This window comes from Carassius carassius, chromosome 8, assembly GCF_963082965.1.
Source record: "Carassius carassius chromosome 8, fCarCar2.1, whole genome shotgun sequence".
NCBI classification, from domain to species: domain Eukaryota; kingdom Metazoa; phylum Chordata; class Actinopteri; order Cypriniformes; family Cyprinidae; genus Carassius; species Carassius carassius.
The window spans coordinates 20,516,487-20,573,380 of record NC_081762.1 but is presented as its reverse complement, the minus strand read 5'-3'; the positions used below and the strand labels follow the sequence as shown (position 1 = coordinate 20,573,380).

General features: G+C 37.9%; 3 protein-coding genes across 4 annotated transcripts; 1 reads left to right on the top strand and 2 right to left on the bottom strand.

Moving 5' to 3' along the window:
- Positions 1-14,947: 14,947 nt before the first annotated feature.
- si:dkeyp-120h9.1 (Y+L amino acid transporter 2-like) lies at positions 14,948-33,741 on the bottom strand. Of its 2 annotated transcripts, none has more exons than XM_059556579.1 (10): positions 33,618-33,741; positions 24,727-25,306; positions 21,811-21,936; positions 19,449-19,593; positions 18,531-18,654; positions 17,308-17,411; positions 17,117-17,213; positions 16,850-16,999; positions 16,093-16,276; positions 14,948-15,445 (listed from the first exon to the last, which is right to left on the bottom strand). In XM_059556579.1, exons 2-10 carry the CDS (start codon positions 25,160-25,162, stop codon positions 15,348-15,350), a joined length of 1,464 nt encoding a protein of 487 aa, XP_059412562.1. In that variant the 5' UTR covers positions 25,163-25,306; positions 33,618-33,741; the 3' UTR covers positions 14,948-15,347. The 2 variants fall into 2 exon arrangements, with proteins under 2 accessions (XP_059412562.1, XP_059412563.1); XM_059556580.1 differs by having other exon boundaries at positions 33,538-33,625.
- Positions 33,742-37,673: 3,932 nt separating this feature from the next.
- Positions 37,674-44,838, top strand: stmn2b (stathmin 2b). Its single transcript, XM_059556578.1, has 5 exons — positions 37,674-37,920; positions 42,160-42,255; positions 42,577-42,752; positions 42,900-43,091; positions 43,696-44,838. Exons 1-5 carry the CDS (start codon positions 37,902-37,904, stop codon positions 43,753-43,755), a joined length of 543 nt encoding a protein of 180 aa, XP_059412561.1. The 5' UTR covers positions 37,674-37,901; the 3' UTR covers positions 43,756-44,838.
- Positions 44,839-46,867: 2,029 nt separating this feature from the next.
- Positions 46,868-50,658, bottom strand: hey1 (hes-related family bHLH transcription factor with YRPW motif 1). Its single transcript, XM_059556576.1, has 5 exons — positions 50,499-50,658; positions 50,188-50,263; positions 49,983-50,066; positions 49,325-49,406; positions 46,868-48,821 (listed from the first exon to the last, which is right to left on the bottom strand). Exons 1-5 carry the CDS (start codon positions 50,582-50,584, stop codon positions 48,208-48,210), a joined length of 942 nt encoding a protein of 313 aa, XP_059412559.1. The 5' UTR covers positions 50,585-50,658; the 3' UTR covers positions 46,868-48,207.
- Positions 50,659-56,894: the final 6,236 nt, after the last annotated feature.

Genomic DNA, 56,894 nt, shown 5'->3' with positions numbered 1-56,894 from the left:
TAATATTTGTATACAAATATTAGTGATTCTTTGCTATAAGTGAGATTACAAAAATAGATAATTACATATATTATTTATTACTATAACAATAAAATCACAATAAAACCCCCAAAACACAATTTTAGACAACCACAAAGTATATATTCATTATTTATTTATTGATGTTATCTTATTAAAACGAATTTCAGTTTGAAAAATTTCATTCTCTTTACCCCTGAACATGCTGAGAACTGCTTGGTGCTGTGCTTTTAGTTTTCTATCCTAGTACTGAGTGTGAGATTCCCATGTGGAGTTCCAGAACTCCAGACAAGGAGCTCTTTTCCAGTTTATCTACATGAGAATGTTCTTTCCCAGCATGCCTGGCGAGGCTGTCACCCTCTGCTCATTCAGCCTAGCCAACCCAGGGATCTTGGCATTCCTCAGTGGGCCCACATCCTGCTTCTAAAACAACGATGAGCCATGGTAACATCCCAGAATCCATCAACACCAACCCCAAACCCCCAGGCCTCACAGAGAGCTCTTGAGAACCCCTCATTTAGGATTGCACAATGTTGTTGTCCCGTCTGTTCCAGTAATGTGTACCTGTTGGGAAGCATCTTTTGTAATACAACATAATGTTAAATGAGGCATCATCACCCTGTTGGTGCATGATTTATGGGCTTCAAATGTGTCAGGGTTGTTTTGTAATCATGTGGGCTGTTGCTGGTTTCTTTACGAATTTATAAATTAGAATGACTCATTTGTGATCGTCAGCTTTTTGGAGACAAAATGAAACTGTTAAAGACACAGCATTCTGCCATCTGTTGTCTGGCTAATAAGGTTAACACTGATAAATATTCATCAGACGCATCAAAAAACTGTGCAAAACTATTTTTACATAAAAATCAATCAATCGATAAATCAATTACATTACAGTGTTTTGGATGGTTGAATCTGTGCTGTTACTGTTAACTGTTAACGGTTTAATTTTTTTCAGCTTCTTTTGAAATAAAGCTGAAAAAAATTAAATATAAATATTAGATTAAAAAATATATATATATATATATATATACACATACACACACACACACACACACACACACACACATATTAAAATAAATAAAATAACACTGACTAACATGTTTTAAGTATTACACTAGTATTAGATATTTTACATTTGGCTTGGGTCCCTCCTTCACAGGAAGGCCATAGCATTTTTCTTCTTCTTCATATTTTAACCAAAATCTGATCACAAAAAAATAAGTGCACACTTTTGCCTCAGCAAGCCACACAAATGGTATTATAGACCTTGAGTTACTTAAAGGGAGTTACATGCTTAAATGTAATACTTTGGGTTAATGGTGTGTTTAGATCATTAACCCTTAGTATCCACCCACCTCCCTGTACTTCCTGTTTACAAGAACTCTGCAGCATACTGTATCTGTGGTTTCATTTCACTCAATTCCAGCTGATTCTTTCGAAATTAGCATCTACTGCGCAGAGAAAAACAACTTAAAATTCCCTGAATCATTTGAAAGATGTCCATGAATGAAACTAGAATACTTCATTACACACAAAGGTCAGTCTAACCCTCAGAAAAATTGAACAAGCAAGAGGTCCACAAGGTAAAGGACCCTTTTTTGTCCTGCCGTGTTTCTTAAATGTTGTTGAACCTGCTGCACTCATGCTGCATGCAGGCACATACATTCCTTTCCAGCAGGGACTATTCAGGATTACTGACATTGTGATCAAAGACTGTGAGTTTGTTCAATCCTGAGAGGACCCGCTATGGTTGATGGTGCTGTGACCCTGTTCGAGGGCCCTTACCTGCATCAGCATGCTTCAACGGCCCCTATTGTTTTATAATATCAGGGCCATGTGGTCATTATGTCTTGGGTGAATACCAGTGACATAACTGGATGTCGAAATGCCTCATATAATAGCTTTACTCTGAGAACAACCCAATTAGAGCCATACAGCAGGACGGTGAAAATAAAGAGAAGGAAACGAAACAGCAAGAGCAGTGTAAACGAATCACATCTCTGTAACCTAAACCTCTCTGAGGTGCTTAACCTCCATATTAAGGATCCTGTATTAGCTCCAGAGAGGCGTGTTGCCATGGAGTGGGAGGATGCTGCTCTGCCTCCAAAGCTCATAGTAAAGCAATAAATGTAGAAAAAGAAAAGCAGAAAATAAAGCCAAACCAAACACCTATAGGTCTCAAAACATTATGATATTTAATCTGTTTAATGCTGCTGCTCTCACAAATGAGTCCTCAAGATGAAGCATATTTTCAACTTAATGAAAACTGTATTAAGTTATTATAAGTTTGAGAAGCACGGATTACCATAAACACAGAGCTGCAGATAACACATCATTGCTGATATTCACACCAACAGCACTGATATTGATTTTATACAGTTAAAGGGATAGTTCGCCCCAAAAATGAAAGTTTTGTCATCATTTACTCACCTTCATGTCATTCCAAGCCTGTATGAGTTTCTTTTTCATGTTGAACACTCAAAATAAGATATTTTGAAGAATGCTGGTAATCAGATGGTTGATGCTCCCCATTTACTTCTGTTGTGCCCAACAAAAGAAATAAACTTATTCATGTTTGGAATAACATGAGGGTGAACTATTCCTTTAAACAAGAATATACAGATTAACTTACTGTACATACTGTACTAGACACAATATTGGCATTTATTTTTGAGATGTTGTCCCTGTACATAATTCCTGAATAATTCATTTTAATGAATGATCATATGACTCACCCATAAAGACAGTTGTTGTGTTCAAATTAGCATACTTCTTTTACTATTATCTATATCAATGGACCTGTCCCAACTTGCACTTCACCACTCGTTCACAGTACTTACATGACATATTTCCTGTATTTTGATCATCAGATGGGACACACTTACAACAAAGTGCAAGTTAAGCTTTGTCAAAGTTTTATTTACGCATTTCAAGTTTCTGTTCACTTTAAAATATTCTAAATGTCTGTTCAGTATCTTCTATAACAGAATTTGTCATCTCTACACCAGTAACATGTGCAACACATTTTACTTCCAAATTATGTGTAATATCTCATTCATTTCACTTCTACTGGAAAATTTTCTTCAACACTGTGCAATTTTGGAGCACAAAACTGCAACTGTGGTTACTGAGACAGGTCTATATTGCAGATAAGAGTTAAGTTAGCATGCTGTTCACTTGTTTGGTTCCTGAATGAATCAGTGTTATGTGAATGAATCTGACCTGCTCATAAAATCACTTGTGTTCACCCACTAGCATAATGACAGAAAGCGTCACTGAAAATCACCACAGCTAATTAACATCTTTCAAATTTCTACATTTATAAGAAGCTAAAGCCATCATAGACCGGTAAAATTTTACAGTGGTGAAGCAACAACAAATGTGATTTTTTTGTGTTATCATGTATTCCAATGGCAAATCCAAAATAACATTCTAAAACTCTAAAAATGAAAATATTAAAAACTTGTCTATTTACTCGTCTTCACAGTCTATGAAAGGGGTTCATACACAAAATGACACAGTGACACAAACAGTGTAATGTCATAGTGTTGTTGGGACATTCTCAGCCAATCAAATTCGAGAACCGTAACAAACTGTTGTATAATACTATTTAGCACTTCCTTTTCCATCGCACTCAAAATGACCAAAAATATGCCCTCGTCACAGTGCAAGGAAACAGGAAGCTTTCTTCATTTCCTAGATGAACTCTAAAAGTTTTGTGGTTAAAAAGTGCAATCTTGACATTGCAAAATGTTGTTTTCTCTGAAAGTGACAGGCTTTAGACTGAATCACCCTCTGAAGTGCAATCTTACCTTACAATGTGGAAAACCTGACACTTTGAATATTGATATGACAACAATAACACTTAGCAACACCACAGACTTCATTGCGGCATGTTTAATGTTCAGGCGTCATCTCTCTAGGGGTTCTTGTGCCTCATTGTCAGGCCTCTCAAATGGCAATATTAAGTAACAGTCATTGTTGGCGAGCTAGTGTTAAACAGTCAGCTGCCATGTGGCAGTACACTAGGCTGCTTGAAAGGACCTTCCTGAAGTAAGTGTGGGTGTGTGTGTGTGTGTGTGTGTGTGGTTAAAAGGGATTGGTTGTTTCTCCTTAGGACCCTTTTGAATTATCATCGGACACTATGAATCTCCCATCTGGTCAGAAACAGATAACCAATGCAAACCCTAACTGTACAAAGCATTAACAAAACATAACATGTAATTCTTGTGCAGCTAAGGATTTACTACAAGGATTAGCTATCGAAATATTGTCCACTATCATGCAAGCAGGGCAAGAGCTCCATGCAGTGGGTGGACACACTGCAGTCTCTGGAGTGTTTCTGTGGGAGGAAACACTCTTCAGGCTCTGATCAGAGCACTAATCTGTCTGATTGTAGACATACAGTCATGTCAAATAGGACTCTAAGAATAACGCTCTCTGTTTCAGACTCCTCAGAAGGGAACCGGGTCATCAAAGGAGAAAGAGGGATATTTTTGGCATCGAACTTTCTTCAGTGATTTGTCACAGCCGCTCTGATGAAACAGATGTCACTGCTAAAAGAATCAGAATGAGTTCATTATGATTAAAAACTTAAAAATGGCAAAGAATCAGTTTGTCACTGTAAAACATTGTTTTAGGGTTAAATACTCGTTGACCTCTAGACTTACATTGTAGGTGCATATCATTTTTGTTTGGTTTTGTTGACTGACGTGGCTCAGTCAGCCCCTGCTGGTAGATGCTGTGAATAACTAACATTTTATTAATTTATTTTGTTATATTAGTTCTTTAATTAGTATATTTATTATATTAGTTTTTGAACAACCATTCAAAAATTTCTGGTCAGTAAATTTTCTTTTTTAAATAAATTAATACTTTTATTCAGCAAAAAGCATTAAACTGATAGAAAAAGTTACAGTAAAGATATTTATAATGTCAGAAAAATGTATCAACTGTTTTGACAATAATAAGAAATGTTTCTTGAGCACCAACGATTTATATTAGAATGATTTCTGAAGGATCGTGTGTGACACTGAAGACTGGAGCAATGATACTGAAAAATCATCTTTGCATCACAGGAATAACTATAGAATTTATTTATTTATTTAATAATTATTCCTGTGATGCCTCTTTGTGTGTATAAAGATATAAAAGTTGTTTTGTTTACTTTTAGAGACTTAGAAAAAAAAATACTGACCCCAAACCTTTGAATGGTATGTGATTTAAAAAAACTGTGCATGTAGCAAAGCTAAAAGATTTCAAATAGTTGTATCCCTTTGTTTTGACCAATTGAAAGACAAGCCAAAACCACAGGTGCCACTAACAGAGCTGAACTTGTATTTAACTTGAACTTTAATTTATTGTCCATTTTCTGATATTTGCCTCTGCTAGACTAACATAGGCATATCTATCGACACTAGAGAAAGTCTTCACCAAGCATGTCTGCCTGACTTATCTAAAAGACTGATCAAGACCTTGAAGTCTCAGGGGACTACCAGGGGGAAAATCAATGGTGAGCACATCCGATAAATCACTGTAATCAGGCATCTCTTTGAGGAGACTTGGGGTGTCTTGTCAGATGGCTTTACAGCTCACAAAGGCCTCAAGCGTGGATCAATACAGCGGCTTTATCCGTATCTTCAGCAAGAGCCTTGGAGGAAATTGAAGGCAACCAAACTCAAGCAACAATATATTCCATATAATCAGATGCTCTGCTGGTGTTTCATCCATTATCCTTTTTCCGTCCCTCCTCCGCCGTATTTTTTGTTCTCTTCAAAGTCTCTGCAGCAGACAGCTCTTGCAGCAGAGACACCACAGGCTGTGATACAGTCTAGAGCTCAGGGGTCCTTCCCCACTCCTCAGACACCTTCAAGCCCCTCATGTGGAGAGGACAGAGTCCTCACTCCCCACGCCGCACTGCCTTTTGTCTTGCTGGTACAAACACCTCTGCAACATGTCTATATGTGAATCTAGAAATAATGGTCCAGACTACCCAGATCCACTCTTCACAGAGATGAAAGGAGTCTTTGAAATGAAATAAGCCCCCCCAAAGCGCTTTGTGCATGTGTTTCATCCTTCAAAAAACAGCACATTCCTGTCAATTGGTTTTAATACGGGTGGAGTGGGGTTCAATTCACTCAGATTATCTTTTTATCTACAGTCCAAGGCGAGCCTTCAGCATCAGACACAAAAGAAATACAGATACACTGTGAAATCAGTTTTACTAAGACTCAACCAAAGCAACTGAACAGAGTAGATATGTGAGCTTCCACCCAATTGTCAACAGTTTTTGCCAAGCACTTCAATATGACCAAACATTTTGCTGTATGTAGCATATTCTACTAAAGTATGTGAATGCAAATGCTTCACAAACTTATTTTTGTGTCATGTTTTTCCACAAAAAAGAATCCTAGCCAATCAGAAATGCTTTCTGTCTATGAATCATTTTGCACATTGGGATTGGCAACATCAACTGGGCTGATACATCTGGGATCTGGGTTTTGGAAAAAGTACATGTTGTTGAAGTGAGTAAAAATAGCAGAAGTTATCGAAACTAATGAAATTGCTTACAACTCTGTAATGAAAAGCATATTTTCTCTTTGCTAACTTATCTTTGTTAACTTTTACCAAACGTACTCTCTTTAAAATGTTCAATGGATAAGCACATAATCTTATTCATAAATATTAAGCCAATTAAAAAAAAAACATATTTGATTGACTGATACAACCTTTTCATGGGATACTCTTGTTGGTTCATATTAAGTTTTACATTTTATGTTTATTTTCATGATATGAGGTAAATGATCCAATGTTACTTTCAGTATGACTATAAAGGTCACACAAAATGATATTTAAACTCACATTAAATCCTTTTTTAAAATTAGATTTTTTTGGCATTTTTGCCTTTTTTTATTACAACAGAACAGCATAGAGCTGACAGGAAGTGAAGTGGCAGAGATAGAAGAAGGTAAGCTCGGGAAAGGTCCTCAAGTTGGGATTCAAACTCAGGACTCCTGAAGCACAATATGAACACTATGTCGGTGTGCTGCCCACAAGGCTATCAGCACCAACACATTAGACCCTTTCAACATTAAATAAAGCACATAATTAATACCCGAGATAATCACTGTCATAGTTTTCATAGAAACAGAAAGGTGTCATTAACATAAAATCATTTTCAAACCACATCTGGAAACCTTTTTATGTATTTTGGCAATACAATTAGCCTACATATCAGCAGCGTTTTGGGGGCATGAAAATGCATACTTTAAAAAAAGTTGTAAAAAATGTCAAAAAACTGTACTGTGATTATTTCTGTGTAAACTACAAAAACATGCCTTTGTGAAAGCAAGTGTTTAGGAGACTGTGTAACGTGTGTTCCTAATGTTGCTCTTATGGTAACAAACCTCAGGACTCAAATGTTGAAAAACATCTGGATTGTAGCTGACTTGCTTAGCTAGACTATTTTCAAACTATTGCTCCACCGTGACAAAAATAAACCTTAATAAGATAACTGTCCATAAAAAAAGACATTGTATGGTTAATTTAGCAATAATGCAAGGTGTAGTCATTCACCACAGCCAAAATAACTTGCATATAGCATCTGCATTCACACAGGCTATTTTCATACTGTGTGAAGTATGTTTAGGGCCTAAAATAACACTTCAGAACTCAGATTCAGAATTTCGAATGCACCCTCACTTTTTCTGAGACAACATCTGTGAAAAAGACAGCCAACTCTTACGTAGCACGTCTGGGATAAATAGCATTGTTCAGATCAGACGCTCCCCAAATGAAAAACAGGCGGAAATGAATACCAATCTGGGAGCAACTGAGGCAGAATTCATGGCACATGGTCAACATTCCCAGAGCAGCAGCAGCTGTAGCTGTTATGTTTAGCTTTGTAGAGGAATGATTAGCACCTTAGCTGCAGAGCTAAAAAATGACTGTTGTTAATTAGCTATGCAAAGGGATTCAGAGGACATGGTTTCCCTCTGTTGTCACAGAGCATTCGGCTGATGAGCCTGAACTAAATCTGTTCTGTCACACTTTTCTCTCTCTCCTCTCCTTGGCGGTAATGCAAACACCATTAGCGCTGTACTCATTTTGACATGGGGGTGGTGAGATCCAGACAAAAGCACCAGTGAATCAGCATCATGTGCAATTTAATAAACATCTGATTAATTTTACAGGATTGTGCTCGAGCCAGGACTGTTAGGTTCAATATGTGGCGAACCATGCAGTTAAAACACAGTAACACAGGTCTGGACACACAGTCCAGATGCCATAATTATCACCCTTATGCTTAAATGTCACAATAAAAGACATTAAGGCATTTCTAAATACTTGGCTGTGTGTGTAAGAACTTTCACAGTGACTAGGGCAGACTAAACTGCAATAATTTACTGCTCTCTTCAAACCCTCTCTTAGTCAACTCAAATATGATGGCTAGTACTCGCTATCTTTAGTTATCATGTCTTCAGCACTCTCTCTCAGACACACACACACACACACACACACACAGAGACAACACTGCAAAAAAGCACAACACACAGGCACCAAATTACACAAATAACTACATTTAAACTAGTCTATGCCTGCAACCAAAAGCTATCCTTAATGTAATGTGTAATACAAAATAATCCCAAGGTGTTCAATCCTTTCAAACTTTAAATAATTATAATTAAAGCTTGTTCTTTATTAGATATTTAGAGATCCATCAATACAGCTCGGAGACTAAATTGAGGAATGATATGTATGTCAACCAACATACAAAAAGCACATTAAAAGTGTAGTTGTTTATCAAGCCATGACAAGGCCTAAGACCTCTTTTTTATTTTGATGCAATGTCTATTGTTTTAATGAACACAGTTCTGAATCACACACTTATTTTTGTGATTCCAGAAGATAAAAACGTTTTAAAAACCAGCAGCTTTGTCTAATTACAGCAGAACATACTGGAACAAACATTACAGCTTATAGAAAAGACCTTCAGATAGTGTGTTGGATAACTAGTGGTTCTAATTAAAAAAGAGAAAGGTTTTATTCTTTAAACAGGCTATTAAAAAAGGTAAAGGACTACTTCTTTTCCACTACAGCCTTGAGCTATCAGTTGATATTCGTTAGCATTGACCAGTAGTACATTCTGAAGTTCCAAGTTTTAAGAGCCCTCTAAATATATATATTTTTTCTGGCTGCATAATGGTGTAGTTGTGGCATCTACCAGAAACTACTTAAGCTAAGCATCTAAACCTTGATCTCTTGTGGTCTGAAATCTGTGAGCAAGGGGAACATTTTGATTGGATGGCCAACACTATGAGTTAGAAGTGGAGCTAAAACAAAGACTATGGAATTATATTCCGGACTTTATTCAAAAGGAATTGCAAATTGTATTTGCAATTGCGTTTTAAATTTGTGGACGCATAAAATGTGACATAATCCAAACGCAAATGCAAATCTCGCATTACCGTTTGCATTTTCGTTTAAGCGAACGCAGAGTGTCTGCCAAATTTAAAATGGAAATGCAAAGTCCGTTTGCAATTGTGTTTCCCATATCTTACGAGCTATGAGCCTGTCATATTTAAATAGCAATATTAATTACCACATTTGCCTTTTCACTCTCTCTGCACTGTGCATGTAAACTGCCAAAACTCAAATGGAATCGCAATTCCTTTTGCATTTGAATTTCCAACGTCTACATGGAAACCTGTCAATCAAGTGACAGGGGTGGGGCCATTTTATTGGGCGTGTTTGCATTGGGAAGTGACGTCACTCACAGTCGATGGTAATAAAAGAGGCAATTGATATAATATTTAGTTTCATTTGTAATGACTATATATATATACACATTTCCCTGAACTAAGTACATTTCTGCTGCTATTATTATGTTTAAATGAAAAATAAAAGGAGTCAGTGGTATTTCATATCCTTTTTTGTTTTATTGTAAATATACAGTGAGGAAAATTGCAGTAGTCAAAGCGAGCTGTTATCAAGTACGCTGCTGTTTGCAGAGTTACCGGACCTGCGTCCTCGCAGACATCACACTCCCGAGTTGAATGCACAAAGTCTGAACTACCGAGGATGCAAGTCCGAAATCAGCGTACTTTGTATTGAGAAATGCGCAGACCTACGTCACCAGTCTATTTGCCTAATCTTCCCGGTGTTACGGTTTAACTGGTTACCGTGTTATCTGGTGACCAACTTCCTGGTTCAGGTCTCTGCTGCAGATGTGCTGGAACAACGGCAGCAGACTCGGCGATTCTGAAAGCACAAACTGACGCAATATTAAATGTTTAATAAACGCAGACTTGCTAATTGCATGATTCAGATATTGTAAAGATTACAAGTTATTAGTATTTCGCGGCTGAAGTAAGTAGGATAAACAAAAAAATAAAGTAGGTCTGGGTTGGTGCGGGTTTCGAACACGCACTAAAAGACGGCGCGGCGAGAGTTTCTAACCTCCGAACTACCGATCTACACCGAATCAGCTCCAGATCTCTGGATTCAAGACAGGACTCTCGGCGGCACATCGTACAGCTGCTGAATCAAGGAAATGTGACCGTGTTAACTTGTGACCTGTGTTTACCTATTTTGAAAATAAACCATAGCAGACCACTGACTACATTTTATGGTTCATGATGTTAAAGAACATTTCATAACGTCTCAGACAACTATACATTTGTGGCTACTGTGGTTTAATTATAAACACTATCGATAACTCATATTTACCATAGTAAAACATGGTACATTTTAGTATGATCGAAGATACAAAAATTCATCCAGAACAGACTTGTATATGTGCATTCCCAGAAGAGATGAGAAATGGATTCGTGTTCAGCACCACAAAAAGAACATAAAGTGTCAATTTCAGGAAACATCTTTTTTAAGTAAAGCTTCACAGGATAGAAAAGATGAAGTAATTCTTAAGAAACATCCTTAACCTTATTGTTTATTAAGTATTTAAATGACAAAGTCCACACTAATTAATTAATAATTATTTATTACCGTCGACTGTGAGTGATGTCACTTCCCAATGCAAACACGCCCAATAAAATGGCCCCACCCCTGTCACTTGATTGACAGGTTTCCATGTAGACGTTGGAAATTCAAATGCAAAAGGAATTGCGATTCCATTTGAGTTTTGGCAGTTTACATGCACAGTGCAGAGAGAGTGAAAAGGCAAATGTGGTAATTAATATTGCTATTTAGCTCGTAAGATATGGGAAACACAATTGCAAATGGACTTTGCATTTCCATTTTAAATTTGGCAGACACTGTGCGTTCGCTTAAACGAAAATGCAAACGGTAATGCGCGATTTGCATTTGGATTATGTCACATTTTATGCGTCCACAAATTGAAAACACAATTGCAAATACAATTTTTGAATAATGTCCGGAATATCATTCCATATAAGACACATTAAACTCCTTGTTATTTCACTTCCGAGTGGCTACACATTAATCTGAAGAACACATCACCAATCAGCAGCGCTGGCCTTCAGCCAATCAGAGCCCAGCATGAGTCAGAGTGTGACCAACACTTGATCCCGAACACCCATGGTGTTTATCTCTGAGCAGAAAGTGGACACTGTGTACCTTCACACTCACTTCATGCTCTCCCTCCTTGTCTTCACACACAAATGTGAACACAGGCCCATACAAAATACATATGGGGGAAATTACAGACACATGTGAATGATTTCGATACCATCAGGAAAGTGATGGCATATAAGAACCATTGGTTCAGCAAAGAACCTTTCAGTGAACTTTTGTGAAAATAACATTTCTAAAACTAAAGAATCTTTTTCTACTTTAAGAACCAATAGAAAGTCTCTATCGATGTTGAAGGTTGTTCATGGAACCATAGATGTCATAAAGAACCTTTATTTTTGAAAAGTATACAAGAATAGGCCATTTACACTGAGAAAAGATGTATTCATGAACCCTTCCAGCATGTTCTTTCACACACACACATGAAGATATCACACTCACTGTTGAACTTCCTGTGACGGGCCCGAGCCCTCCAGGGCCGTTCGCGGATCCAGTGCAGCTTTCGTGACAGTTCCATGGCTGTGCGCCAAATCGTGCCCACAGGTCGTCATCGACCGGCATCAGCCCAAACTCTTCCTCTTGTCCCCCAAACATGAGCTCATATTCAGAGCAAACTTCGGACCCTTTGAGGGTCTTTGTCAAGTTATCAAAGTGGCCTCTTTCCTCTCTCTCTGGCTGCGTATCTCTTGTCTCAACAGGTCTGTTTGCGTTGCCTGAGATCTATATTTTATGCATGAGTCAGGGGAACTCAACTCCCTCTGCTGCCCTGACACATAGTTGAGGGGAGCACCACCTATCCATGGCCATCCTGTATCTTCGGACAAAAGATGCGATTAGATACCAGACAGGGTACATGCACTATATCTTTGACTCTGTTTGTGTACCTGAAAGTTGTATTTGGCTAATGTATCTCATTAGTGTTTGTGTGATCTGGTGTAGTCCCTCACTCTCAAGTGTTGTTATATTTAACTGAAACTAAAATAATAAAAAATCATGTTAACACTTTCTATGAAGCCCGTATTTATAATACATTATAAGGGTATTCTTAAGGCATTATAATGAATGCATAATGCATTATAAAAAAAAAACTATAACATGTTGCATCATCTCATGAATATTCATAAGCACAGTTTTAATATATTATAATATTTACTTATTTTTGGTTATAGCTTTTAAGAGTATGATTATTTATAACACAATAAAAATGTTGCATCCACTTTTTACAATGGATTATAATGTATTATAAAACTCATATTTTGTCGTATTTCTGATGCTACTTTACATAAAGCGGTCAAAGAACACTTATAAGTAGTGATAATAATAATAATAATAAAAAGCTTCTCTCAGACAACCATAAGATCAGACATCAGATCAGAATAAACAATGTCAAGATATGATACAGTCCATTATATTGTAAATGAAGTAGATTTAATATGGAGTTCATTGTGTGTTATAAATAATCATACTTTTAAAACTTATAACCAAAAATAAGTATAAAAATAAGTATTATGATGTATTATAATTGTTGTTATGATTATTCATGAGTTGATACAACATAAGTTTTTTTTTTATAATGCATTATGCATTCATTATAATTCCTTAAGAATACCCTTATAATGTATTATAAATAGGGGCTTCATAGAAAGTGTTACCAAAATCATTACCAGTTAATGAAGTAAAGCTGAATACAATGTAAATAATTAGATGTAAAACTTTAATTTACAAAACTTAAATTAAAATTATTAATATTTCCTTGGCAACTATATTTAATTTGAGGTGTTAAATGAAACAAACAAACATAAAAACTAGAATTAAACAAAAATTAAAAAGAAAGTAATAGAGCCTAATTCAAAATAATTATAAATACCTTAATAGTAGGCTATATAAATAATACTAAATTAACAGCTTTATACTATGTCAGAAAACAACTAGCAACTAGCATAATCCAGTCTAATTCAATTTGAAAAAATCATTCAAAACTGTTTATTTCTTCTGATCTGTCATACGATGCTGAATAAAGCAGATCTAGTCCTATGTCGTCCTCTAGTGGTCTTCTCGATTACATAGACTGTGTGATTGGCTGTTCAAGTCACCAACCATTGGTTGTCATGCTGTTTTGGTGTTTAAATGTGTTGCTAGGATGTTACCTTCACGATACTCAATTTGCATAACTTGAGATTTCATTCATGTGTGTAGCACGAATGTACTGGATCAGAAGTAGTTAAAGTAAACCTTGCATAGTAAAATGAACAAGGGTTTCTATTTGTCTTGTTTATTGTCATATAGTGTCTACAATTTGTCATCTATGGAAAAAATAAAAACAACCAACAAAATGTTACACAATCTTAAAATGAACATAAAACATAATGGAATGGAAGAACATTTAAAAGAGCATAGATTTATAACACTAATTCTCAAAAGACTATGTAGAATATTTGAATGTTCTGCACAATATATTGATCATTTAGCCATACAAAATCACTACTGCTTTAATAACCATACAGTACTTATGACACGAGGAAAAATGGATGGAATATTTTTCTCAGAACAAAAGATGATGCCAATTTCAATATTTTGTTTTGGTGACTAACACACGACCATCTGCAAAACAGAGTTGGGTCAGAATTATATGGAATTAATCATTTCAGGGTGGAATATATTTTGGATGGATTTATTTTGGATAAGACTTTGGATGACCTGTGCATGGAATCAAGTGCTGGTGTACTGAATACAAGAGCAATGGCAAGATGTACTGTTATTTAGCATGAACTTCATAAGGCTTCTCAATTGCTGGCATTCATTTAACCAATTCTTTTGTCTATTATTCTTATGAGTCCATCAGATGATGTCACATCTGAACGGCAGTTTTTAAAGTGATGTCTGTGCTTGTCAGCAATCATACAAAGTAAAATTATTTGGAAACAACTGAAGTTGTGATTGACCAAAACTGGCAAACATGTTCAGACACTGTCTCCCCTCTCGTAAACTCAGATTCTGCTGTTTTATATCTTTACTGTCCATGTGGGGGGCCCACAGAAAATCCTGCATAAAAAGACAAATAATAATAATACAAAGAATTGAAATGCATTATTCAAATGTTGGTTACCAAAAACAAGATCTAAAAACAACAGATCATTATTTTACTGGTATGGACATCATGAAAAAAGTATCTTTAAATCTGAACAAATCTGAAATAAGGCTCACAGAGAAACTTTAGAAACAAAGTCAGTTTTTTTCAACTTGAGTCATAGCTGAAAAAAAAAAAAAAAAAAAAAAAGATATGGCTTTCAAGTACCTATGAAACAATCCTTCATCTCCGTAAACAAAATTCAGTATCCAGCAAAAATGCATCTTGCACATCTCTAGAGATGCCATGTTTCAGTTATCAGGCCTGACAAAAGTTGATCATCTCTACTACAGAGCCTCATATAAGATAGAAGGACAGATAAAATAAACATTGATGAATTAAACAATGAGGTAAACCTGATTTCAATAAAACAACATTATAGTCACATTCACAACAGCTGTTGAACTGAACTTGATGTTCAACACAGTCAGAGGTCTGAGGGATCAGAGGCACGGGCTGTGTGTACACTTGTGAGTTCAGTTGTTTACTCAGTTGAATATTTCAATCCTAATCTCCATTCATTGCTCCGTCCCATGCACGCTAAAGACTGGAAGGTGCAGACATGTGGTGCTGGGTTGAGTGTTGCCTTATTCTCAAAGAAGTCTGGGTAATCTGGCTTCCTTGGTTTAGCTTCCTTTAGAGTCGATGTTTAATCTTTTTTGTGATCCTCAGGAGGATCGTCCAGGTCCAATCCAGGTTCTGCCACGCAGCAATAACACAGCTTCTGTGTTTGCAATGAAATTGTGTCTGAAAGAAAAAAAAAATAAAAGCTTTAGAGACACTTTACATTACATGTCCATTTTATACACAATGGATCGACCTGTCAATTTAATTAATTTAAAAACACTTAAATGTAGGCAACAAATGTAGCACATCATGCAATTCTTTTAAAGTTAGATTTGCTTTCAAAAGTTTAACTGATAAAAGCCCTAACAATTAAAATAGTAACTTTTGATTCAGTTTTTTATAGTCTTATAAAACATGCCAATACAACTGCATCATAAATGTTGTTATGTGAAGTATGACCAAAAATCAATGGAAAATGACTGAAATCTCTTTTTCCCCTCTGTGACGTACTAATTAATGGAAGCTAACCACAGTGTAAGAACAGGGGTCTCAGATGAAAACAGTGGAGTCATTGTTCATAGTAAAGCAATTTGCACAGCAGCACATATGGAACATTATATGCGTATAATACTCCTGTTTCATAACAGCGAATTCATCTTGAGCTTTAAAATCATTCCACATCACCACATTTATGTATATATGCAAAAGAGCCCCTAGAAGGCAAACAGAAACTGGTGGAGCAACTGCTGGAGAAAGTTTCAGAGTAAAAACACTTCCTACAGCAGAAACCAAACGAGAGGCTCTTGCCTGTTTGTGTGCTCACTCACCGAGCATGTGTCCCAGAAAGGCGGGTCTGGAGCTGGGCGGGAGATGCACACATATGTAATAAACAGGAGCCCCGGAGAGAGCGACGATGATTCCCACCAGAGAGTTAACAGTGTCACTGTAGAGCGGTACAACCACCAGAAACACACTGCACAGGCAGTATACAATCGGGAAGAACAGACTCAACTACACAGAAACAAACACACAGAGTCAATTAAACACATCATAAACCAGGGCCATAACGAAATAAAAAATGTCAACTTTGTAGCAACTATTAAATATATGACATTGGTTATCATCTGAGCATTGTAAGGCACCATAAATGCACTGATGTGAAGGCTGTTCTATAAGATAAGAAACATTATCCTTCTTTCTGAGACACTTTATCTTGACTAAGTATCACATATATCCTTCAGAGAGAGACAGATATAGAGATAGAGAGGAAGAAAGAGATAGAGAAAGCCTTTTTTTGTCAGCAGCTTTGGTTCCAGTACTTTTCCCATTAACTTTTTCCCCATAGAAATTAAAAATATATATATATATTTGAAACCATCCAGCTATAAGAGTGAAAAATGAAAAATCTATGAAAAATCTAAATAATGACAAAAGATACATAACATATACATATATATGTGTGTTTATATATATATATATATATATATATATATATATATATATATATATATATATATATATATACACACACACACACACATATATATTGATATATATATACACTGAATTTATATATACACTTACCTTAACAGGACGGTGCAGGTCAGGTGCTTTGATGCGCAGGTAGATCAGACTGCCTATAGAAAGGCCTATGAACAACCAGTAATTAAAACTGAAGTAATTAATAAGCTGGAACACGTCCTTCACGCAGAGAAATATGAGTGACATGCCACCCTATGGGAGGAGGGAAAAAAGCAGATCATAGAGATTGAAGCGTCCTGCTTTTAGTATATTACACAGATATTCTAGATTTTCTACATAGTACAGGCATGTCTCGGCCTGCTTACTCACATTAAACAGCAGGGCTGGGATTGGTGTGTAGCGTTTGACATGGATCATACAGAGGACATTGGGTAAATGGCCCTCACGCGAACCCACAAAGAACAGCCTAAAAGGAAAAACGGGATTTGGCAAAGAAACTGAGTTCCTGCCACCATGCATCAACTCATCAAACGAAAGAAGACTCAGAACAAGATCTTCACCTGGATGCGGCAATGATAGAGGAGTTTAAGCCTCCATAACAGGAGATGGCCACAGACAGCGGGATGAGCCAGCTAGCATATCCCAGCACATAGTCAGCAAACGTCTGTGTTAGACATTAAAAGCAAAAGTGTTTGCATTAACCAATAACTGGCTGACACTCTATAATAGTTTATCTAAATAATAAAAAAAAAACACTAAAGTGAGCCAATTTAAATGCTAAAAGTGAATTTAGAGATTACAGTATAACAATGGTTAGTATGAAAAATAGATTTCTATTTTGTTTTGTTTATATTTTAACACTACGACTGTAAAATTACAATAATAATAATATTAACAACTCCCTTTTATTTTTTTTAAACCAACAAGCTTTTACTTTGGTGGAAATATGCATGGAGCCCTTAAAGCTTCTCTTCTGTTGTCAACAGCTGGTTTATAAGCACTTCACATTGTTTAGGAAATTATCAGTGTAAGCCATATTCTCAAATGCAAAAGTGAACCAGACTCACAGCAGATGTAGAGATGAGGTCATGTGGAGCAGAAGCTATTGCAAACCGAACCGTTCAGAGACACTGAACAAAAAAACTCAGAGCTGGTTGTGTACAAATGAACACTGTGCCACGCTTCACGGTGATAGATGCATAAACACATATATTTATTTAATTAAATTGCAGCCTTTGTGACTAGACAACCTCACTAAGCAATATCACAATTTTGTTTTGTTTTTTTATTTATTTTTTATTAATTGTGCAGCTGGTTAAGCTAATGTTGTTGTGTTAGACCCTCAAACAAACAGAGCAATGTTTTGGAAGAATGTACAGTTGTCTCTGCATACAATAACGTAACAACAGAACCAAAACAGTGCTTCAAACACAGTAAAAACAGTTTGTTGGCCATTAAAACTTCCACAGAGCAGCATACTAGCATAATTACAGGCAGCAGAGCGTCTGTGGTTGAGGACTAATGTCATCGAGCATCTCTAGAGAGAGGACATTACCTCAAGTTGCTCTGCTTAACCAGATCAGTGTAACAGGAGATGAAAACATGATCAAATCTGGAGCAAATAAACTAAACAGGCGCTGTCCATTAACTTCCATGTGACAGCCAAGATCACGTGGGTTTAGCTTTGCTACAGTTATCTTGAGATATTCAGATGTGATGATAAAAGAGAATGCAGCTTTTTTTTAAAACATAAAATTCAGCTTTGAAGAAAAGTTTTACTCACCACAGCCACAGCTTCACTCTGTAGCAGTGTGTTCATGTCCAGCACTGCATAATAGGCGATATTAGTCAGGATGTAGATTATTGTGACAATAGGCATGGAGATCGCTATAGACAATGGCAGGTTCCTGTAGAAGAAAAAGATTTTGCTGACATACTTAATCTTCCAGATTTTTTACAAACAAGACCCCCAGTTTGCCACTGGCCAGTAAAACTGATAGTCCCGCCCCAAATTAATGCCATTTGTTGAGCCAATTTGATTCAATTGTTTAAACGAACTGAGCAATGTTTTGAAAGTACTAGGCTGCAGTATAAACTTTTCAGGCCAATCAACCTACATATGGCTTACTCATAGTTATCTATGCATAGAGAAATGAATAAAGGGAAAACATTACCGTCTCCAGCCGCGAGAGCCCTCTCGCGGCTGTAGACGGTAATGCTTTCTCTTGGTTCTTGGTTCTAAATAAATGCGACTTATAGTCCAGTGCGACTTATATATGTTTTTTCCCTCGTCATGACGTATCTTTGGACTGATGCAACTTATACTCAGGTGCGACTTATAGTCCGAAAAATACGGTAATTCTTACTCATGATGAGTGGAACATGTCTTTATATTAAGACAAATGTCAAACCATCACTGGCTCTGCTACCCTTTACCTAAATTCATTACTTCAGACTTGCGTGCCCTCTAGAAGCTTGCATTCTGCAAGTGAACGTCACTTGGTTGTGCCATCCCAAAGAAGCACAAAATCACTTTCACTGACTCTTTAATGAACCTTGCTATGTGTACTGCATTAAGCTTACGGAGTCTTGTTATAGCACTTGCATTATTGCTCTTTTGTTGATTTTGATTGCTTCCATTGTCCTAATTTATAAGTCGCTTTGGATAAAAACGTCTGCTAAATGACATGAATCTTAGTACCTCTCTGGGTTTTTAATCTCCTCTGTGATGAAGTTCAGGGTGTCCCATCCTGAGTAAGAGTACAGAGCGGCGTACAGAGCCAGAGACATGTTTCCTGGATCCAGTTTAGAGTTCTCAAACGAATCTCTAAAGTTGTCTGTTTTTCCTGTGGCATGGCAATTCAAATGCAGTCCAATGTCAAAAACAAACAGTAACAACTCACAAAAACATAAGTGTAGCACCTACTGTATAGGGTCAGTATTTATGTATTTTTTTTAAACATCCCATTCTCACCAAGGCTGCATTTATTTGATTAAAAATACAGTAAAAACAGTGATACTAAAATATTATTATAATTCAAAATAACTGTTTTCTACTTTATATTTTAAAATGTAATTTATTCCTGTGATGCAAAGCTGAATTTTCAGCGTCATTACTCCAGTCTTCAGTGTCACATGATCTTTCAGAAATCATTCAAATATGCTGATTTGGTGTTCAAGAAACATTCCTCATCATTATCAATCTTTTTTGAGCTGCTTAATATGTTTCTATGCAAAGTATGTTTTTTTTCCCCAAGATTCTTTAATGAATAGGAAACAACAGCATTTATTTGAAAAATAACTTTTTGTAATATTATAAATGTATACAATAATCTATCATGATCAATTAAATGTCTTTGCTTGGTTAAAAAAAAAAAATTGTTTTTAAATTTAAAACCCCCAAACTTGTAACTGTAATATGGTATAAGTTAAATACAGGTGCTGGTCATATAATAAGAATATCATCAAAAAGTTGATTTCATAAATTCCATTCAAAAAGTGAAACTTGTATATTATATTCATTCATTACACACAGACTGATATATTTCAAATGTTTATTTCTTTTAATTCTGATGAATATAACTGACAACTAAGGAAAATCCCAAATTCAGTATCTCAGAAAATTTGAATATTACTTGAGACCAAGACAAAGAAAGGATTTTTAGAAATCTTGGCCAACTGAAAAGTATGACCATGTAAAGTATGAGCATGTACAGCACTCAATACTTAGTTGAGGCTACTTATGCCTGAATTACTGCAGCAATGCGGCGTAGCATGGAGTCGATCAGTCTGTGGCACTGCTCAGGTGTTATAAGAGCCCAGGTTGCTCTGATAGTGGCCTTCAGCTCTTCTGCATTGTTGGGTCTGGCATATCACATCTTCCTCTTCACAATACCCCATAGATTTTCTATGGGGTTGATGTCAGGCGAGTTTGCTGGCCAATTAAGAACAGGGATACCATGGTCCTTAAACCAGGTACTGGAAGCTTTGGCACTGTGTGCAGGTGCCAAGTCCTGTTGGAAAATGAAATCTGCATCTCCATAAAGTTGGTCAGCAGCAGGAAGCATGAAGTGCTCTAAAGCTTCCTGGTATACGGCTGTGTTGACCTTGAACCTCAGAAAACACAATGGACCAACACCAGCAGATGACATGCCACCCCAAACCATCACTGACTGTGGAAACTTTACACTGGACCCCAAGAAACGTGGATTGAGTGCCTCTCCTCTCTTCCTCCAGACTCAGGGACCCTGATTTCCAAAGAAATGCAAAATTAACTTTTATCAGAGAACATAACTTTGGACTACTCAGCAGCAGTCCAGTCTTTAGCCCAGGTGAGATGCTTCTGACGCTGTCGGTTGTTCAAGAGTGGCTTGACACAAGGAATGCGACAGCTGAAACCCATGTTTTGCATACGTCTATGCGTAGTAGTTCTTGAAGCACTGACTCCAGCTGCAGTCCCCTCTTTGTGAATCTCCCCCACATTTTTGAATGGGTTTTGTTTCACAATCCTCTCCAGGGTTCGGTTATCCCTATTGCTTCTACACTTTTTTTCTACCACATATTTTATTTCCCTTCGCCTCTCTATTAATGTGCATGGACACAGAGCTCTGTGAACAGCTAGCCTCTTTTGCAATGACCTTTTGTGTCTTACCCTCCTTGTGCAAGGTGTCAATGGTCGTCTTTTGGGCAACTTTCAAGTCAGCAGTCTTCCCCATTATTGTATGTCCTACAGAACTAGACTGAGAGACCATTTAAAGGCTTTTTGAGGTTTTGAGTTAATTAACTGATTAGAGTGTGGCACCAGGTGTCTTCAATATTTAACATTTTCACAATATTCTAATTTTCTGAGATACTGAATTTGGGATTTTCCTTAGTTGTCAGTTATATTCATCAAAATTAAAGGAAATAAACATTTGAAATATATCAGTCTGTGTGTAATGAATGAATATAATATACAAGTTTCACTTTTTGAAAGGAATTAGTGAAATCAACTTTTTGATGATATTCTAATTATATGACCAGCACCTGTAAAGTAAACAACACATGTGTCAGTATGTTCAAACCTTGGGCCAGCACAATCATTCCAGCAATGATAATGACTATGAGAGCCATGACTTTAGCCACAGTGGAGATGACCTGAAGAATGGCCCCCCATTTCACCTTCATGCAGTTCACAAAGGTGAGAAGACCTGCAAAGGAAAGAGAGACAGACATGCCCATATAAAAGCCAGACAAAATATATACCATATATACTGCTATTTGCAACTGCTATTTCTTAAAGGGGTCATATGACGTTGCTAAAAATAACATTATGTTGTGTATTTGGTTTAATGCAATGTGTTTAAGGTTCAAAAAACACATTTTCCACATACTGTAATTATTGTTTCTACTCTATGCCCCGCCTTTCTGAAACGTGTCGATTTTTAAAAGGTTCATTGTTCTGAAAAGCGAGGTGTGCTCTGATTGGCCAGCTATCCAGTGCGTTGTGATTGGGTGAATGTCTCTAGCATGTGATGGAAATGAGTGTAAAAGGCTCTAAGTGGCGATCCCCCAGTAAAAACCATATTCCCGAGGGTAAAATAGAAATTTTTTGGTGGGGTTCCCCTGGTAAAAGTTGCATTCCAGGGGCTAAATATCACGTCATTGGGGTAGCTTCTACCCGCGGACATGTAAAACATACCGCAGCAACAGTGTAAAAGTAGCCCAGTGTAAAAGTAGCCCAATTCCACTGGAAAACCGTGAACTTGGCAACACTGGCGATAATCAAACTTACGCCTCTTTTCTGTGTGTGAACATCTGGCCGGTGTCATGCAAATATTCTCACATAGTGATTAAGACATGTGGGGCATGTTAGAACGAGACGTTTTAGAGGGGTGTGGTTGACTCCAATTTATAAAGAATACCTCTTTGGATTTGAGACTTTAGTCTTTGCAACTTTACATATCCTTTTTATGCAGCAAGAGCTTGTCACACTTCAAAGAGAAAGGAAAAATTTATTAAATTTCATCATGCATCATATGACCCCTTTGATGTCCTTTTTGATCATGTGTATAAGTTCCATAGCTGCATTGTGCAATTGTGTTTCATTATAACTATTATAACTACTATTACTATTAGCTTGTACTATTACTATTAGCTACTATTACGACAAATTTCCAATGTGTCGTAAGTTCTCCTTGAAGTATTTAGTTTCACTGACAGGTTTTCTAGGGTTATAAAAATAGGCTGCTTGTGAGTTTTTTTTTTTTTTGCTTTTTTTCTCAGAACAGAGTAAACCCTAAAATCGTACTTCTGCTGTTTTTCTGACTGGTAATTCAAGTTCCTCGATTTATCTGTTACTGCAGTGAACACTCCTGGCATACAATTTCACCAACAAACCAAGTCTGACAGTAATTCACTCCTCGATAAACAGTCTCTCAGAACTGCAGATATCATTGTAACTGGACATCCTGGCGCTGTGATACCCAGGAGATTAATTGAGGTATTTCTGTTCCAGATTTAATCTCAGTTCAAATGCCAATTTCTGATGAAACTGTACAGACCAGGTCCTAATAAAGTGCTATTTTTTACAAAATGGAAATTAAACCCAGTAGAATTAAACTGTTATATAAGCTAGCATAAGCTTTGTGGTTCAGGCCTGTTTGCTAAGTACTTGGGTGGACTTTGCAGCAGTAAGTAGCAAAACATGTCACAGGTGATAAATACCCAAGAATTCCCTTGAACTCAAACAAATTGCGATGATCTCTGTGGAAACAGTCACCAGTGACTCCATAAAAAGGTCTCGTGGAGGTCTCGGCAGGGTTACAGACTCCAGTCCAAATGGAAAGAATCTGGTTGACAAATAAAATGCCTAAATAATGCCAACCAACACTGACAGGAATGGAGAGAACAGCTTGGCAGCCGCAGTGGAATTAACAGCTGAACTAACAGAAAACACTTGCTTCAAAATTTATAAAGACAGTATTCACTTCATTTTAACAAATTATAAGGACAAAGTACAAGTTTATGCAAGAAAAGTATAAGTATGTACTTTATGCAAATGAAAATGTTGACAGTTTGTTCACACTGCAGTGCAGACTCACCTGCTGGACTGTGTAATTTTAACAAGTTAATATTGAAACTACACAATCTAGCAGTCCACAGAGGTAGTGCACCCAAAAAAAAGAAAAAAAAGAATTGTGCTTTCCATTCAAGGAAAAAAGAAGGTTCATGGATTTAACTCAGTGGAAAAGAGACTTATCATTGCAACTTGCAAGGATGTTTTGGCATGAAGATAATCAAAAGGAGAAAAAAGAAAACACAAATTTCCTCTAAAAAAATGAACAAATAAAAAAAGGAAATGAATGAAATAACATTGCAGAGAAAAATGCACCATGAGCACTCTGGTGGACATTCATTCAATTTAAAACTTCAAAGTTTCAGTATTTATTTTTATTTTTTTACTTTGCTTTCATTTTTTTATTTCCCTTTTAATTATTTTAATAATTATTGAATTTTTTTTATTATTATTATTGCATTTCGATTAGTTACCAAAAGTTTATCATGTAAGACTTACATTTTATTTTTAAGAAAGAAAACAACTTTTAAAAGTTTCCATTTTAACAGTAACTAACAATACTGATTCACAAATGTTGTGTACACAATGTTAATATATTGCAATATATGTATTTCTATTTTGTATAGGGACTGTAAGGCAACCATACAAACTAAACGAATTATCTAAATTAAGGTATGAAGATCAATACCATGATCTGTTATAATCAACAGATTGCGGCATAAATTGGTATGATTTATTTTTGACATGTTAACAAGAAGCGCTCTTTTCAGAGTAATCTCATACACACTGTGCTGTGTGAACAGTAAACAATAGTGAATCTCTGGGAAAGCCAGCCTTTACTGTGCCACTATTTACACTAGTTTCAAGTGCTGCTACATGTGTGTTTATCAAAGCATGAATGCATGAGTGCAAGAGCATTTACCTATAATGACAGCCGCTATGAGCCGTACTGCATCATTTGGTGCTGGGCAGGTGGGGAAGAATGGTTTCACTAGGTAATTAGAAAAAGTAAGAGCAATGACAGCCTGGCAGGCCGGTTCCACGATCATCAGCGAGGTCCACAGACGGATGAATGCAAGGAAGCCCCCAAAGGTCTCCAGGATGTAGGCATAACTAGCTCCCGACTTGCAAATGGTTGTGCCCAGCTCGGCGTAGCACAAAGCGCCAAAAACAGAGAAGATTCCTCCAATAACCCAAACCACCAGAGACAAACCATAAGATCCTGTTTTCTCCAGAACACCAATGGGAGAAACAAAGATGCCCGAGCCAATCATGTTCCCCACGATGAGGCAAACACCGTGTAGTAGTGAGATCTCTTGCTTTAGACGCATGGAGCTGGTGGAGTCGGCGTCCCCCATACTGAACTCAACTCAAGAGGCAGGGGTATTACAAAAATCAAGAATCAGGAATGTTATGTCAAACAATCAACCACACAAGAGTCTGTACACATCCAACCTGGAGTTTCAGCCAAGTCTCATCGTTGTTGTCTTTCTGTCTCAAATCTGGAAGGTGATAAGAGAGATAAAACACAGCTAATGGAATGTTGTACGTTTAATACAATTGTGCCAGCATTTGCTGACAACACAAAACAATTTAAACTTGTTCAAACTTAAAAAATAAAAAAAGTGGCTTAATCACTCCAACATCGATGTTAACAAGGCCGCTTGAAAAAAAAGTTCTTTAATTAAGCCTGAGTTGTTTTGCCAACACCTGCTGCCCAGGATGTCACAGGCACAGAGCAAGTGCAGTGACATCAGGAGGAAATCAGTACAATGTGGGAAGAGAACCAGGCAACGCTTAGTTGGGTGCGGTCATCAATTACAGCCTGCAGAACTAAATGTTTTCAGAGGTAAATCTAATAGCGATAAAGACTACCACTGAACACTAAAACTATGTGGGGGGAACATTCTCATTTGAACAGCATGACAATGTTATACACCAAAAGAATTATAAAGAGAACTGAAAACTTGTAAAAGAATTCAAAGCTTGTAAGTCATATTTTTAAGTACTTAAAACTTAAGGCACTTAAATCTTTCTGGGGCCATAATATGGTTTATTCTTTGACAGCTGAAAATGAGCATGCCAATGTTTAATAGGAAAGAGAAAAGCACTCCTTAATTCTTTTCACATTAAGTTACATATTTTCAATCAATGGCTGAGTTTACATGCATAAGGGCAGAGAACACCTTTTCATTCTTTTCTTTTATGTAAACATGCACTTCATGGATATGCCTGACTGCTGCGTTCTTCTTTTTGCAGAATATTACATTAAACGGTTAGTTCACCCAAAAATTAAAATTAGCCCATAAATTACCCACACTCAAGTCATCCTAGGTGTTTATGACTTTCTTCTTTCTGACAAATCCAGTTATATGAAGATTTCTGTAATTAAATTACCATTTATTATGCTCCATCTCCAGTGGGAATAGTAGGAACAAAATGTGCAAGTCTGAACCATTCTGAAAGTGTGCAGAAGTATAAGCTGTGAAGCTGAATCATATACACCTCCTTTTTTAGAATATAATCCTAACTACAGCTACTAAACTTGCTCAGAAAGTGATAGTGGCATGTGAACATAGATAATACATACAGGTACGTTACGTATATACACCCGGAAGATCTAAAAACCTATTATTGGTTGTAGAAGTTTAACCATTGAACACATAAAACATTTTCTCAATGACAATTAAAATTATGCTCACATACGTTTTATTAATATAGTAAAATACTTGTATTTTAAGCTTCTGCATGCTTCACCATGCTGTCAAACATGTAATGTAACGTTATCCGGTGTTGTGCCGAAATCGGTGACCTATTGAAAACTGTGACCAGGGATCGCTGTTCAGCAAATGTTCTCAGGAGTGCGCACGCGTTAGAGCAGATGCTGTAAAAACGAGCGGTGCTGTAAAACACTTTTCATGTTTTTTTAGATATTTTCTCCAGCATCTAAATTATTATATAGAAAAGAATTTAAACATTAATGCTGCTGTTGTCTGCTAATGTGTTAGCCTACTTCTAAGAATGGTTTCCTCCTCATAATGTTTTTTTATGAAGTGCACACTCTGACATGAATAACAAAAAGCTTTAAAAACAAGTATAGTTCTTATTGCTTTTGTAAATGATTAAGGCAATTAACTATAATTACCCTTTACATCAAACAACTATTATTTAAATTAGAAAAATGAGAGGAGCAGCTGATACACATCACATAAGTCACTTTATTAAGCATAGTCACATTCATTAAATAAAGAGGGGTAACATTTCAGTAGCTTTAAATTTAACCTGTCAGATCCTACTGTATCTGTATATCAATATCTAATCAATATGCTTTATTTATGTAAAATAGAAAGAAGAGGAGCTCACGAGTCACTTTATTAAACATTTTTAGTCAGTTATTATGAAATAAAGAGTGGTAAGTTAACTGCGAGTTCACTTCCAGCGACTCGGCATCAGTGTGGAAAAGTCTGAAGGAGATCACCAACTACAAGACACCATCCCCCAGCACTGTGGAGAAACAACAACTGGCAGACGATCTGAATGAGTTTTACTGCAAGTTTGAAAAAACACCCAGCACCCGCCCTGAACACACAACACACAACCATTAACACCTCCTACAACCCCCCTCTCATCCACACCTGCAATTCAGATCAGCGAGGATGAGGTGCGCCAGGTCTTCTGGAAGCAAATAAGGAAAAAAGCACCAGGCCCACTGTGTTACATCAGGCTGTCTGAAATTCTGTGCTGACCAGCTGGCCCCCATCTTCACACAGATCTTCAACAGATCTCTGGAGCTGTGTGAAGTCCCTTCATGCTTCAAATGCTCCACTATCAACCCCATCCCAAAGAAATCCAAAATTACAGGACTAAATGACTACAGGCCTGTGGCTCTAACGTCTGTGGTCATTTGAAAAACTGGTGCTGGCCCACCTGAAGGACATCCCTGGACCCTTACTGGATCCTCTTCAGTTTGCCTTCAGAGCAAACAGGTCTGTAGAGATGTGCCGGTTTTCTGTAAATTTGGGTTCCAAAAAAATGAAGAGGGATTGCTGGTTGAAGACAGAATCCCTTTGTGTAAGACATGGGGACGGAAAGCAGCAGCGAAACACGAAAACACGTCTAACATGTTCGCTCATCTCCGTGACAACCACTGAGTCCAATTCAGAGAGATGAGGGTAATTTTATAAAACTTTGTCTCATTTCCGTGTTGAATACCACATAAAAACAATTATTTGAATGACAAGATGTCTCAGTTATTCAAACTATTTTTATTTGCATGTATTTTTAGCTTGTTTTTAATGTAGTTTAAGAGTTAGCTAGAGCTCCATTAGGCTAGCTATGCTAAAAGTTAAAGCTAAAAGTAAGCGGAGTAATTAAAAATGACAGTGTGCCAGAAAAAATATTTTAATTATGTGTTGATGGAATGCAATAAAGTTGTACACTGTCACAAAGTGCGAGTCAACTTGCCCTTAATAAATGGTTAGCAAGCTATAATAGTTAACACTGGCTTGGCTTGTTATTCAGACAATAATAATAATAATAATAATAATAATAATAATAATATGAATTTTAGTACTAGTGTTGTACAGACAAGTTACTATGCATCAATAATGCCCATTTAAAGGTCCCGTTCTTCGTGATCCCATGTTTCAAACTTTAGTTAGTGTGTAATGTTGTTGTTAGAGTATAAATAATATCTGTAAAATTCTAAAGCTCAAAGTTCAATGCCGAGCGAGATATTTTATTTAACAGAATTCGCCTACAATGAATGACCCGTTTGGACTACATCCCTCTAGTTCCTGCAGTAATGACATCACTAAAACAGTTTTTTGACTAACCTCCGCCCACAGGAACACACAAAAAGGTGGCGTGGTATTGTTGCGCTCCGACGGAGAAGAGGAAGAGCTGCATTTGTGTTTGTCTCCATGTCGTCAAAACGCCATCCATGAAGACAGATCTTGAGTCCAGGTACAATGATGATGCAAAGAAGGTGGTGGATTTGATAAGCTGTGTTGATCCACGGTTTAAGGGAAGCTTTTCTGATGACTTTAAAGCCACAGTCAACTTCTGCATTGAGGAAGCCTCAAAACTGACAGATGACAACATCAGTGAGGGAGCTGCCCAGACAGAGCAAACCAGCACAACCTCCCCGATCCCCACCTCTGAAAAACAGCACCAAAGCTTGGCCACCTCTCCTCAACAAAATCACCTTCACAAGGCAACAGAGGGCAGAGAAGGGTGAAGGCAGCAGCACCCTGAGCCTGAAGTCAAAGATTGAAGCAGAGGTAAAAGTGTATCTTTCTGTACCAGTAATAAAATCAGAGGCAGATACACTGCAGTGGTGGAGTCTGCATGCTGAAGAGCTACCTCATCTAACTACCATTGCTCAGAAGTTTCTCTGCATACCAGTGTTCCTTCAGAGAGGGTATTTAGTGCCAGTGGACACATCCTCTCACCTCACCGTGCAAAGCTCAAGCCAGAAAAAGTGAACATGCTCACATTTTTGTACTTTAATCTGAAGGACTAAAACATGAAAGCTCAGAAGGAATACCTGGAAGATACCAGGAATCGGTTGAAAATGTTTACTGTTGACACTTTTTAGTTCTTTCATTTTTAAATATATTTAAAAGCAGTTTACAAAAGTTGTTCTTTTGCAGTTTGCACTTTATGTTTGATACAATTGCTCACTTTATACATAATTAATTGTGTGTTGTTTTCTTTATATTTATCTGTATTTTAATGTTTGAGGTACTCCTTATTTAAAATAATTAAAGTTGTTATTAAAAGGACAACACTGAAGTTTGTTTATATTTTCAAACTTTATTTCTCATATAATTGAATACCGTGATAATACCGTATACCCTGACAAAACCTTAATAAATTAATCGCAGTATGGAAATCTGATACCATCACATGCCTACAGGGGTCTGTGGACGATGCAGTAAACACTGGACTGCACTATGTTCGGCAACATCTAGACAGACCGGGGACTTACGTTAGGATCCTGTTCGTGGACTTCAGCTTGGCCTTTAACACAATCATCCCAACACTCCTTTCCAAACAAACTCAGCTCTCCGTGCCCACCCTTGTCTGTCAGTGGATCAACAGCTTCCTGACAGACAGGCAGCAGCTAATGAGGCTGAAAAAATACACATCCAGCACCCGTACAATCAGCATTGGAGCTCTTCAGGGCTGCGTCCTCTCCCCACTGCTCCTACACCAACGACTGCACATCTAAAGACCCCTCTATCAAGCTCCTGAAGTTTGCAGACGACACCACACTCATTGGCCTCATTCAGGACGGTGACGAGTCAGCTTACAGACAGGAGGTTAAAGAGCTGGCTGTCTGGTGCACTCTCAGGCCATCCTTAAAAATATTTTGGTTTGCAGTAACAGTAAAAAAATTTGTTTAAAAAGGGTCAGTGGGTAGGTCTATATTTTTTTTCAAGTTTCAATGTAGAAAAAAAAAAGTACAATTTTGGTGATTGTGATTACGTAGGTATGAATTTAAACAAATAAGCATATTGTGACGTCACTGACTGGGTCTTCAACCCGTGTCATCAGGCGCATCATTGCAAACCTCATTTTGATGCATGCTATAAAGACCACAAACAAATTGAAATCTTTGTCAAAAACATGTTCATTGCATGAATTTCAGGTGAGAACAAAAAAAATGAGGTACTGTTATACTGTTTTACTTGCATCCAACGCTAGGTGTCAATGCAACCTACAAATGAGAGACCGTTTACTTTGCTTTCTTGGGTTGTCACTTTGAAAAAAATCCTGTTTGATTTGAGTGACAAGTGTTCATTGAATCGATTGTAAAATCGATTTTGCATGTCTAGATGCATTTTATACAGCAAATAACACCAAATATAGGTAAATCCATGGACAACAGGCAAGACTAATGTAAAGATTCAATATATTGGTAAAGACCAATATTTCTGATGATTTATTGGCGTGAAGTTTCATGCACAATGACAAACAGGAGTGCAACATTCTCAAAAACAATAAACAAAGTGGACTGCCATAATGCAAAACATTTACTGCAGGCTTCAACATGGCTGTGTTTACGATTAAAAATGTCAAAAAAATAAAATAAAATTTGCATACATAGGCGATTCTAACCCGAATCTGTATCTGTATGCATGAGACTGTCTGAATACTGGCAAAATTCACATTTCTGTTATGCGTGTGTGTCCGAAGCTGCAGTTGCAGTGTGACGCGTGTTCCAAAAAAATAAATAAAAAGAAAAGAAAATGCACTCTGAGAGAAGGCCGTTAAAATAAATTTTCTATTTTCGTTTTGGAAACTTGTGTTGGTTGGTCCAATCGATTCGTGCATTAGATTTTTGAAGTTTTAGACTAGACGGGAGAAGGGATGGAAACAGATCTGGGTACAGTTTTTCCAAAACTTTGTGCCAAGTTAAAGCATTGTCGAGCTGTTTTAATGAATTTTTTAGATGTATTATGGTGCCCGAACCACTGTATGAACAGTGACCGCAAACATTTTGTTTACTGAAGCCGCAGCCATCATTACCAATCGCGAACCGTTGACTCTGACAGTGAATGAGAGTATGAGACGAAGCGAATGCACAGGCCATAGTGTGACATCCATGTAAACATAGATGACGTCACATGGTTTTTTTAAAGAAAGAACGTAGTCTTCGTTTGTATGTAGCCCTAGGCAATTTATAAATTTACAATACTAAAATATAATTAATATTATTTTATTGCTTTTGTATTAGTTGTTTGAAGAGTAAAAATATATTTTTTTAAATTGCTCGGTCTTAACGGCAGTAGCTCAGTGGTTCATGTAGGTTGTCTACAAACCGGAAGGTTGGTGGTTCAATCCCCGTCTCCACCTGACCAAGTGTCGAGGTGTCCTTGAGCAAGACACCTAACCCCAGCTGCTCCCGACAAGCTGGATGGCGCCTTGCATGGCTGACATTGCTGTCGGTGTGTGAATGAGTGAGTGAACGAGTGAATGTGAGGCAATTTGTAAAGCGCTTTGGATGACCATGGGGTCTGTTGAAAGCGCTATATAAATGCAGTCAATTTACCATTTAACACAAATGTTCAACCGGCAAGTCTGTCGGACTAAAAGCAAAAAATAAATTTAAAAAATAAGTCGGTCCTAAATTGACAGGGTCGGTCAGGTTACTGCAAACAAGAATATTTTTAAGGATGGCCTCAACAACCCGGAGCTTAACATGCTCAAAACTGTGGAGATGATCATGGACTTCAGAAGAAGCCCCCCTGCTCTCCCCCCACTCAACATCATGGACAGCACTGTGACTGCAGTGGAGTCATTGAGGTTCCTGGGCACAACTGCCTCTCAGGACCTGAAGTGGGACATTCACATTGACTCCATTGTGAAAAAGGCCCAGCAGATCATTCAGGTTGAACTTCCTCAGCTGGCAAAGGAAGTACAACCTGCCACAAGAGCTGCTGAAACAGTTCTACTCCACCATCATTGAATCCATCCTCTGCACTTTAGTAACTGTCTGGTTCAGCTCAGCTACCAAATAAGACCTCAGAAGACTACAGAGGGTAGTCCGGACTGCTGAGCGAATCATTGGTACAACCCTCCCTTTTATTCAAGAACTGTGCTTCTCCAGATTGAGCAATAGGGCTGGCAAAATCACTCTGGACCCCTCACATCAAGCACACTCCCTCTTAGAACTGTTGCCATCTGGTCAACACTATAGAGCACTGAGCACCAGAACAACCAGACACAGGAACTGTTTCTTTCCCTCAGGCGATCCATCTAATGAACAGTTGATAATAACTGTGGAACACACCACACTATTTATACACTTATTTATCTAACACACATACCTAGTCTACACTTCAAATTTGCACATAATATACCTGAACATACAAAACTGTCTATTGTAATATACCTGCACATACAATTGTCAATTTGTGTACTACTTACTTGTTCTATTGTTATTATAATTATTATTATGTTTTTGTTCTGTCTCTGTCATTCTGTTGCAATACAGAAGCTTTTGTCACGAAAACAAATTCCTCTTATGTGTAAACATACCTGGCAATTCTGATTCTGACTCTGATAACATTTTGATAGCTAACATTATATAAATTTTTACTTGTCAGATTCAGTGACCCTAGCTGACTAAACTGTATCAACTAAATGTGTATGTCAACTAAAACAAGGAATATGTTTTACACAACAAGCGCTAAAACATCTCATAAGGAAACCATTCTTAGAAGTAGCACAAACACTGCTCGTCTCCGACGCTGATCACTCGGCTTCAGCGTCTAACGCGTGCGCGCTCCCGCGACATCATTTGTTGGTCAGTTTTCGATAGGCCACCGATTTCGGCACAACACTGGGTTTAAATTTTCGATTCGCGCCAACATGATCAGACAAAGCAGACGATATTACAAAAAAAATATTCATGACTATTGTTTTACAAGTAATTCATCCCTATATGGTCGCTGAAACCATCGAGAGCTAACTTAAACGTTAAGGAAGTCAACACGTCTGAACACGTTGTTCAAGTTTAGTTAAAGTTAGCTCTTAAAACGTTTGATTTCCAATTTCACGATTTCCCGTCAGACTTCATAATTTCCATATTACTTGACTTCAAAGCTGAGAGTAAGTTATGTTCAATAGGATAAAAAGATAAGAAAACATCTCTGACTCCATTCACATCCACTTAGCTTAGGTGTTTTCAGCGGTAACACAGTCGCCCTGCTACAACACTCACCCTGCGAACACTACCAGCAGATGCGTTTGAGGCTGAAGCGTGAAATATCAAGTTGTAGCGATCTAATCCTCAGATCTTACCTGTTCTTAGTGAAGAGATGTGGACCATGTGCGTGTATGAGTGGACGTGGAGCTGTGAGAGGAGGAGACTCAAGAGGACATCGCCTAGCAGCCTCCCCCTCACCATTAGCTCCTCCACCTTCAGTCCACTTGTGTCAGAGAATTAATTGGGGTTTTACTTACCTGGAATACTTAGCTGAGTTGTTTACGTAAGATACGGAGGAGTAAATTCAGTTGTGTGGAAGAGTTAGACCATTTTTGGTTAGAATTAGAGATATGTTCAGGGTTTGGTCTTTATTTGTTTCTTTCTTGATTGATTGTTTGTGATTTGATTTAAGTATCTATACATATTATTTATTTCAACAAATGTACGACTGCTGTGACGACTGGGTAGGTGGGGGTGGGGGTGGGGCATAAGGTAGTGTCCCCCTCTGTAAAAAAAAGAGGGGGACCCCCCCCCCCCCCCCCCCCCCCGCAAGTTAAAGGGCCGGATGTAAAGCAGGACACTGTTTTCTTGTTCAAACCACATGTAAATGCACAGTGTCCAGATGGCCCTGAAACTCTAACTCTAAAGAATGGGAGTCGTCCAGTGGTCAAGATCAGTGTGCATAACCTCACAGATCATGACATCAGGCTTCCAGGGAAAACTGAAACAAGTCGGACAAGCTGGTGTGGGACAAGTATGGCATAATTTAGTGTAAAACATCACAACGAATGCAGCTAGTGTTGCCAAGAGTACAGTATTGGCTTGAGAGAGCTACGTGATGAGATGAGCCACCAAGGCACAACCAGCCTCATCAGAGATTTTTTCTGGCCTACATGCAGAAGAATATTCATGGATAAAACCCTTCAAAACCATTAAAGGGGTCATATGACATTGCTAAACAGAACATTATTTGGTGTATTTGGTGTAATTCAATCTGTTTATGCGATTTAAGGTAAAAAAAAAACACATTATATTCCACATAATGAAATTGCTCTTCTATGCCCTGCCTTTCTGAATTGCGACGATTTTTACAAAGCTCATCAGTCTGAAAAGCGAGTTGTGCTCTGATTGGGCAGCCATCCAGTGTGTTGGGATTGGCCAAATACCTAAAGCGTGTGACGGAAATGTTACGCCCCTTAACACTGTGATGCCGTGTGTGACTGATAGGTAGGATAAAATGTCAGGACACCGGCGCAATGAGACAAAACCAATAAAACACATTACAAATGAGGCATTTGTTGCATCCAGGGGGGACATAATTACTGATTATAATGACTTATACTATCTTTTACGCATTGCGTTGCATATTGTGCTGCGTAAACATAAAACCATATCTGCATTTGTGATTGGAGAAATGACAAACAACAAGCACTACTCTATACTGCTCATAACTCACGTTTGAATCATCAGTGGCAGATTCTTTAAATATGTAAATGTATTTACCGGCTGTGAGTCCGAATCGCCATACTGTCCTAGGAAATTTGTAATTGCCCAACTTTATTGAAACAGACTTTGTGCGCAGAAGCATTGTAGGCTGCTGGTTCAGGAAACAGTCATCGTCCTTCGTAAAATGCACTGTACACATCTGAATTTGGGTTGAACTGTTCTGGAACATTGTTGTAAATACAACTTTACCACTGGTTTCTAGTTGTGTCCTCTTTTGGAAGGCCAAACAAAGTAGTTCTGCTTTCACAACGAATCACACAGCTTCTCCACAACATGGCGGCAGCAACAAAGAGAATAAAAGTTACACCTTCTTTCTTTGCGTGAACATTTGGGGCGGTGTTATGCAAATCTTCCCACATCGTGCAGTAGAGATGTGGGGGCATGTTAGAATGAGCTATTTTAGGGGGGCGTGGTTGACTTAACTTTTATAAAGAATATCTCTTTGGATTTGAGACTTTAGTCTTTGCAACTTTAGAGATCTTTTTATGCATCAAGAGAACTCCAAGGAGAAAGGAAAAATTGAAATTGCTAATATGACCGCATTAAGACCTATCCATTTGATTTGATATCCACTGACGTGCTTCACTTAAGGATGGTTATGAGTACATACTTGTTATTATCGACCACTTCACCTAATTTGTGCAGGTGGATGCTACAACTTCAAAACTTCAAAAAAATTGTAGCAGGCCATTTGTTCAATAATTTTGTTTGGTTTGGCTTCCCCTCACAAATTTACCATGTGAAATGTGGCGTTTCACTTGGTGTGAAAGTAACAATGAGTGAGTACTATATATATTTAAGTTAAACAATACCAGTTTAGGACAGTAAAATATTCAATATTCATAGCCTAGCTAAAGCAGAAATGAGGTGCTATCAAATGTTACAGGGTGAACTTTTTCATGAACCAAGCAACTGGTTTTAAAAGAGATTTGTGTAGGATTTATTTATTAAAAGCTCTTGCTTTCCCTGCTTATTTGTGTTGTGAGTACAATGCATTCTTGAGCATTGCTATGCTGGAAACATAATAGAACCCCAGTTTGGCTCAGATATCTTAGTTAAAGAGTGACCAACTTTAGTGAAACTATTTCTCACATTTACAGTAATCCTCTTACTGCTCTTTAAATTAAATTCCCAATGACCATATCTGAAAACTATGCAGTCTTTGTACAGAAGTGTCATTCAAGCATAACAAACACTAATTTTAAATTCATTATTAAGGAAACCCTTTTGATTAAAGAATGACTCCAGATATCTGGTTCATTTGCTTAGTCCTTAAGTAATTCAGCATAACCAGCGGCAACTGTAAGATTAGTGCTGCACTGATAAGTCAATTTGTCCTCTGAACATATGTTCCATTTTTTCTTCTCTTAGAACATTTTTCCTGATGAAATGTTGTAAATGAAGCCATGCACTTGGCTATAACCAGCGCTGATGTTTCCTTAATTAAGAATCCAATGCCACCACCATGTGGTTGAAAAAGATAATGCAGTGCTTTCTTTTGATCGTGAATCTTTAGGCGTGACCCTGAGCTGACATGCCTGGGCTGTCAGTACAAGATTTAGGCTTCAGTTTTGGAGCGTGAAAAGATATGAAAATTAAAACATGAAGATAATATTGTGTATTTATTTAAATCAAGAGATTGCAGGATTGCTTGTTTCTGAAATGCCATAAAGGCCTATGGATTATTTAATCTACAGTGTAAAGTAATACAGCGGTCTCATATGCCTAGTAATGCCTAGTAACTATCCTTCATGTACTGCTGAGCAATTTCTAACCCGCTTTCTTCAGACACCAGAACTTTTATTATTTATTGTGCAGTCTTCACTTCTTCCATAATTGATGCTTGCATAGCCTGCAATGAGCATTTCTAATGGGTGCCGGAACTAGATGTGCATGCACAATGATAAATCATGGCTGAATGGGACTACATGGGCATATTTATTATGGATAAAGAAATTTTTTTCAATTTTGTATTTCTTAACGCAGTTTTAGCTGTATTACACCAAGAATTACTCTGACACGTTGTATGTACGCATGTTATCATCAGCTACACTGGTGCATTCATAGATCCATAGATAGGTCTGGTGCTAAAAATATATATACTATTATTTTATTTTTATTCATCAATTCATTAAATATTGCTAAACATATTGAAGCAATTGTAATAAATTTAATTGAATAATAACTAAATAATATTGACAAATATTGAGATACACGTGACTCATCATGCATAAAACAGTCATGTAATCTCAAGGGACCTTTGATAGTGCTGGGAGGGGCACTCCGTGTCCCAGTGCTGCGTTGGCGGTGCTTCTGTCACCTTATCTCCTCAAATTGATGTAAAATTAATTATAAAATACTGTGCAAGTGCGCAGCATATTATATATAGGCCTGGGAATAATTTATATCATCATCAGCTTTATGCAGTTGTTGCAGTGATGACAGACACAGCTAGCTATTCAGATAAAATAATCCATAAGAGATTAATCGTGCTTCATGTAGGTTACTGTATCCAATGATACACCAGCGCTTCCAGTAACCGCCGTCTTCTGATGTAGTTCACCATATAAAATGAATATAAATCAATGGGAGCTGTGCATGAACGGGCTGCACCACTGCTAAAAGGGGGGGGGGGGGGGGCGCAATTAGTCACCTTGTGCGCTCCTCACCGTTGACATCCTCCTGTAAACCGGGCGCGCGACAGCCTTTCACTTGTAAGTGCGCGTGAAGGGACAACAGCAGGCAATCTGATTGAACACACGCACTCTCTCCCTCAGAGCGCCGTTCTGCTGACTCAGTGCCTTATCACAGCGAACCGGTTCCTCGACAACGAACAGATCTAAAACGCACCAGTCACCGCAACAGCTCCAGCCATGGCCAAGACTGCGATCGGTAAGACAAACCTTCCTTCGTTTTGTTCGCCGGTCCGTGTCTCTTTGATGCTGAAAGGATGCTGAGAGATGCACAATAGACCCTGATGCAGGAGAGTCAGAGGTCTTTGAGATGAAAAATTATTTTAAATAGGCTAGATATACAAATCTGCTTTCTCCTTCAACGCGTGCTGTTTTATTTTCAAATATGGCAGTGCGTTCTGGGTGCATCCCGGCTGCCTACTCACTTTTGCTTTAAAATGGGGACTGTATAAATGAGGAAAAGTATTAAATGGTTTTATTATAGTGCATATCTATTAAAATACACGGAGACATGCTTTAAAAAAGCCTTAAAATGATTTTCTTGTGTCAGTGCACCTGCCGGCTCATGCATCTCCAGCATAATGCAGAAGGACCCCACCCAAGATCCAGCTCTGTGTTTCAGCCTTCAGAAAACCCTGTAAAGCCTGGCAATACCCAACTCAGAGCAGTTTAAACCTTTTGACATCCTCTATACATGATATTTTCATCCTTTTTATAAAATGAGCTAGGTGTGGCTGGTATATTTACTGCCAAACAAAGCATAGAAACAGGGAACTACAGCATGGTAATGAATCAGGGTGTTTGAAATAGCTTAAATGTGGATATGTTCATTATGAAGACAAAATTCCTTAATTATTGCCAATTATCACAAATGATAGGTTGGTAATCGGTTGGTTGTCAGTGGTTTTTCACTGATTTGAGAGCATGACTCATTAGCCGGTGGGTTTATTTGATCTCATTTGTAATAGGTATATAAGAATCTATATTCGCACACCTTCTATAACATATACAGTCTACCTGCACATGTCACATGTTTATAGTTAACCGAATTCATTATTTAAAAAAACCCTCCTTGCTGATTAAACACAAGTTTTTAAGGTTTAATTGTGGATTTGCATGTGCTTCCTTTCATTCACACCATTTCTAGCGTGGTATGACATGCAGACTGCAGTATCAGATGATTAATGTTTTTAATGGAAGTGTGAGGGCTCAAGTCGTCTCGCCAGTAAGCGTGTCTCAGTGCTTTTGTGATTCTGAATTATGTTGTAGGCGGCCAAACTGGGGCATACCATAGACAGACAAGGTGTGCGTCGGCTTTATCCCATCTTTGTGAGACGCTTGCAGGGCAGGGCACTGGTGGACTGCAGCTGAATGTCTCTCTTCTAGCTGTCATCTCACTTAGAATGTTAAATGACAACTTGAAGAGACATTTATTTTGTGGGAAACCACTTATGTGCACTTGATCCTGCCATGCAATGCATTTACACGGAACTGTGTCTTTAGGATATTTCATTTCACAGAACACACAAGAAATGCACCGACAAAAGCCTGTGGGAATTCTCCTGCTAATGAGAAAACATGTCAATCAATATTATCAATACACTTGGAATATTTATAGGGCTTATAAGAGCCGACAGGAAGACCTTGGTGCATCATTTATACCTCTAAAGTCAACCAGATCAAAATAAGAAAATTAGGTCTTAATTTATGCATAATAAGCTCTCTTATTATGACTCACCTAAAAGCATTGCTTATTTAATTAGACTCTTAATTTAATGATTGGATAATTGGCCACAATTTTGTTAGAAATACATATCATATATCAATAAAGAGCTCACAGGTGCCTGTCTTTGTCATATATACTTTATAGATTTCCTTATATCATAACCCCAGTTTATCAGCTCTGGTTACTGGATTACTGAAGACAGTATGACTATTCTAATCAATTAAACTCCATTAATCATTAACCTAACAGGAAGTTCAAATATACACATTCAGCAATGCTGCTCAACAATAGGGTGCTGCTATTGCTTTTTAAGATTAATGATTTTTGGGGGCTTTAAGGGTTTAATGTCAACTTTATGATAAGATTTTTAGTGTGAACGGATGATATTCGCAGGGGCATTTGCCCGTGCAGCTGCAGTGAACAGAGCATATGTGTGAGAGAGAAAGCGGGAGGTGGGAGGGGCCATTATTGATTTCCAGGGTGGGCATGCTGATGCATTATCAAACAAACCACACAAAGGACTTTTCACTTGTCCACTGGCCCATAGAGCCTAATGGCAAATTTTGAGCACCGCACGTTATTATTCAACTTCATATTTAGAGGTGGTGCAATACATGGTCTGCATCACTGTAGTGCTTGATAGTATGATGTATTAAGTCATAATCAGTCAAGCTCAGAGAATAAGAACTACTTAATGTAAAAACTAATGGTATGTTAAAATTAAATATTAAACTCTATGTATGTATGTGTGTGTGTGTGTGTTTGTGTGTTCATATACTGTAATATTATGTGTATGATATAATATGTATAATACATAGAGTATGTAAATTAGTATTATTAATTAGTAAACAATTATTATATATAAGAATCAGTCACAACAAAAACATTTACTTAATGTAAAAATAATAATTAGATTAAATGTATATTATATGTAAAGTTAGTGTTAGATAATTTTATATAAACTTAAATGCATACACACCCACCCACCCACAATAATATATAATTAGATTAAGTGATTTATACAATTGTGTCTGCGTGTAAAAATGAGTGCATAAAACTATGATATATATAGGAAACAGTTATGCCAAAATACAAAGAATTACAATTATTTACTGTAACACAATGGAATAATGTATTGCCCCATTACATCAAAAATCTATGTATTTTTGACCAGTTGCCACAATATCTACATCTCATACCAAGGTTGTGGTCTCCAGATGGTGAATACCTGATCTTTTTCAGCAAAAGCTCTCGATTAGAGCACACTTTTGCACACACACAGATGCAGTCGTCTGTGTGAGATCCTTTTCACCTGCTCGCCAGCCGGCTGACATGAATTACTTGCTTCAGTGAGCTGTCTATCGTCCTTATCTCACTCTGACTAGACAGCAGGAGAGAAATGCTTGCGGAGGTCTGGGAATACTCAATATCACAGCACTAAACCTCCATCGCCACCCCCTCAATATACCGGAAGAAATGGTTTGCTCCAGTAATTACTAATTAAAGCCCCCAACATCAAAATAAGTCAGCCAGAGGGCTTTTAATTCTGGAGGGAGTGAACAAAGTGATTCTCTCACTTCTTTCCTTCCCGGGTTTCTCCATCCTCTATTTGTGAGGGATTAATAAGCTCGTCAGGGAGCGAGAAGGAGTTGATCAGATTTTTCCAGGCTCTGCTGTGCAGAGAGAGTGAAGAAAGTAGGTTGATGCTGGAAAGGATAATAACAGTTTGAAATCTATCTGAAAAAAAAAATAATAAATGGTTTCATAACATCAACACAGCGCTGCTGTCGAGACACTGATTTAAAACTTAAATGCACTGGCCTTGATTAATGCTGCTTTGTGTGTTCAAGGAAAATCAGATACATAATATGCCTCATGTAGCATCTGCCATCGCTGATGTTTGTATGATTTAGGCTTGTTTGCACTTAATGCTGAAAAAGAAAAAATGATTCTGAAGTTGTGGATGAGGAATGATTGGGGTAGGATCAATGTAGCCGTCATAAACGGCATCTGTTTTCTCTGGTCTTGCTGACTCACTCCCCGCACAAACTACCCTCAGTAGTCGGACTCGGAGTAAAAATGGATTCCAATAAATAATATAACACTGAAGGCTGGGCGGTGGGGGATGGTGGAGCTTGTGGTGAACATTGACTTGTAGGAAACCAGAGTGTGTGAGGACACAGCTGCTGGTTTTTCCTCTAATGAAAACATAGTGCTATTAAGGCATGCTTGCTTTATTAATTGATTTATTAATTGATTGCTTGATTGTTTTTGGATTCTGTAATCCCCCACCCACCAAACCTCTTAGCCAAACCAGGGACACTCTACTGTTTTCTCTGTTACAAAATATAAAAACTTTAAATTAAATATAATATCAAACATTAATATATGTATAAATAAAATATATTAATTTACACACACACACACACACACACACATTATGTAATATTTGTATACACTTCCATCTATATATATTCCAGAATTTTTCTTTTGCTCCATTTTTCTCAGTACATATTCTACTGAAATGTTGTCTTTTATATTAGACTCACTACTTGTTCTACTAAAATGTTATATTTTATATTAGTCAGTGGTTGAAAACCTAGATGATTTGGGTTATTTTCTGCAACATTAACGATGCGGTTTCGAATAATCATTCATAAGACAGCGAGAGAGAATCTGGGTCAATGTTTTGTTTGATGTGTCTCCCCGCAGCATACAAAGAGAAGATGAAGGAGCTCTCCCTCGTCTCCCTCATCTGCTCCTGTCTCTACCCAGAGGCACGCAAGAACATCATGGGCGAGTTCGAAGGTAGGAAATGAAAATATAATACCGGTAATGAGAAGCAATGTAGAAGGAATTTACAATAATATGCTATGCTTTATAGTGCTCAGTCTGTCTGATCTTCATAATATAACTTTTTATTGGTCTGTATGTGTGCCAGCAATACTACACATTTATTATTGTAACAGCTAATATAGATCAATAAATGTCTGATAAATGGTCAGGATGGCTGTTTAACAAAGTTATACGAGCTCATTTCATGAGCAGAAGTTTTATTGCATGGATCCGTATGTGTAGAGGAATAGTTTCTACACAGCATATATTTTGCTTTATGTCTTGTGTGTTTAGACATGAAGGTTAAGCCCATTAACAAGCGGGCTTCTGGCCAGGCCTTTGAGGTCATCCTGAAGCCACCTTCTCCCACGGCTGACAGCTCCTACAGCATCACCACACCTCCCAAAAAGAGGGACATGTCCCTGGAGGACATCCAGAAGAAGCTGGAGGCAGCAGAGGACAGGAGGAGAGTGAGTTGCACAATCATTTGTATTATATCCATGTAACTTGTGTTTGATGTTTGCGATTTTTTATTTATTTAAAGCCCTTACACTTTTATGTAATGTGAACTGATAAACAGATGATTCCTATGACTCTGCCCCACTCTTCCTCTCCAGTCCCAGGAGGCTCAAGTCCTGAGGGCCCTGGCTGAGAAACGTGAGCACGAGCGGGACGTCCTGCTGAAAGCCATGGAGGAGAACAGCAACTTCAGCAGGATGGCGGAGGAGAAACTCATCACGAAGATGGAGCAGATCAAGGAGAACCGTGAGGCCCACATTGCAGCCATGCTGGAACGACTGCATGAGAAGGTACTTAGACTAAAAACTTTTTTTAAATGATTTCTTAATATTATCAATGTTGAAAACAGTTGTGATGTTTAATATCTTATGTGGAAACAGTGCTTTTTTAAGGATTCTTTGATGAATTGAAATTTCAGAAGAACAGCATTTATTTGGATTTAGCATTTAGGCTAAATGATATGAATAATAAAAACAAAAAAAACACAAGTATTAAAATTAAATGCATAATTTATCCCACACTATTTTTATGCTACCTGCCTGTACAATACCACCGATTTTAAAAGCTTCTTGAGAAACTGGCATGCTGGAACTGTGAAAAGTTATCTGACATTGTGATTTTTACAGGATAGAAGATAAAAGTAGCAAAAAAATCATGGCATCTTTTTATTCAATCAATAAAATCAATAAAAATATGATTTTCTGTCACAAGAGGGCGCTACAGCACAATAAAAATATTTCAATGTGACGTAGGCTACATAAGAGAGCTGCAAAACAAAAGGCATTTTAAAATACAAATGTTGTTCATTTTAATCAACAGAATATCAACTTTAAGCTATAAACTGTAATGTTTATGCTAATCAATTTACGGTGTTATTTCTCTATGCACTTTCAGGAGAAGCATGCTCAGGTGGTGCGCAGAAACAAAGAGCTGATGGAGGAGTTGACAGCATGAGCACATCTCTCTTCACCCACTGTCCCATTACCCCACACCACCCCCTCCCCATACCTGCGACCTCCCGTCCCCAGAGAAACCCCCTCTCACCCCGCCACTGCTGCCCCGTGTAGAAAAGAGCCTCTGGCACCCCGCCCCGCTCAGACGAAGGGAATCGACCCTGCCCCCTCGCCAACAGCATCCTCCCCGATATAGTCCAGAAGACAAAAGGAACACCATTACTCCAGAAAAAAAGAGAATGTTTTTGATTAAATCGAAACTAGTCGAAGTGGGTGTGGTTTTTTTGTAAATACTTCCTATTTGTTTTATATGAGATGATGAAAAGTATTGCGGTGTGCCATTTTATAAGTTTCTCTCTGTATCTTTCTCTTTTAGTGGATGTACTCGTTTTCTCTCTATCAGATCTGCTACAGTTTCTCTTGTACCAGGCTTTGGTGTTTGTGAGTTTGCTGGCTAGCGATGTCTTCTCTAAACCCAACGATCATTTTAATGTCTCTATGTCCATGTGGAGAGAGTAAAAGCCGCCACACTACAGTAAACACAGATCGAACCGGTCACTATCATAGCATTTACAACAATCTCTAGCTCTTTCTTCACACATTCATCACAATACACAAACACATACAACATACACACACATGCAACCAGGCAGCTTGATTTTAGTGAAAAAAGACATTAAGAGGAGCTGCGGTTAGAGCCACACCGAAGTCATGTGACGTCTCTCGCCCCGTGCTTGACCATAGTCTGGGTTGCATTTTTGCTGACGGTGTAACATGAAGTTAGCCTTAAATTCTTGAGAATTGCTTGAAGTTCTCAATTCTGATTCTTCAAAGATTTAGGGGATTTCACGGGGGATTTTAGATGATAAAAATGGATGCTGTGTGTAACTGTGTGTGTGTGTGTTAAGAGCAGTGTGGGTGGACGGTGTAACCCTGTGCCATTGCTCTTGTGTAAGTAGCTTTAATGTCACAAACCTGCCCACCCTCATCTTTCTCTTCCAGCTGTGCATTCTGTTCCCTTCACACATGTAACTCTGGGAACATAAGCTGTGGTGAATAAAAGCTTGGGGTTCTTGGAATGAGAGTTCCTGTCTTTGGCTCTGTTTTTATTTCATACAATATAGATTAACATAAACACATGATTCCACAAATTTAACAGCTGTAGGCCACAAAAGTGTGAATAGCATAACCATGTGTGAAAGAACCTGAAGTGTAATGCCCTAGTTTACCATCAGATGGCAAAACATGACTTTGCAAGAAAACATGAGGCATATCACTAAACTATATCCCAATTGTATGTAGGTTTGTTTTATGCAGTAAGAATTACTGCATATGTGCACAGCATACTGCCTTTTATTTATTTTTTTACTTAGTATAGCCTATGAAACAGTATTGGCTACAATATGCAAATATATGCATACGCATCTGCATTCAGCAAGTGGCATCCGGCTATCATCATCTTGGACATAATTAATTTTGCAACCGGTTTTGTATAAAAATTTCCAAAGAAAATTTGTGAATAAGAAAATTTGTGAATTATCTTTAGAGCATTCATTAAGTGTGTTGGATTTTGAGAATGCTCTATTACATACTGTACATTTTGACAAATGTAGTAGGTCATCCTCTATTTTATGCATGCAGTCCATTTGCATACTGCATAAGTAGTTTGAGCATGCTGAGCATATTCATTTATCTTCTTATAAATTCCAGGTTTAGGAAATCCAACCATCATCTCTGGGGTGAATGAGGGGAAAAACATGTGATAAAAGCCTCTAAAATAGATTTAACGGCAGCTAGAGAAATAAAGAAGTGTGTTGGCAGAGTGCTGTGTGTAGGTGGGAATCTGTTTTACGGCTTTGGCTGGCAGTCACAGTACCCGTGGTGGCGTGGGAGTGCACCACACCAGGAGCTCAGTGAGATGCTGTGATTGCTTTGGGACAAAGCTGCACTGTGCGGCCCTCTCCTCCCACTTTTCCATCTCTCTTGTTCTTTCTCTTCTCTCTCTGTACCTCTCTCTTTCCTCCCTCTGCAGTCTAGGCCAGCCAGGCTGCCATTGTCCAGGATATCCCTTGGCTGTTAATGGCTTCCTGGATACATAGAGAGGCCCCTGGGCCGTGTTTGATATCAGTTCAAAACGCACGCATACAGGCACTGGTTCAAGCCCTATAGAAATATGCAGCGCCTCATCTCGCTGGCATGAAAGGAGCTATTCATCCCCAAAGCATTAAATCACAAGTAAGGCTCATTTATGTATATCCACCTGTGAAGAACGAGGCTGACTGGAACATTTCAAACACGCCAACAATTCTGGATGATAAATACACTCTGTAGTTTTCTCTGACTGAAGATTCTTAGACTGTGAGGTTTGCCCATACAACATTTTAATTTAATTAAAAAAAAATGTAATCATTTTGATATAATTTGATATTTTGATGTAATCAATTTTCTTTTTTCTTTTTTTTTGGCTGATGCCTGATCATTTTTAAATAAGGGGCAATAATGTTTTTTTTTACAAATGTTAAAATTATAATTTATTAATTAATATGTTATAATAGATAAGATTATTTAATTAAATGATTATCAAATGAATTTAATAAAAACACAAAACCAATCATTTGAAATGCTGCAGCTGAATTTCTGCATCACAACATTATAATGTACAGTATAAAAAATAGATATTCATTTTCCATGCTCCAATTTTAAATTTCTGACTGATACCAATAAGCTGATAACTATTTCTTTATGTAATGGCCAATAACAAAAAAAAAAATATATATATTTATTATATATATATATATATATATATATATACTTTATTATATATATATATATATGTATATATATATATATAATAAAGCACTTAATACTAAACTAATGATTTTAAATGGTTAATTTATCAATCTCAAATTTATATAAAATGCAGAATTTTTTTTGCAAAACATAATAATGTACAGTAAGTTTTTTTCATTAGATTAGGATTAAGATTAGGTTAAAAATGACATTTAATATTTTAAATATCTTAAATATCTCAAGGGTTATGGTACCAGTATATTCGCATTTGGAATTTTTAATGTATCAATGAAAATGTCAAAAATGAAAACAGGACATGAATATGCAAGTCCAGGGTTATTAGCTACACATTTCATTTTATTACAGGAAAGTCACACAGGTTAGTGAGGGACAGGCAAAGTACCACACCATCTCTTCCAGTACTATCTATTCAACTAGTCGTATCTGATTTGCCGGTGAAAATTCACTATTACCGCGAAACAATCTGGTTTCCCAAAACACTCCTCAAGTACAGTTAACTAAGAGAGAGAGAGATGATCTGGTGCATGAAGAGGGAACTTATGCACATGAGCAAACAACTCCGCTATGGACAAATCCAAGAGTGCCTTTGCTACAATTAAATTAGTGCCGTTCTGAGAGATTGTCTATCTAGATTGTCTCTGAAAAGCTTTAACAGTGGTCTGTTCCTGCAAACAACAAATTCATAACATTTTATACAAATAAACAAACACCGCAGTTCACTGAACAAAATTACTTAAAATCTTTATAAAAAATAAAGCACTCATCAAGTTCAGCTGAGAAATACAGATTCAGTTGCATAGTTTCATATACATCTGCAGAGGGTTGAATGCAAAATATCAGTGTCAACTTCATTGCATAGTTTTTCATTTTCATAGAAATGCTGAACATGTTTCCTCACAAAATAAGTCAAATCCTGCCTGTCATTCTGAAGGAGACTATTTAGGATGCATATATATGCTTCAAGAGATCAAAGCACTTCTTTACTATCTTTAACATAATTAAAGGGATAGTTCACCCTGAAAAAGAAAATTCTGTCATCATTTACTTACCATAATGTCATTCCTATATTCCTCTAATTCTTGTCTGGAAGATAAAAGAAGATATTTTAAAGACTGTTGGAAACCAAATTGTCCCGCTTGGACAAAAACTCAATGGAAGTCAACGGCACCCAAAACTGTTTGGTAACCAACATTCATCAAAATATCTTCTTTTATCTTCCACAGATGATGGGTGAGTAAATGATGACAGAATTTTCATTTTTGGGTGAACTGTCCCGTTAAATGGACACCTGGTTTGAGCTTAACTCCATTAACACGCATTCAGTGATGCATCTCATCTGCGTTTGGCTCCAGTCTCTCTCTCTCTCTCTTTTAGTTTACCTTGCTCCACTAATAGACAAAATAACTAGACCTGCTTAGAACTGAGCCTGTGAGAACCTGACACTCTCCAGAACTCATCTCCGCTCAGCCTGAGACAGGACAGCTTTAAAACACAGGGTAACTGGAATAAGTACATTGGATCTGTATTCGCTTTTTCCCTTTGTACAAGTCTGCGGTTCTGTCCATCTCTTCAAAATAGTCAGATGTTACAGAAAAAGTCATATCTAACTGACTGTCTGTCCACAGTGTTCATGTTTTTAAGTTCAGAAGGCCCCTATTTCCATGCTCCAAGGCCTGTAGGGTTTCCCTAGGCTGCTGGAGGGAATCGCGGGGCCCAGCGAGCTCGGAGACAGCAGAGGAAATGCGCTCAATGGGAAGGGAAACGCAGACAGGCTGGAAAGTGACGTCAGGAGGGGTGGAGAAAGCTTGGATGTAGTAGGTGGTGTGAGCCCAGGGGGCAGGGAGGAACTGGGCGGCACCCGCAGCGGTCCTGTCTGCCCTGCCTCAGTAATCACCGTGCCAGTCAGCCTGCTGGGGGCGTGTGGCTCTGTGGAGGGGGCGGATGGAGATGAGGAGGAGGGCGATGAAGAACTGGAGGATGGAGGGCTGCTGGTGCTGCGCGGCTGCTGCAGGAGGAGGTGGTGAGCCAGGTGTCCGGGCGGTGTCCCGAACGCAGAGCCCCACGCCAAGTGGCCCAAACCAGAGTGGGCTTCTCTCTGGGAAGCATAACTGTTCAGGTGTGAAACCAGGCGGATGCGGAGGGGGTCGGTGTTGTCCAGGCCCTCGATGATACTGAGGTAACGCGCCGTCTCCGCCAGACATTCGCGGAAACCCAGGCCACGATAATCCATGGCCAGCGCGTGAGCCTCAAAGTAACCTGTGAGAGCGAGAATAAGAGCTGTTGAGCGATCTGATCTGATAATGACTACAGCTTGTGACAGGAAACACCGCAGTTCTCACTGGGAGTGGCTGAGAGCGAAACTGAAATGATGCTAGATAAACAACTGAGATTAAAAAACAATTTACACTTCTAGTTTGTCCTGTTTCAGTCGTGCAGGGGTTGGTAATTATTTTCACTGTGGGAATTTCCTTGAACAGATTCCCAAACATTGGTTGATCTCATAATGCAAGGTTGCATTATTAAATTAGATTTTATAATAACTTTTATTATTCATAAATCATTCGAAAATATTATAATGCATGAAAAAATAACATGTACGTTAAAGTAGTGAAACATTTTAAAAAGCTGTAATACAGTTGTAATATGTAATATAAAAACTTGTAATATAAATACAAAGCTGCATATATATTAATGCTTATTAACCAAATTTATACTCAAATTGTATTTTCTTTAAAATAAGTGCTAGTTACAAAAATTACCTTTTCCTCCAGCTGCATGAAGCATCTTTAAATGATCAACGGTCATCTGTAAAATTTCTGCTTTTTCTAGTTTGGCAGAGCCCTGGGAACAAGAACAAATGTGATGGGTTAAGAGGTAAGACTATATCATATCATAAAATTAATCCATTTCAAAAACCCATGTCATGTTCTTATTTTGGTTTGATTCTAGTTTTGGTTTGATTCATGTTTGTAAAAGGTTTATTCCAAAAATGCCATGAATTGTCAAGTGGTCCCAATCAAGTTTAAAGTACTCAGATGTTTTCCTTTCACCTTCAAAATGTTCAAATCAATAAATTCTGAGGAGTTGTCTTGCAAAACCCAAGATTCGGATATCTTGAGGACTGCAAGTAGTCCTCTTCTGTTATTGGCACATGACAAAAAAAATGGCTTTCTGCGTGTTGGTTATCAAACACTTAAGTTTTATTTAAACATCTATTTAATATATATATATATAAACCAAATTGCTTTAATGTTTTTATGAAATACTAACACAGGATTGAGCCAAACTAATTCCAGCATTTCCTTTTCCAAGAGGCTCAGCTATTAATGAGACTTATGAGGAAAAAAAAAACAATTCTAGACATTTACAGTAGCCAGACTTCTGAGCTGTGAGTCAGGTGCAGTGATTGACACTCACTTGTTTCTCAAACGCGCTGGGCACAAGTCTGCGCAGCTCAGACAGACTGTTGTTTATCCGGTCCCTGCGGCGCTTCTCAATGATCTGTTCAAACCGATTGTGAAATCATTAATAACAGTCATTTAACAACAGTACAGTCATTTGTTCAGCATTACAGATTAAGTTTTCAGGGTTTTGCAATGATGAAAAATGCTCTTAGTCTTACCCCTCTGCGACGTTTTCTCGCTTGCACTTGAGAGGTTGTGGATGGAGACATTGAACCGAGTGGAGAATTCACACCGCTTAAAAAAAATATATATATATATGCATAAGATAAATATTCCACATAACTCCGTTGTCAGACATGGAATTTGAAATTTACATTTTCATTTTGTGTATGTTTCAAATTAAATGTGCACACATTTAATTTTGTGGTTATTTTCTTCTCCAGTTAGCTGCCCGTTTAACGTTTCATCACTCAAAAAAAAAAATTTGCAAAATAACCCAAAATAAATACATGACAACTTGATAACTTACGCATTTTCGTCAGCACTCTCCTTCTCCACTTCGATATTCTCATCGAGCTCGCTGTCTGAGGAGCTAAAATCGTGATTTCTCTTCATTTTTCTATAATCTTAAAGAGTGTATCCGCAGCGTGTGTCAGGTGAGACAGAAGTTCTTCCGTATGAACCGGCAAGCTTTCCCACGATATCATTTCAACGCCGAAACTCGCCAGAAGAGGCGTGGCTAAACGCGTAGACAGCCAATCAACGAACAAATCTGAGATTGAGTGGCATGTCGGTTGTCAGCGTCGCATCTTAGCCCCGCCCCTCTTTGTGAATATGCTTACCGAAGGGCCAATAAAATGTTCGTCCGTGAGCGCGGAGCTCCGCCCCCGGGTTCCGCCGGCGCTTGTGTTGTCTGGCCCAGCTAAAGGAGTGGCTGGCCGGCTGTCAGCACGCGCTGGCCGTGGGAAAGTTTCTTAGCAGAGCGCTGATAACCAATCAGGGGCGACGGCCGTCTCCGGCGCTGGAATGAATGGAGCAATTGGTTGGGGCGACGGGCGGTCTGCGAGTGAGCGTGTGAACCTGTAATCTAATACTAACTCATCCGAAGTAGTGCAGTGTGTATGAGGAAGCCACCAAGTCTAAATGTAGTCCATGAAGCGCAAATATGTACCTTCTTTGACGGCATTCCCAAAGGTACATTGCATTTAAAAGCGACCAGTCCCTTTAAATGCACTAATAAGTACACAGCAGTAAACACAGCATGGGTTTCCACTTGCAATAAGCATTTAAAATACGTTTTGTAGTTTTACACTATTTAAATTTAATAATATTTTTGCTCATAATATAGGCTATATACACAACAACCTTTAGAACCAAAACATAATAGCATGAAAAGTAAAAAAAAAAAAAAAATGCAATAAAAAAATCTATAAAAATAATAAAAAATGTAATATGCTACATTTCATCAGATTTTTATAGCTATATTTTTTCTAAAATATTTTTTTCTAATTTTTGTGTAATTATTGTACCTAGAGCTTTTATGACCTAATTTTCTATTTTCCTTTATATGCATTTTAACTGAAAATATTAATACAAATTTAGAAATATACAAATATAAAATACAAAAATATATAACCTTATACATATATCAATCTATGCTCTAATTAAATTCAAATTCAGTTCAAGTCTTCTGTATTTTTGCAAATAACTAATAACTCTAGCATTGATAATATTATTCAAGAACTAGTAAGTACACCTGTAAACTAAATTACAAGTTACTAAATTCACACACTGAAACAAACATGAAAACCATCATATATTGATTCCTATAGACAGAGGCTACAAGTGCATCAGGAGGAGCCCCTGATCAACAGAACAGAACTAGTAGATGTTGATGTGTGCTGCTGGCCGATACGCCACAGCTGGTCCTTATCAGCCCATGCACATCACACTTAATTGTCATCGGTTGTGCATACATGAATGAGAGGAAGCTCTTTGGCTGATTCCATGTTGTTATTATTGCTACCAGCTTCGGCTCGACGGCATAGATGCACTTCCTCGTGTTTGCCTGTGACAGGGGTGGATGGTGAGTGGATGGCGGGCCGTTGTGTGTGTACGTGTATGTGTGTTTTTCTATGTGTTCGCGGATGGGGGTGGCTCTTTTTGTCGCTGTAACTCAAGTTTGCAGAGGTTTCCCACGCTGTTATTTTCTCCTGACGTTCGTCTTTGTTCTTGCGTCTCATCACATGTTGTGATTAGTGCTCCCTTTTGAAGGTGTGGGCCCACAACAGTATTTCCCCCCACAAAGCATGCCAGAGCCTCTTCTCATTCCAAGCTTGAGGTTTTTGCTCCTCCGAGTGGGTCTCCATGTCGCCATGTTTTCATTTCAGACTCTTTATATCCATGCCAAGAAGCCTAGTCTACCCACAAGGAGGGCAGACGATGGTTTAAAATGGACACGCTGCTTTTTAGGAGTTATGTCTCAGCCTATTTGGATCTCATATATCAGCATAAGTCTTTCTGTTGCATCACACAGATAAAAACAGCTTCTTTTGAAATGCACAAAGAGGGCAACAGGTTTCTGATTGCATCTCTGAAGACTGTCTGGCTACCGCTGCCTCACGCTGCGCCGTGGCGTCATGCATTTTGCGCAGACAGATGTTCACGTCCCTGGAACAATGTGTTAAACAATCCTGTCCTCCTCAGGAGGAGCAGCAGGGGGACATGTTTTTGTTTATAAATAGCTATGCATTGAATCCACACAGAAGAGGAAGAGTGGCTTTGTTTCTCTCACTGAGAGAGGAAGTGGGGCTTAATTCTCTGAGATACATGTGACACCTTGCATTGTGCCATTTGGGCATGTTTGTGGGAGTGTGTCTGTGTGTTTGTACACACATAGAGACGGATTATACTCTCATCCGAGAGGCACGGATTCTTTTGAAGTCACCCAAATCTGACCCACGAGCGCAGCGAGAGCTTTCCCCTTCCATTTCCAGTAAAATGACACAACTGTGTGCTGCTAAAGTGTGTTTTTACGGAGGAGGAAGTGTTGTAATGATGGTCTTTCGGATGTCGCCTCCCATACTGTATTTGTGTCCTTTTCTCCAATGGCCTTGCATTATCCCAGCTACACCCTGTCACAGCCGACGTCTGTGTATTCAAAGCTTTAAGCGGTTTCTCCCTTATTGTCTTCCCTAAGAATTGGAACAAGGATGCTTTGTTGGCTATTGTCAGCTTCAGACTGGAATACATGACTTTTGCTCAGATTTACAATCTTGAGGAGTCAATGGAAGTTGACTAATGTCACTCATTCGAAGTTGACAGGTTTCTTTTAAAACCTGGTAGTGTATAATGGAGCCATGCTCAAATTTTCTAGTTTCAGGCTGAATCCATTCAGTTGGAGGATATCAAAAATATTTGCTATTTTTTTTGGAAATTTTAGTACACTTGTTGATTTTATTTGTCATGCACATCCTTTCAACGAGGCACATGTTTCTGCATGAAAGTCTTGAAAGTTGTCAGTCTTGCAGTGTATTCCAGCCTTTAGCTATTTTTCTAGACAGATATTTTGAGTTATTACCAGCTGTTAAATTCTAATGTATTTTTATTATTATTATTAAACGTAATTTTTAGTTGTGCAGTGAAACATTTTTGATGGATTCTTTGGATGTTGATATGAGGTTGATATTGGCTCACACACATAAGACGCAGTTGCTTGTAATTAGGTGTTTTAAGTCGTGGAGTGACTCGAGGTGGGTGGTCATCCACATGAACACATCAGCCACAGGACTGTGGTCAGGGAGGAAGAGGGTCTCTGAACTCTGCTGCTTTCATCTCCTACTGTCTGCACAGTTAGTGGTGTGTGTATGTGTGTGAGTAAGAAATAGCAAAGCTTCGACAGACAGACTGTAAAATGCAGCAGAGTTTAAAATACTGTTCAAAGATTTGGGGTATGTTTTTTTTTTATATAAATTTATTTAGCAAGAATCATTAAATGGATCACAAGTGACAGTAAAGACATTCTTACAAAAGAGTTTTGTTTCAAATGCTGTTCTTTTGAACTTTCTATTCATCAAAGAATCCTGAAAAATAACAAATAAAGTATCTGGGCTTTCACAAAAAAATATTTAGCTGTTTCTCATCATTGTTAATAAGAAGAAATGTTTATTAAGCACCAGATCAGCATATTAGAATGATTTCTGAAGGATCATATGACACTAAAGACTGGATTAATGGTGCTGAAGATTCAGCTTAGCATCACAGGAATAAATTATATTTTAAAATATATTCCAAATAGAAAGCAGTTTTTTTATTGTAATAATGTTTTACTGCATTTACTGAATTTACTGCATTTTTAATCAAATAAATGCAGCCTTGATAAGCCTAACATTATTTAAAATATATATTTGAATGAAAGCGTATAGTGTAAGTTATGTCCATAAAAAATACAAAGGTATTTACAAACATGTAATACAACTGAAGATTTTTTTAAATAAAATAATTTATTTTTCTTTAAATAAAAAATGCAATAATTTTTTTTAATTAATTAAAAATGTATTTCAAATGCTTCTTCTAGACATAATATTAAATGTAAATCAAACAGAAACTTTCTGAGTCTTCTGCATCTCTTTTTATTTTTCTGCAGAGAGAACAATACCAATAATTAGTAAAGATTCTCTTAGAGATTCTTAAGTGATCTCAACTTGCTCGATGCAAAATTCAATATGATTTCAAGATTTTAATTTGAACAAAATGTATCCAAATTTTCCAACACCAAATAATATGTGCTTTGCTGTACATGTGGATTTCTAAGAGAAACATGTGACAATGTTGATGCTTAAAAAAACTTAAGCATTACTAAATAGTCTGTGTGGGCACATGAGACAAAACACTTAAGGAAAGACAGTTTAGATGTCAGGTCCCACCAGACATATTCAGACACATGTATCCGGGCTGGCAGACACACACACACACACACACACACACACACACACACACACACACACACACACACACACACACACACACACACACACACACACACACACACACACAAACAGAAACAGACCCACGCACACACAGCCACAGTACTTCTCACTTATGTATTTTCTAATTTGATAAAGTTAGCAGTGATCAAAACATGTGAGTAATTGACCTTTGGCCTGACAAAATGGCAGTACATTGGCCTTTGTGCGGGCAGCCTGGGAGAGTGCCGCCCCGTGACCTACGTAATTCAGGGGGTCAGAGGGCAGGCTGGTTGACAGCAGTGTGAGCTGGGATCTCTAGGGCCTGCCTGAGCCATGAAATCAATCTCTCAGGGCCAGCAGCAGGGCAGCAGACGTAACCGGAAAAAGCCCCATGCAGCGGACCGGCCCGCCACCCGCCTCTGTCTGTCTGGGAGCTACAGAGGGAGTGAAACCTGACAGCATGATGGGGAGGAGTAATTGCAAACAGGACAGACACAAGTGAAGCTAAGAGAATAGGTGGATGTGAATATAGTATGTAGTATGAATGAAGAAATACAGGTGGACTTGTATTATTTTACTCATATTTTACCATAACAAAACAAAAAGAAAAACAAATAATATTTGTATCACACACACACACACACACACACACACACACACACACACACATATATATATATATATATATATATATATATATATATATATATATATATATATATATTGGGGTGAATTATGACCGGTAGATTCACCCATACAGACCCTAATTTCTGGGTCTCACCTCTTTAATATAAATGGACATGTGTTGTCAATACAGTCGATGCTTTCTCCAGATTCCTTTAACACACACACCCACACACAGTCTGCTTATTCCACAGTGCAAGTGTTTAACCTGATGTGTCTTGTAAAGCTGTGAGTATGATGACTGACAGCAGCTGCGGGGTCACACTTGCCTCAAACGTCACGGGACTGTCAATGGTCACAGACTCAGTGCTTGACATCTTAAAGCTCTGAGATCTACTCTGTTCTTCATGTTCCATGCAGAGGTTACAAGTAATAGAATCTTGCTCTTCTGATTGATGTTTTATTGCATTTGACAAATATAGATAAGTTTAATCTGTCAGTTTGCAATACCATACATTTCACTTGGCCATTATAAATGGTACAACTTTCTTAACTAACACTACAGAGTGTTGATTCAGTGTAAGATGTAGTTTGTGAAGGTGAGAAACATTGACCTAACTTTACCTTTTGCTGAAACCTCACACTCTTTTGTTAGGTTAATCAGGAGTGTGTGAGGAGTTTTGAGTGATGTGTGAGCCCATAGAGGTCGTGAAGGTAAAATTTAGATAGTCTGATTAGTGTTTATGCAGTCATTAACGTGACAGGCCGCTCCACTGCCACTGCTCAGCTCTGACAGTCTGTTTTCTAAAGGCCCCACTGCTTCAGTAACACAAACACTGGGGTTTCACTCTCACCGCTCCCATCAGTCCCTGAAACCTCGGCTCAGAAGTTTATGTAATACTGAGTGTGCAAGATGAAACATTGGCCACTGTCTGCCTTTGTTATGACTGAAAGTGTAGTTGTGGGAACTCTGGAAATGAGCTATTTTTACATCACATTGAGTTTTCACATGACTCCAGGTATATGTCAAAGGCTGAAATGTAATGGGATCGTTCATCCAAAAACTAGCATTTTGTCATTATCTGTATCTCCAAACCTGTGTAGCTTTCCTTTATTCTTTGGAAAAAAAGAGAAGAAGTTTAAGAGTATGTTCATGCTGCCGTGTTCCATAGAACAGTTCCCTCAGTTCCTTTTCAGAACTGAGAATGTCTTTCAAACATAAACATACATTGGGGAAGTTGAGGCCTAATGGTTAGAGAGTCGTACTCATAATGAAAGGTTGTGGGTTCAAGTCTCATACCGCCAGGGCTTGTAGGTGGGGGGTGTATGTAGAG

What these genes read in the sequence shown, in the direction of transcription:
- si:dkeyp-120h9.1 (XM_059556579.1), bottom strand. Translation starts at nt 25,162, where the DNA reads ATGGGGGACGCCGACTCCACCAGCTCCATGCGTCTAAAGCAAGAGATC. An exon ending in GAGATTAAAAACCCAGAGAG is followed by an intron (nt 18,655 to 19,448) that starts GTACTAAGATTC and finishes TTTCTTCTACAG; the next exon opens with GAACCTGCCATTGTCTATAG. An exon ending in AGAGTGAAGCTGTGGCTGTG is followed by an intron (nt 17,412 to 18,530) that starts GTGAGTAAAACT and finishes TGTCTAACACAG; the next exon opens with ACGTTTGCTGACTATGTGCT.
- stmn2b (XM_059556578.1), top strand. An exon ending in CATCATGGGCGAGTTCGAAG is followed by an intron (nt 42,256 to 42,576) that starts GTAGGAAATGAA and finishes TTGTGTGTTTAG; the next exon opens with ACATGAAGGTTAAGCCCATT. An exon ending in TGGAACGACTGCATGAGAAG is followed by an intron (nt 43,092 to 43,695) that starts GTACTTAGACTA and finishes ATGCACTTTCAG; the next exon opens with GAGAAGCATGCTCAGGTGGT.
- hey1 (XM_059556576.1), bottom strand. Translation starts at nt 50,584, where the DNA reads ATGAAGAGAAATCACGATTTTAGCTCCTCAGACAGCGAGCTCGATGAG. An exon ending in CCAGCGCGTTTGAGAAACAA is followed by an intron (nt 49,407 to 49,982) that starts GTGAGTGTCAAT and finishes TCTTGTTCCCAG; the next exon opens with GGCTCTGCCAAACTAGAAAA. An exon ending in TCATGCAGCTGGAGGAAAAG is followed by an intron (nt 48,822 to 49,324) that starts GTAATTTTTGTA and finishes TCGCTCTCACAG; the next exon opens with GTTACTTTGAGGCTCACGCG.